The sequence below is a fragment of the Myxocyprinus asiaticus genome, chromosome 14 (assembly GCF_019703515.2).
Source record: "Myxocyprinus asiaticus isolate MX2 ecotype Aquarium Trade chromosome 14, UBuf_Myxa_2, whole genome shotgun sequence".
NCBI lineage: Eukaryota > Metazoa > Chordata > Actinopteri > Cypriniformes > Catostomidae > Myxocyprinus > Myxocyprinus asiaticus.
The window spans coordinates 3,548,794-3,609,963 of NC_059357.1; the positions used below are offsets into that span (position 1 = coordinate 3,548,794).

The 61,170-nt window shown below is 38.5% G+C and overlaps 3 protein-coding genes across 4 annotated transcripts; 2 read left to right on the forward strand and 1 right to left on the reverse strand.

Moving 5' to 3' along the window:
• The first annotated feature begins 8,417 nt into the window (after nt 1-8,417).
• LOC127452001 (probable G-protein coupled receptor 139) lies at nt 8,418-27,916 on the forward strand. Of its 2 annotated transcripts, XM_051717121.1 has the most exons (3): nt 8,418-8,544; nt 25,731-25,733; nt 26,910-27,916. In XM_051717121.1, exons 1-3 carry the CDS (start codon nt 8,421-8,423, stop codon nt 27,872-27,874), a joined length of 1,092 nt encoding a protein of 363 aa, XP_051573081.1. In that variant the 5' UTR covers nt 8,418-8,420; the 3' UTR covers nt 27,875-27,916. The 2 variants fall into 2 exon arrangements, with proteins under 2 accessions (XP_051573081.1, XP_051573080.1); XM_051717120.1 differs by lacking the exon at nt 25,731-25,733 and having other exon boundaries at nt 8,421-8,544.
• Nucleotides 27,917-38,883: 10,967 nt separating this feature from the next.
• Nucleotides 38,884-47,906, reverse strand: LOC127452007 (RNA-binding protein with serine-rich domain 1). Its single transcript, XM_051717129.1, has 7 exons — nt 47,770-47,906; nt 43,079-43,234; nt 42,498-42,683; nt 42,276-42,381; nt 39,887-40,040; nt 39,646-39,787; nt 38,884-39,329 (listed from the first exon to the last, which is right to left on the reverse strand). Coding segments are annotated over exons 1-7 (852 nt in total). The 5' UTR covers nt 47,772-47,906; the 3' UTR covers nt 38,884-39,223.
• Nucleotides 47,894-53,286, forward strand: LOC127451988 (uncharacterized). The gene is made up of 4 exons (XM_051717095.1): nt 47,894-48,032; nt 50,424-51,080; nt 51,419-51,565; nt 52,021-53,286. The coding sequence occupies exons 2-4, from the start codon at nt 50,475-50,477 to the stop codon at nt 52,912-52,914; spliced, it is 1,647 nt and encodes a 548-aa protein (XP_051573055.1). The 5' UTR covers nt 47,894-48,032; nt 50,424-50,474; the 3' UTR covers nt 52,915-53,286.
• The last annotated feature ends 7,884 nt before the right edge of the window (nt 53,287-61,170 follow it).

Genomic DNA, 61,170 nt, shown 5'->3' on the forward strand with positions numbered 1-61,170 from the left:
TAATTTTATGTAAGCCCTACCATTAATTCTTCTGTTAAAAATTGTGTATTATTTGAGCTGTAAAGTTGTTAAAATCGTCATTTTTATAGTCGTTTTAGGGTTTTACCAATGGGCCAAATCCAGCCTGTTTGAAATTTTCAGTGGCCTGCGTGAGGTTGTCACTTTTTATATGGGCTGTTCAGACCAAACAAGTTTCCGCTTGTGCTGTTTTTCAATTGTTTTCCTATGTAAACTTATGCTAGACATTCATCGCACGACGTCTCAATATTTTTATTTTGACGAAATGGGAAGATTAAAGAAGAAAATCATGGATGACTGTTAAAGTTTCACTGTTATTGTTCAACAAAAGTTTTAGGATCAGTCTAATTTACTCTCTGCAATGGACCGATTTTTTCCATCTGGCCCTCTTGTCGGTAAAGTTGAACAGCCTTGGTTTACAGCGTTACAATAAAATGGTAAAATTGGATATAACTTTACACAGAGTGTGTTTACATGCACACCAATATGCTGTTTACTCCCAAAAATCAGCTTATTTAAAGAATCGGACAAAGCAAGATATCCTTGTTTACATGACATTTGAAATAATCGCATAATTCTCTGCATGTAACGTAAAACTACAAAGGCATGCACACATCACATGCTTACATTGGATAAGCCGGTGATAAGCCGGTAGGAATGCTGGTAAAGGTGTTTACATGCAATGCAAAATTAGGTTAATGGGCAAACATCTACCACTATCGATTGGTTTATTCTTACGCCGTTGCGTTTACTTGACCACACACATTGTCTGCTAATAAGAACGTGCATGTAAACACGCTCAGAGTGAAGGTTAGTAAGCAATTTTATCCCACTAAAATCATTAACAATAACTGTGGTAACTTATTTTTGGGGTGGAAATTATGGTTCAAAACCAGGGGAATTTTTCAAATGATATTCAGTGAACTGAGTGGACATTTTCCTCAGGATTTTTCATTCCTGCTTTGTCCTCAATGTGTATGTAAATGTGATGGTGTGTGGTAGGATCCTGTATTTTCCCGTAAAATACAGGATCACCCTGTATTTAAGCTGGTCCGATCACGTAATGGCGAAATCATTCAAGACTGTTAATTTTACCTTGATATTTGTTTGAAATTTTGCCTGCATAGGGTAAGAGACCATCTGAAAATTCCTCACATTATGCTGAAACATGCTAAAAATATACCTGGTGGTTGCAACAAGTAAAAGCATGATCGCTAGCTCTCTCATTAATAGGCTATTTTTCCTGCGCTGCTGTATGTGTGCTTAAACGGTAGGCTACATTCAGTAAAGTGGCTCGTAAAAGCCATGCAGAGTATCAACATTCCCTAATAGCACTTGCCATGTATAGCTCTGTTATATATTTAAGGATTTATGGGCCTTGGCTGGTTTGTACAAGTATTAAATTTCTTGGATATCAAGGTGACTAGTTCACTTTCTCATTGAATTTTTGATTTTTTTTTTTTTTTAGCAAAAACGTATTTGAAAATATACCGTCTTTCATGAGGACATGAACAACAATCCCATGAAGCATTGCGAATAACAATCAAAATAAAAATGATGTAAATTAATAAAACTATTGATTTAAAGTTGTTGATTTATTATAAGTATATAAACAATATATTTTAATCTTATTACAAAATATGCAGATATTTGCACAAATATAAGTAGTGTGAGAGTGAAGGGAGATGGGTAGTGTAGTTCTTCACCATGAATTCCAGCCTAACCTCATGAAATTTAGGTGACGGAAAAAAACAAAATTCACGTTGTGAAATGTCCAGCGGGGGGCGCCAAAAGAGAGTTAAGTGTCTTCGTAATCAGACGAGGTTTTTAAGGTGAATATAAGATGGAGGTTTTAATGAGTAAAACATACCTCTCTTATCTAAAACTTTAACCTAAACAAACCAATAGTGTCTTAAAAGCAAATGAGAGGTAAACAAAGCTGACATCCTTACACTAAACCAATACCTAAACCTAACTGATAGTGTCCAAAAAGATATGAGAGGTGAACAAAACAGACATCCTTACCCTAAACCAACACCTTAACCTAACCGAAAGTGTGGAAAAAGCAAATGCGACATGAAAAGCACATTTCTGAAGCAACCACATCATTTCGTGTTGCTTCTATGAGACTTTAATCTTACGTATTTGTCTGGGCTCGAATCAGCAGTTTGACAAGTTCAGAGTCCAAAACACTGGAATAAGTGTATAAATGTACTGTAGGAGGGTCTGTAATTAAAATGCCCAAAATGATGTGTTATAGTAAATGTGTTTCGATGTTATAACAGAGCAGTGGATGAGTGATAGTATGAAAAATAAGAGTTTATATTTAAAAAAGGGTGTATAAGATGCAGTTGTTGAAGCGCCTCTAGTGATAATTTTACCAGGAAACTGTGGCGAAAAGATGAATGAGGCACGTAAAAGTACATTTTACACAAAGTTTGTTAATAACGTTCATTCTATGAGACTACGTTGAAGAATTCCACTATTAAACACGTTATTTGAATAATGAAGCTGAATTAATGCGGACTGATGGCTTCAACAAAAGCACAGCTTTGGAGCTCATTGTTGTTCTGTCTTTAAAGGTTTTTATGTTATCCTTCAAAATCAATTCTCCTATGGAGAAAATTAATGACCTACTTACAGAACTTGACTGTTGCACTATATTGATCAGACAAACAGGTGGTCCCGCCCAAAACTCATGCTATTTTTTGAACCAGAAGTTGACATGTTGGGCTGCAACAAATTGAAGCAATTTTGTGAAAGTGCTGCAAAGCCAGTGTTTACAGCTAGAAAGTCAGCCTTCAGAATGGCTTACAGTACTTGTAGATGATTCTGTCTGCACATTAACCTGTAATATGAGAGATTATTTTAACATTAAAAAAATGTCTTCAAACATTTTGGAGTTTTAAGTGAGTTGCAAAAATTACTTTTGTGTAAAAGTATGCTATTTGCACTATAATTATGCACTATATAACACTATAACTATAAGTACTTCAAATATAAAGTAGAAAAGGAAACTTTGAATGTTGGCTTCACAAAGACAAATCTGGATGTTGTCTGTAACAGTTTAAAGGTAACAGATGGATAGATGGAAGGATGGATGGATGGATAAAACAATAGATAGGACAACGGATGGACAGACGGATAAAACAATAGAACAATGGATGGATGGACAGACGGACGGATGGATGGACAAAACAATTGATAGAACAATGGATGGATGGCTGGATGGACAGATAAAACAATACATGGATGGATGGACGGACAGATTAAACAATAGATGGATGGACGGATGGATGGAACAATAGATAGAATGATGGATGGATGGAAGGATGGACAGATAAAACAATAGATGGACAGACGGACAGATAAAACAATAGATGGATGGACGGATGGATGGAACAATAGATAGAACGATGGATGGAAGGATGGATGGATGGATGGACAGATAAAACAAAAGACAGACAGACAGATAAAACAATAGACGGACGGACAGACAGATAAAACAATAGACGGACAGATGGATGGATGAAACAATAGATAGAACGATGGATGGACGGATGGATGGAACAATAGATAGAACGATGGATGGAAGGATGGATGGATGGATGGACAGATAAAACAAAAGACAGACAGACAGATAAAACAATAGACGGACAGATGGATGGATGAAACAATAGATAGAACGATGGATGGATGGATGGATGGATAAACAATAGATGGACAGATGGACAGATAAAACAATAGACAGACGGATGGATGGATGGATGGATGGAACAATAGATAGAACGATGGATGATGATAGATAGATGGATGGATGGATAGAACAATAGATAGAATGATGGATGGATGGATGGATGGATGGACGGACAGATAAAACAATAGATGGATTGATGGGACAACAGATAGAACGATGGATGGATGGATGCATGGATAGAACAATAGATAGAAAGATGGAGGGATGGAAGGACAGATGGACAGATAAAACAATAGACGGATGGACGGATGGATGGAACAATAGATAGAAAGATGGAGAGATGGATGGATGGAACAATAGATAGAACGATGGATGGATGAATGGATGGATAAACAATAGATGGATGGACGTACAGATAAAACAATAGACAGATGGATGGATGGAACAATAGATAGAAAGTTGGAGGGATGGATAGAACAATAGATAGAAGGATGGATGGATGGATGGATGGATGGATGGACAGATAAGACAATAGTTGGATGGACGGATGGATGGAACAATAGATAGAATGATGGATGGATGGACGGATGGATGGAACAATAGACAGAATGATGGATGGATGGACAGACAGATAAAACAATGGATGGACGGATGGAACAATAGACAGAATGATGGATGGATGGACAGACAGATAAAACAATGGATGGACGAATGGAACAATAGATAGAATGATGGATGGATGGACAGACAGATAAAACAATAGATGGACGGAGGGACAGATAAAACAATAAACGGATGGACAGATAAAACAATACATGGTCAGATGGACGGATTGAATGATGGATGGATAAAACAATAAATGACGTACAGATAAAACAATATATGGACGGATGGACGGATGGAACAATAGATGGATGGACAGAACAATAGATAGAAAGATGTAGGGATGGATGGATGGATAGAACAATAGATAGAACAACGAATTGATGGAAGGATGGATGGATGGACGGACAGATAAAACAATAGATGGACGGACGGATAGATGGATGGAACAATAGATAGAACGATGGATGGATGGATGGACAGACGGGCGGATAAAACAAAAGATGGACGAATGGACAGATAAAAAATAGATGGATGGACGGATGGATGGAACAATAGATAGATCAATGGACGGACGGATGGATGGATGGATGGATGGACGGATAAAACAATAGATGGACGGAAGGACAGACAGTTAAAAAATAGATGGACGGACGGTTGGATGGAACAATAGATGGATAAACGGACGGACAGAGGGATAGAACAATAGATAGAACAATGGATGGATAGAACAATAGATAGAATGATGGATGGATGGAAGGATGGACAGACAGATGGATGGAAGGACGGATAAAACAATAGACGGTTGGACAGATAAAACAATAGATGGATGGACGAACAGAAGGACGGATGGATGGAACAATAGATAGAACAATGGACGGACGGATGGATGGATGGATAAAACAATAGATAGACAGACAGATGGACAGAGAGACGAATGGATGGATTTCATTGCCCACCACAAGAAACCTGTGAAGTACAGCCAGAAGGTTTATGCCAAGTTTGGACAATACATCAATTCTGACCTCGGGTTAGGGATTTAATTTTTTCTGAAAAACTCAAGATTACAGTAGAGAGGGTATAAATCCCAACAGTGTCATTCCAGGAATCTGACAGGTTCAGACATGTGTTTGTTTATTAGTGATTTCTCAGAGACATTGAGTGAGAAAGTCTTCACTTGTTTGCTCACAGTCTTTCTGAAGATCTTCACACTACTTTAACACAGTAGCAGGTGTGACAACAGTCAGTGCTCTCTCTGTCTAAATTGCATTGAGTCGTTTTTGTCAGGAGCTCTAATTTGCTTTCCTTTATTGAATTTTTCATCTCACACTTTTTACTTACAAGGGTAAAAGCAAGAGAGAGGTAGAGAGAGAGACAAATGAAAATGCATGTGTGAACTCCTTCACCCCTTTACCAAAATCAAACATTTAATTTAAGTTATGCCATGCATACCAGGCTGTTATTAAAGCTTGAGATTCATTATTAATACACTATCACTTAGAGCCAAGCTGATGGATAATGCTGTTAAAGGACGAAACCTCTTTCTCTGTCTTTCTGAAATGAACTCGTAGCATAGTAGTGTAACTTTGTAAGAGTAATCTGATATAATGTCATCTTATATTTCATATGAATATTAATTAATACATTCGTGCTGGTTATTATTGCTTTTAAAGATCTGTGGTCTAAAAAGCAATAAGAATAATTAAAGTAGAACACTGAGCATAGAGTGCAGTGTGTGTGTATGTGTGCTCCATAGCCTCAGGACTGTGTGTGAACATGAGGAAAGACCTGCTATTCTGTCTCTCACAGTAATCAGTGCACGTCACTGAGCTATATTTTATTAAACTGCCCATGTTCTCTCTATCACTTCACACTCATTCACTGGGCTGTAGGAAAATGGCTTTACGACAAAGAGCGCATGGAGGAAATCAGTCTTATCTCTTCCACATCACACATTTGACTGATCAAATATGCAAAGTAAACAGGTGCTGCAGAAATGCACTCTATGACCCACTGCAATGGAGAACATGAGCTTTCCATCAATGTCATATAATAATCACTGCAGCATTTGATACGTTTTATGCGGACAATGATGAGAAATGATCATGCCACATTATTGCTTTGAGTTTCATGTTTAGGGTTCCCCAACACTAAGGTCGTCCTCCATTATGTTTAAATATTCACATTGAATATATATATATATATATTATTCTTTTTAAGTGTTTAAGTGCTTAAACTAAAGATGTTATTATTTAAAAATCCAGATTGAGGATGATAAAGCCTGGGAATTCAAAGGAAGAATGCATTTGGATGCATTTTGGGTGGAAAAACGTTTAATGTAATGGCAAACAAAATAATTTCCATATTTGAAATATTTATCTGATTGAACATTTTTACTTATTTTCAAAGTGTTCGTTTTTACAGAACCAAAAAAGGATCAAAAACAGGACCAAGACCCCAAAACAGGCCTATTGTACAGCACCACATGTAAAGATAATTACCAAATTACTTTGAATTATTATTATTAGTATTATTGCAACATATACCAAGAATCAGAGACAATATTATTTATATGACACACAATACAGAAGAGAAAACACTCAAGAAACACACAATAAAGCAAAAAATTAAAAATTAAAAGAGTAAAAAAAAAAAAAAAAAGAAAGAAAAAAAAAACGATTTCACAGCCTCTAGATATGTCTAACAAATTATTGTTGAGTTGAATTATTGAATAATTATATTAGATGTATTATTGATGCATTTGGATGCCTTTTTTATTGTATTTTTTGTGATGGTACACAACATTTTCAATATTTAATGTAATTTAATTTAAAGCGTTTTAAGCTTGAATGTAAAGTATGCTTGAGATAAAAGCATCTGGCAAATTAAAATATTTACGATGCATTTATTTATTTAATAAAAAAAATAGATAGAAAGTCAAATAATTTTTATTATTTATGATGCATTTAGATAGCAGACAAGAGAATTTCAATATTTGAAATATTTATTTAGTTATTTATTAGATTTGATGAACATTTTAAAAGCATTCATTTTTTTATTTTTATTATTTAATCAAATAATTATATTTGAAATATTTATGAGGTGTTTGGATGCATTTTTTTAGATGGCAAACAAAAAGGCATGCAATTAGGTGTGATCAACTTTTTAAAAATGTTCATGTCAAGCAAACACATTTCCACATAGAATATACTTTAAATATTACTGAAACACATTTTTGTGTACCCAAAGTGTACCCAAACCAAAGATTTTCTATATTGAAAATGATATTCCTGTAGCTTAACTGGTAAAACATGGCACTAGTTGTACCTAGCTCATGGGTTCAATACCAGGGAATGCATGCACAGTGTCTGTCAAATGTGTAAATACAAATATTTATGATGCATTAAAAAAGAAAATATTCAAAAATGTTTGAGAGAGCAAACCAAATTATTTCCATATATAAAATATGCATACATGAATTAAGATTAATTTTCTTTTTAGCATATTTCTAACCATAATGACAGATTTCATAACTTCACAACTGCCCAAACACCACAGCAGCATTCTGAAAGCTATTTAAACAGCTGTTTCCTCCATGTGCGCGGTGGATGTTCGCGTATCAGGTGTGAACTCATCGAGTCATACTCTGCCTCTCATTTATTTCTGGGTCGCCCTTCAGATGCTCGAGTGTGTCACCACAGAAATTACCTCTCTGTCTCTTTCTACCTCACTTAACACCTCTCTCTTCCAATGTTCGTTTCCTTCATGCCTCCCCCTCTCACTTATTTTCACCCTTTTTGCGTTAATGCCTCCCTAGATTTCATTCCCACCAGCTCGCACCACGCCTCTCTCTCTTTCTCTCTCTCTTCTACCCCTCCGCTCACTCTCTCACTTCCTCACATCCCCTACTCTCTCTCCCATCACATCGCCGGCTTCATCATCTCCGTCTGTGTCTCGGTCTCTCTGCCTCGCACACACGCTTACAATCATTCTCTGGCTCCCACACGTGTCATAAAGGACCCGAGGACAGCTCTTCCCCGCTCTCCAAACGTGTCCTGCTGTGGTTTGTCTCCTCTCTGACGGCTGAAGCTTGAAGAAGGCCATGGAGCACAGCCACATCTTCACCGTGCTGTCCCCCAACTCCAGTTCCTGGAGCCCTCGTGGATGCCCTCTCGGACAGTTGCCCGTCATCTTCTATAGTTGTTTGCTTTGCCTCGGCCTGCCTGGTAAGACCCCTAAAAGACACATTTTCTACACTAATTAGTGCACAATTGTGTCTCTGCATGATTCTTGTCTGTGTATGTATGAAGTGCATGGCCGAAACGAACACAGACATTGAGGGGGGTGCATCCCCCCCCCAAAATGTTCAGATTAGATCTGGGGATTTTCAATGGCAAATTTTTAGTTTTACGTTTATTCCCCCAGAATCTTGAATGTTTGTTTACATCCTTGACAAAGTGCTCCGTGACCTCGTGGGATGCACCTGTGTTGGCACCAGAAATGTGGATAAACAGTGAAATTAAAGGTCATCGGTCACCAGTGATCATTTCCTCAAGATACTAATCGTATATCAACAAGAAATAGCCCAGTTGTGTTTCTCCACAAATGGTGAAATTAGATTAATTTCTGTCTGGAATGACCCGAGGAGTCATAAGAATGATCCATAAGACGTCTTGACTAGTTGTCGTATTAATTGGCCTTTAGTGTTAAATATTCAGCCTCTCAAACACTACAATAGGAGGTTGATTGCTCATTTACTACTAATGGTATTATTAGGAGGTGTGCACCCTCCTGAACAATTTAATCAAACCTCCTCTCTCAGGGTGGACTCAACGAACGAGCTGTGGAGAATGAGTCGTTTGCCAGATTGAGATAAATCGGCATGCCCTTGAGCAAAGCACTCAGCCTGAGCCGTTTACACAAATATTTTCATTTGCTTTCTGAGGCAGTCAGTATTCCTGTTGCTCAGCTGCTAAATAGCAGCGAAGATTTCGACTCGGACATGGATCGGTGGGACGAATAGAGGTGTGATGATCAGATTTGAGTCTGTATTCAACATTGTGTGAAAGTCATCGCACCTGTCAGTGGTTTGGGTAGATGGAATTGATAGTACAAGCAGGAATGGCAGAGAGGAAGCATCTCAAAGGAGTTAGAAAGTGAGAAGCATGGAGCTGAAAGACAGAATAGAAAAGGAGAGAGTGGTGGACTAAAACAAAAGGTGTGATAAAATAGGATAGAAGTGAAGAGCGAGAATGTTTTTGTTTACAGTTTTATAGGGCGGCATGGACATTTTTTTTCAACGTCAAGATTTTAGGTTAGAGTATATTTTATATGTTGTAACTGTAATCATTTCTTTTAAGTTTTCAACCATTTTTAATCACCTTTTTGCAGTTCACTGAACTAGACCTGTGGTGTGACAATAAAACAATCAGCCACGAGATGTCTTGCGTTACAATGATTTTTCCGTGGTGTTCTTAGGCACAACATCAAGTGGAGTGCTTGAAGTCCTCTTTAACATATAGTACAACCCATTCTGATCTCATGAAAATTACGTGAAATTTTGCTAAATGATATTACATGGTTTCTTACACATATCGCGCAGTTCCAGGATGAAATGTCCACTGTGTGGCACAAAAGGCGAGCTACATTTTCTCCCAAACAGATGAGGTTTTAAAGGTTTATGCTCTATTGAGTTTTAAATCAACAAAACAGACCTCCTTACCTAGTGTCAGAAAAAGCGTGGCATGAAGAATGCAATCGCTCAAGCAACCACGTCATTTTGTGGTGCTTCTATGACACTTTCGGCTCACGTGTCGACTCGCATGCTCTTCAGGACTCGTACTCCGATCCTTTACATCACAAGTGCAACACTCTATCAGTTGAGCTACCGCACAATTTGATCACATTCGAACAAGCATGTAAATGTAGCTGGTAATGTAATGCATATGTTAAAGTCATGCGATATCGTAAAAGTGTTTTGATGTCATAAAATAGCATTGTGCGAGTAAGAGGGCGAAAAGTATTTATGAATTCATAAATCGTTTTACTCGTGATTTGTGTGAAAGGGAATTAAAGTAGTTGTTGTTGTAGCGCCTCTAGTGTCCATTTCACCAAGAAACTGCCGTGACATGTACAACAGGCAGGTCAAAATCATTTTGCAAAAATGTAGCTATAGTAACGTGATTGTATCAGACAAGCTTGGTACAACCACTGTAAAGCGTGGCCCCAAGTGGCTTATTGCTTTAATAAAATGGAAGCAACCGCAAAATGCTAAAAGACATAAATGTTCAATGCATAGTTGTATTTATTAATCATAACTGAAAGAAACTGTTCTTCCACTAATTAATTAGTGTAACTATAGGCTGTTTTATAGTAGCCAAGCATCTTAGCATATTAATATTGAATGTGCAGTCACAGGTGTGCTTGAAATGCAGTTCTTCCAATCAGAATTTAGAGTGAACTATCCATAATAGCAGTAATACAATTAAATACACTATAAAAAATAATATATATATATATATATATATATATATATATATATATATATATATATATATATAAATTAATAAAATTAACAAAATGTAAAAAAAGAAAATAAAAAGAAAAAAATTACAGTGTACAAAAAAAAAAAAAAATGCATGAAAATAGAAAACAATAGAAATAGTGCAATGAATTAATTAGATAAATTAATTAGAAACAGAGCTAATAGGGGGTCTGGGTATCTCAGCGAATAAAGACACTGGCTACCACCCCTGGAGTTCACAAGTTCGAATCCAGGGCGTGCTGAGTGACTCCAGCCAGGTCTCATAATCAACCAAATTGGCCCGGTTGCTAGGGAGGGTAGAGTCACATGGGGTGACCTCCTCATTGTCGCTATAATGTGGTTCTCGCTCTCGGTGGGGCGCTTGGTGAGTTGTGCGTGGATGCTGCGGAGAATAGCGTGAAGCCTCCACACGCACTATGTCTCTGCGGTAACGCGCTCAAGTCACGTGATAAGATGCGCGCATTGACGGTCTCAGACGCGGAGGCAACTGAGATTCGTCACTGAGGCGAGTCACTACGCCACCACGAGGACTTAGAATGCATTGGGAATTCCAAATTGGGGAGAAAAAAAAATTCAAGCAATTCACTGATAACTACCGTATAGCAGCATATTAAAAAAAAACAGACAATGCAAGAAATCAGTGTTTTCTCTGCTTTTGACATCAAAAAGTAAACAGGCATGTGCACAACATTTGCACACATTGGATAAGCCGGTAAGAACGCTGCTAAATGTTTTTACATGCAGAGCGAAATTGAGGTAATGGGCAAAAATCTACCTGTGATGAACGGGTTTTTCTTAAACCATTTATGACCTTAACTTGATAAAGGAAAACTGTTTAAACATTTTACATGACCACACACACCCTACATCCAAAACCATGTACTGGCACAGTACGTACTGTATTTGATGAAGGACGCACCTCTCGGCCGGTAAAACAGTATGATATTTTAGGTATACACACGAGTAGAATAGATTGTGTTTGGCATAGAAGTACATATATTTGGACGCAGTGATGTTGTCGGCTTGTCAATATGCCGTGTCGATTGCCCACCCGTCTACTACTGGGGCTCACAAAGCAATTGCATGGAAATAACATGAGATTTATAGTATGTATAAGGAAAACTAAAGAATATTTCAATGGCATATTGCCAAAAATGGCATTTTCACTGCTAAATCAGGGCACTAACACGAGTAGAAACTGCAGAAATCCGAGTGCTTTTCAAATGAGCTCATGGCTGCACGATTGATCGTTGGAGATTAAGCTCATTAAGGTCACTAATTGAAGAGACTGGGCTTTTTTCATTACCTTCTTCAAAGTAAAGCCGTCAGAGTGGGGACTGCTTGATTTGTGTGTTCTCCTGCTGATTTCTATTCAAGACTAAGCGGTTTTAACCAGAAAGTGGCTCTATAGCATCAACATCTATTGGAAGATCACAGATCCACATTAACGATCCTCTAACCAGCTCTATATTGCCCAGGTGCTGTTAGTTGCCACTTAAGAGGTGAAGCCAATGATTTTCAATTTAGGTAAATGATCTGGGGCTCTCTGAGAGCTTACTGCTGGTATGAGGAAAGTACTTAGTGAGGATTTTCGTATTTGTTTCAGGATGTTCAGAATGTTGGGTGAACTTTTAAAGGGTGAATTTTTGAGAGTTGCTGGACCCAAAGGAAAATTTCATGGCTCAGAGGTTGCTCTTTCAAAGCTCAGGAGACGTAATCGAGATTCCCAATGTGTATCATTTATGCATCGAATTTGTCTCTGAAGTTTCTCCTCAAATTAGACAATTGTTGTCATATAGATGAAAAATGTTGAGATCCCTGACTTTTTGGAGACTCTTGGCAAGTTTGAGACATTGTTGAGATCTCTTATGAAATTCTAGGAGACACGTGTGAGATTTCTGGGATCCTTTTACAAGAACTGAAAACAACAGTTTAAAAAAAAAACAAAAGTCTTCATTTTGTCCCAATTTAAAGGAATATTCCAGGTTCAGTACAAGTTAAGCTCAATTGACAGTATTTGTGGCATGATGTTGATTACCACAACAATTAATTTTTTATACCCTTTTCTCCCCAAACTGGAATGCCCAATACCCACTACTTAGTAGGTCCTCATGGTGATGCAATTACTCACCTCAATCCGGGTGGTAGAAGACAAGTCTCAGTTGCCTCTGCTTCTGAGACCGTCAATCTGTGCATCTTATCATGTGGCTCGTTGTGCATGACACTGCAGAGACTCACAGCATGTGGAGGCTCATGCTACTCTCCGCGATCCACGCACAACTCACCACGCGCCCCACTGAGTGCGAAAACCACTAATCGCGACCACGAGGAGGTTACCCCATGTGACTCTACCCTCCCTAGCAACCGGGACAGTTTGGTTGCTTAGGAGACCTGGCTGGAGTCACACGGCACACCCTGGATTTGAACTCGTGACCCCAGGGGTAGTAGTCAGCGTCAAAACTCGCTGAGCTACCCAGGCCCCTCGTTCCTCCTGTTCTTTAAAAAAAGCAAAAATTGAGGTTACAGTGAGGCACTTACAATGGAAGTCAATGGTGAGAGTTTTTGGAGGGTTTAAAGGCAGAAATGTGAAGCTTAAAATGTTATAAAAGCACTTGCATTAAATCTTCGGTTTACTGGCATTACATCGAATTCATGTTACAGGTGTATTGTTTACATCTTGTGGCTATACTTTTGAAAAAGTTAGTATTTTAACGTTTAATGTTTACAGACTTGCCCAGTTCACTTCCATTGTAAGTGCTTCAATGAAACCTGAATTTCTGCTATTTTTAAAGAAAAGGAGGGACGAGTCGAAAATAATTTTTGTGGTAATCAACATTATGCCGCAAATACTGTCTATTGAAATGAACTTGTATTGAACCCGGATTTTTCCTTTGACCTCACTGCTGTCTTAGAGAAACAACAGAGATATTAAATAGATTTCATTTGTTATTTTAATTTCCACTGGGAAGACTCAAGCATGCCAGCTCTCAATCATATTGATTGTGAGTAGCTTAGGTAAAATTTCAGATAATCTTTCTTTCCCCTTGTTCTTTCCTCTATTAACATGCTGTTCAAGTCCAACACCAATTCAGTAACCAAATGAAAACAGCTTCACACTCTTATTCTTATGTTTTGATTACCTTTTGGTATTAAAGCAATGTGGCTATGTCTGATGGTGTTTTTAATATTACATTCTGTAGGTCAACTTTTTGTGTTGAAGTATTTTTTTGATTGGTTATTGATCTGTTGTTCCACTGAGGTCTCTTTTCTTCACCTGTTCAGCACTATATATTATTACATTGCCGAGGTTTTAGAGGTTATCAGTGGAAAATGATTGCAGAATATAATATGTATACTGTGCACAGTATGCAAATTGTCTGTCAAATGGAATACCCAGATGGCCTACTATATTTCTCAAAATATGTAGTGTAAAAATAGTACAAAGGATAGAATATGCATCCCATAATTCAACTGACTTGACCTTCTATGACCTTCTATTACCAGTGTAATGAATAAACCACAAGCAATAATCAATTGGGATTAAAAGAATAGTTCACCCAAAAATGAAAATTCTCTCATCATTTACTCACCCTCATGCCATCCCAGATGTGTATGACTTTCTTTCTTCTGCTGAACTCAAATGAAGATTTTTAGTAGAATATCTCAGCTCTGTAGGTCCATACAATGCAAGTCAACAAGGTCCACAATGTTAAAGCTCCAAAAAGCACATAAAGGCAGAATACAAATAATCCATTCGACTCCAGTGGTTAAATCCATGTCCTCAGAAGCGATATGATAGGTTTGGGTGAGAAACAGATCAATATAGAAGTCCTTATTTTACTATAAATCTCCACTGTCAAACATCCCTTGAAAGCACTCTTTTCTCCTAGGAGTTCTTTTTCTGTTGTTTTTGGCGATTCGTCATGTATATCGCCACCTACTGACAGGGAGGATATTTTATAGTAAAAAGGACTTAAATATTGATCCGTTTCTCACCCACACCTATCATATCACTTCTGAAGATATGGATTTAACCACTGGAGTCGTATGGATTACTTTTATGCTGCCTTTATGTCCTTTTTGGAGCTTCAGAGTTTTGGACCCTGTTGACTTGCATTATAAGGACCTACTACTATAGCTGAGATATTCTTCTTAAAATCTTCATTTGTGTTCTGCAGAAGAAATTAAGTCATACACATCTGGGATGGCATCACAGGGTGAATAAATGAAGAGAGAATTTTCATTTTTGGGTGAACTATCTCTGTAACATTTTCTTGACTTATTAATTGATTGGACATTTTTACACAAAAATGAATGCAAAATTTGTCAAAATAATTTCCAAGATAATAACTGGATGGCACTTAAACATGCAATATGATGAGGTCATGTGACAACTATTAAGCACATTACAGTTTGGAATGTTTACTGTTTTACTTACTGTTGTAAAGTAACAAGCTAGTATTCCATTTCAAGCATAGACAAAATTAGGTCATGTGACAAAAATGTGCGCATTGTAAATAAGCGACAACGTGTAAGGTCATGCAAGCGCCTTAAACGGTTTTCTTTTATCAGGGTACCGTCATACGGTCATCTTAACCGCCGTTTTTTCTGGCTCATCCGATGTGCTTAAGTGTTGTGTGCATGCTTGTTTACATTTTGACATCAACAGCAGAGAATAACCCGATGATTTCATGTCTCATGTAAACAGTTTTCTTGCTGATTTTTGGTAGTTATCAGCATATTGGTGTGCATGTAAACATACTCAGTCTAGCATTGTACTGTTTGAAATATCTGCCGCATATTGCTTACACAATTATCTGCAATATTGCTTGCATATTGTTTAACATCATACTTTTTTGTTGGCCTAGTAGACACAATATACACTCACCACCACTTTATTAGGTACACCTGTACATCTACTTATTCATGCGATTATCTAATCAGCCAATCGTGTGACAGCAGTGTAATGTATAAAATCATGCAGATATGGGTCAGGAGCTTCAGTTAATGTTCACATCAACCATCAGAATGGGGAAAAATGTGATCTCAGTGATTTCGACTGTGGCATGATAGTTGGTGCCAGACGGACAGGTTTGAGTATTTCTGTAACTGCTGATCTGCTGGAATTTTCACACACAACAGTCTCTAGAGTGTAAAGAGAAAGATGCGAAAAACAAAAAACATCCAGTGAGAGGCAGTTCTGTGGAAGAAAATGCCTTGTTGATGAGAGAGGTCAATAAGAATTGCCAGACAGAAAGGCTATGGTAACTCAGATTCTGATGGTTGATGTGAACATTACCTGAAGCTCCTGACCCATATCTGCATGATTTTATACATTACACTGCTGCCACATGATTGGCTGATTAGATAATCGCATGAATAAGTAGATGTACAGATGTACCTAACAAAGTGGCAGTGAGTGTATATTCAGTATATACTGTGCACTATTTAGTAAGCAGTACGCTAGTATTCAATTGTGAAGATACACACAACTACACACAGACACACTGTCCTGGTAGACAGAATGCAAACAGAGCCATTAAAATTGGTTGGTCCTGTTCTCGGCCCCAGAGAGCAGAACAAAGACAGGAGGTCAAGTGAAATCAATATGCTTACGACGTTGACCACAACTAAATGGAAATGTCAGGAATTCAACAACCAATTCCTTTTGTTTGCCTAAACAAGCTACATTCTCAACGGGGCATCCGGATAGATTAATCCAGTGAAAGTGAAATCCTGAGACAAAAGCAGAATGGACAGTGGAGTAAAGAAAATAAGACTTGGATAAACGTAAAACGAAGTAGAATGAAAAAGAGTGTAACATGATCACACAGGAAATCAACTTTTGCTCCCAACACCTGTTTTACCACTTCTAAAACGTTGCACGTGCAACCTCAAAGACACAGGTTCTGGTCCTGTTGGAACCAAGAAGTAATCACATTCAAATAAACAATGGTGAGCATAATTCAGAAAGTTGCATTTTCACTAAAAAATTACATGTTTACTCCACTGCAGGTTAGGTTTTTGGTTGGGGTTATGGGGTAGAGTTAATAAAACATGCATTCCTGTTGACTGTATTAAACCATTTACAACTAATATTTGATTTTGGCGACCCTCTGTGGACATTTTACCTGGGAACTGGAGCTCAAATATGCCCATACATTCAATAACACTTCCAGTTTCAGCCACTGGGGGCAGTGCTTCGAATATTGGTGAGCACAGACCGATTTCAGCAGCAAAACTTTTGAACAACTGTTGCCGAATTCACAGTGTGATTAATCTGGATGGTGGGATTGGATGAATTTTATTGCACTTTTATTGGTTTTATGTTCAGCTGCAGTATTAGAAACAAATCACCGGTATGAACTAAACAGTCATAACAGGACTTGCAATAACTAAGACTCACTTAAATTGAATGACCGCAACTAAATGAACACTAATTGAAAACATGAGGCACTTTTTACAAATAGAGAGCATGTTTATGTCCCATTACTTGCTCTAAACCCATGATTTTCGCAGTAAGAACTATTTACCATGTTAGATAAGCTATTACCTCACATAAAAGTAACATTGCATGAAAGGTAGCTAGTTTTAAACATCCAAATGTCTGTTTGAAGAGGTATTGACCTTCTCAACTATATTTAACAATTAAAATTATCCAATGATGTAATACTTTTGAAAAAAAAAATTGGAATTTATATTCAAATCATTGCAGTAAAAAAAAAAATAATAAGATATATATATATATATATATATATATATATATATATATATATATATATATATATATATATATAATAATAATAATAATATATATATATATATATATATATATATATATATATATATATATATATAATCATTATTTAATTAAAATGGACTCAAAATTTAGTAATATTTTGCTGTTTAATATTTAGCTGTGATTTGTGCACTTTTGACCATTTGGGGAACTGATATTCAATAATGTGTAGTAAAAATAATTTAATTAATTTAATATACCCAAAATGTACTAATATTTAGCTGTGTAATGTTTAGCTGTGACTCAATTGTTTCTACTAGACAGCAATGAAATTAAATGATGTGCAAATGGAGACTTTTATACTCCAGTAATCTTACATGTGTCTCTGGAGTCTCAGAGGAGATCTTAACAATGTCTCAAACTGTGCTCAGATTTGCTCCAATGAAAAAGCAGTTTCACAAAAATTGTCCTCTGGGAGAAAGACTTGATGGCGTGCATTGTTTATACGTGAGCCGTCCCATGTGTGAGAGATATAGAGAGCTTTGTTGTTTTAATTGATATATAGTCGTGAGTCTGAGTGTCTTCAGTGAAGTTCTGAAAAGGTAAAATTGGACTTGGTTCTTCAGATTTGATTGCATCATTTGATGCATCTCTGTGTGGCTCTCATTTTCTATATTTCTCTAAATGGATTCTTGGTTGTCTGCATTTGCTGGCTTTTATGCAAATGTGAACGTGTGAGTTTGAAGCAACAGTCGTTGTAATTTGCAATCAGCTGATGTTCTGGAACTGTGAATTGCAATTCTCCAGACTCCTGACTGGCATATGTAATCCGATTCCATCATTATTAGCAGCCTGACGGGCTGTCAGACGGACAGAGAGTGGTGTGTGCTGAAAAACACGATTCAAGACAAAAAACAGATGCAAAAGACTTTGATCCTTCATTGAATAGACCGGTGGTTCTCAACTGGTTTTGCTATAGGACAAAGATCGTACGTTGGACATAAAGTGGCGACCCAACGCAGAGCCAAAATTATTTATTGTACAAAACTTAACCAAAATGTCCTTAAAATAAAACATTGAAATTTGAACTGCATGAAATGCATAGGCCCAACAATATGCTAAATTATTTACATCTGAAGTGGACAAATAATTTTAATGTCTAAGTGTCTATTGAATTTGAATGGTTTTATGCTCTGGGCAACCTATAATCTGCCGCACAAACAAACCATGTTTATCCCCCAATTTGTTCTCATAGAACCATGTTACTATACCTATATTTTTGCTAAATTATTTGTACACGGCTCGTTGTACGTATCCAGGGGCATGGCCACAAGGGTGGCACGGGGTGGCAGCTGCCACCCTAAATAGAAGCTTTGCCACCCCACTTTCGACCATTAAAATATCACTATTTGTATACTGATGTAATGCTACGTTTCACAGTCTTTAGAGTTCAATAAGTTTTTGAGCAGCGTGTATGGAGAGACAGCCCAGAACGCGCATGTCCGAGAATGTAAATAGAGACATAGCCAGATTTTAATTATTTAAATTATGTTTCGACATCTCCGAGATTAGCTGATCAACAGACTTGATCTCCGGATTAATTACTAATTAATTTTAAAAGGTAATGTTAAAATATCTAAGCAAACATTAAGATGTCAATAAAATGTAAGTGTGAGCTAAATAATATTCAGTGGGGCAGCAGTGTTCATTGTGTACGCTTATCTTCACTCCCTCCCTCACTCAATTTGTTTCGGTGCCACTAAGTTCAACATGTAAAAATGGCAGACTATCCATCACAGTAACGGCTCAATATTATTCCTCATCTTGCTGCACAGAATCTGGCAACAGTCAGTCATGTGTCTAGCTAACTAATGTTAATCTAAATTAATCGGCTGTGTGGTTATTTTACAGGAAATTCTCATTTACACTGTAAAAGACATTTCAATACACTTCAGTATTCATGCTAACTTACTGCTACTTGAGGCAGTTAAACGCTGTGCAATTAGAATAGATGAATTATTACAAATCGTATTTTTTTATAAGGTACCTTTAATTGTCATTAATGTGCTTTTTTATGTTGCTGTTACCTAGAGTATGCTGTGTGACAGAATAAGGCCCAAATGAAGAGGGAGACGTAGACAGCTATTTTGATAAAAAATCAAAGCAGGATGGAAAGGATGCAGGAGAGCAGGAGCAGAGAGCAGAGGCTGCTTTACAAAAGGTTGAATTCAACAAAGAGTGGAATGCAGTGGAGGGACAGAAAGAGGATGGAGAGAAGATATTGGAAGTAGAAAGTGACACAGAAGAAAAGGAAGAGCAAGGTAGAGAGGCATGCTCATGGCATGCCCATTGTTAACAACAGTGTTGTCATAATTCTTCATTTAGGTTAGATCAGTGAGTACATTTAAAGGAATACTTCACCTTAACATGACAATTCTGTCATCATTTACTCACTCTCATGTTGTAAATATTATCTATTTACATTGTATGTGTAATATTAGTCATGTGCTCATTGAATAATATTCATTTATTCAAAATGTTACCTAAATATTGTCCTCATATTGGCTGTAGTTTGCAGTCCTGTGTTGGTAGTCTATAGACCTTTTTCACAGACTGCGATGACGCGTTTCCGTCTTATTTAGCAGCTTTTTATATTACACATTTTTTAAATATTGAGTGTAAATTTATAACTTTATGCTTTGTGTTATATTAGCCTGGAATTAGTTTTAAAAAATGAATTACCACAGATGCGAGGGGGTTTCAATTACAGCTGAGAGAGTGGCAGTAAATTTGGCATCTTCTCCCATCTGACTGTCTAAATCCACCACTCTCTATTTTTTTCCTCTTCTGGAAAGTCATTCAAACGTAAGAGTGGATTTTTTTCTTTTGGTCTTGGAGCAAATGGGTAAGTGAAAATAATATTTGTTGTAATCTCCCAATCACCGCTGTTGACGTTTACCCTGCAAACGTTTACTTTGGCATTCCAAAACCCGGAGTATGAAAAAGGTCTATTGACTGAAATGCTGCAGGCAGTAGTCACTCTCTGGCTGGAATAGGCTGCATGAAGTCATCACTTAACAACACACTATATGCCTATAAATAAGTGATTGAATAGTGTTTGAAGCTTTCCCATTGATAAATTCAGTTTGACTCAAAACAGATTTTAAATCACATCTGAAAGCTATAATCCTTGAATGTGATTTCTTAAAGGCTCAATGAATTTTATGCTTTAGTATAGAGGTAGTATGAGGATCATACTGTAATATCATCATGTCCTTGCCTTTAGACCAATGCACAAATCAGATATTCTACTGTACATATATATTTAGCACCTTTGAACTGAACTGAGAGCAGTTTACGCTCACTGCCTCAAATGTACCTCTACAGCAGAGTCCCATCAGGAGCAGGTTCCTGCACAAGTGCTCTTCAACACACAGGAGGAGCTGAATTTGAACAGCTCTGTCTCCTGAGCTCCTGCTGCCCTAACTCATTAATGCTGTTAATCCTGACAATGCAACCGCAATAAAGCAATATATATACACTGTGTGCCCAATTAATAGGCAAGTGAGTATTCTGATCGTATCATTATTTCCATGCACATTTTCCAACTCCGAACCATATAAACTTGAATGCTTATTGGATTCAATCATTTTCAGGTGGTATGTATTTGTGTAATGAGGGAGGGTGTGGCGAAAGTGACTAACACCTTATATCAAGGTGTGCATAATTATTAGGCAGCTTCATTACCTGGGCCAAAATGGGCCAAAAAAGAGATTTAACTGACACTGAAAAGTCAAGTATTGTAAAATGCCCTTCAGACGGATGCAACACTCTTGAAACAGCTAAACTATTGAGGAGTGACCACCGGACAATCAAACATTTTGTTGCGAATAGTCAACTGGGGCGCAAAAAACGCATGGAGAAGAAAAGGCGCAAATTAACTGCAAAAGACTTGAGAAGAATTAAACGTGAAGCTACCAGGAACCCATTATCCTCCATTGCCACAATATTCCGGAACTGCAACCTACCTGGAGTGTCCAGAAGTACAAGGTGTCAAATGCTCAGAGACATGGCCAAGGTCAAGAAGGCTGAAACACGACCACCACTGAATATATTCATAAGTTGAAGCGTCAAGATTGATACATGAAGACAGATTTTTTAAAAGTGTTATGGACAGATGAAATGAGAGTGACTCTTGATGGACTAGATGGATGGGCCCATGGCTGGATCACTAATGGACACAGGGCACCACTTCGAGTCAGGCGCCAGCAAGGTGGAGGAGGGGTACTGGTATGGGCTGCTATCATTAAGGATGAGGTAGTTGGACCTTTTCGAGTTGAAGATGGACTGAAACTCAACTCTCAAACCTACTGCCAGTTTCTGGAAAGTACTTTCTTCAAGCAGTGGTACAGGAAGAAGTCCTCAGCATTCAAGAAGGCCATGATCTTTATGCAGGACAATGCTCCATCACATGCATCCAAGTACTCCACTGCATGGCTAGCCAGTAAGGACCTCAAATATGCCCAAATAATGACTTGGCCCCCTTCCTCATCTGACTTAAATCGTATTGAGAACTTGTGGGCCCTTCTCAAACATGAGATTTACGTGAGGGAAGACAATACACCTCTTTGAACAGCATTTGGGAGGCTGTGGTTGCTGCTTCAGTGAAAGTTGATGGTGAACAAATCAAGAAACTGACAGACTCCATGGATGGAAGGCTCATGGCAGTTATTGAAAAGAAGGGTGGCTATATTGGTCACTGAATATTTGTGAAAGGCCAAAAGTGTTATTTAATTGTCATTTTGTGTTACTTATTTGTTGCACCTACTCTAAAAATTGAGAATAAACAATTGAGTTGGGAGAAATTCTTTTTTTAATTTAGTTTTCTAATAATTGTGCACACATATATATTCCCCTGAGAAAGATAAAACTCACTTTTTCTTTGTTAAACATTCAGGTTTGAGGTTCAATAACATTTTGGATTGACTGAGAGCATTGTGTTTGTTCAACAATAGAATTAATCCTGAGGAATACAGTTTGCCTAATACGTAATTGTGCATGCAGTATATATATATATATATATATATATATATATATATACTTAAGTGGTGTGTTACCCCCTCCCCTGCCACCCCATGTATAAAATCCTGCACAGTTTATTCCTGGTGAAATAAACACTAGAGGTGCTAAAGACAATGACTTGTATTCCCTTTCACACAAATTCTGAGTAAAAAGGCAGAATATCAATTCATAAACACCTTTCGACCTGTTACTAACACAATGGCCCCGTTTCCACCTGGTATTAAGATGCATTTTGGGTGATCTGATCACATGTGGTCAGGTGAGACACATGGCTGTTTACTATGGCGGGAACTCTGTGCCCACACATGGTCGCTTAAATGCGTCTCCTGTGATCACTTGTGTTCGGATTTGGAGGGGATGGCCTCTGTTTCATGACGCCATGCATCACTATGTCAGTGTGCTACTGCATGATATTAAAGCGCAACAAAGTCAGAAAAGACCAAGAAAGCACAAAAAAAAAAGCACACTGTTTCTCCCAGATGCGGATGAAAGTTAATCTAAGCACAAACGCAACATGTCCTGCAGAATTATACGTTATATTAGTGGATTACCTGTATTAAAGGAGCTTCAGGTGTCCGTGCTTGTCGTCTGTTTTGATATCAGACACACTGAAGAAGATCTGTGAAGCTCTCGTGATTGTGTATGTATCCGCTTTTAAAAACTTTACGATCAGACAGTTAATTCCTTTTAAAGCCGCTCGTAATTGGCAAAGTTTAAACCCTTGTTTTAGCACAGCAGTTGACTGACAGGTGAGGGGTGGAGCTTCACTGCTGCCAGGACGCATAAAGGATGGATTACTGTTTACACCTCAATTGCGATGTGGACACATGCATTTATAACTACATTCATATGTGGTTTCTGTGATCTGATCACAAAACGGTTTAGACCCCATTTAGACCTGTATTTAGCGCTGACCACGTGATCGGATCATCTGAAACGCATCTTAATACCAGGTGGAAACAGGGCCTATAGTGCATGACTTGTAACAAGATACATTTAACATCTGCATCACATAACCAACTACATTTACAAGCTGGTATCAGTGTGATCAAATTGTGCGGTAGCTCAACTGATAGAGTGTTGCACTTGTAATACAAAGGAACGGGTATGAGTCCCGAAGAGCACGCGAGTCAACACGTGAGCCGAAAGTGACATAGAAGCACCACAAAATGATGTGGTTCCTTCAACAGTTGTGTTTTTCATCTCACATTTGCTTTTCATTACACTATCAGTTAGGTTTCGCTTTTAGTTCCACTTAGTGGACATTTCACCATGCAACTGCTGCAATGTGTGAAAGTACAATGTAATATCATTTTGCAAAAATGTTGCCACAGTCATGCAACTTTCATGAAATCAGGCTACAAATGAAGCTGCATTTAATGTAATGTAATTTTTTACCAAGAGACAGAAGCACTACATTACTATAGAGTTTAATTGGACACACAGACTTTGATGTCAATATCAAACTATTTTCTACCACTTTTACATTGCAATAATGTTTCTTGCTCAGTAGTGGGGGTGTTTCTCCATTAAAAATATCTAAAGATCCTTAAAACATGATAGATTTACTTGATGACACAAAATGCAAAATTACACAAGTCTCGGTTTCAGAGAAATCGTAATTTTGTGAGGTTTGAGCTTAAAACAAATTTATTTATTTTTTTTAAATAGAACGATATTGCCAGTGGGGTAAGAAAAATAACCTTAATTCAAGGGTAAAAGAAGTTTGTGTTCCCTCATTGTTTTACACATAAACCTCACTAAATTTTGTTACATTTCTCTAAAAATCAAGACTCAAAATGTCTTTTTGCTTCTCAAGTAAATGTATCAAGTTTTAAAGATGTTTAGATATTTTTACTGAAAGAAAAAACAAGATAAAAATACTGATTTAGAATATACATTTTTGCCATGCAAAAGTTGATAAGGGAATTAGGTCTTGTCACCCTGAAGGAGTTTATTTTGCTATAAAGACCGACTAACTGTAGATTATCCACCTATTACACGGCTGCTTAACAAATAAAGAATTAAATGGACATGGAATTGATTTGAGTTTAATTTATTTTATCCATTTACTTGTAAAAATCACAGAGCGATACGAGAAGGAATTGTGTGGATGTGCAGTCATTCAGAATTATCAGACCACTGGATGATAATAAGCTTATTCATTTGACCTTCCTATTCCTAACAATGCACGATTAGATGGTTATTTGCATTTTATAATTTGCACTTAGCAAAAAAAAAAAAAACGTTTTTTCCTTCTCACCACAACCTTGTCAGAACTGACCTGTGACCCATATTTGGGTCACGACCCACCAGTTGAGGGCCACTGCAGTCCACTGTTCACACAGGTGCTTGAAGGCTATGGTGACAGTGGTTTTGCTGCAAGTCCAGTGCAGCTAAATATGATTGAGGCAAATTATCTCATGACGTATGAGCTCATCAAACTTTTGCTAATCTTGAACTGACATGCATTTCCCTGAGCAAAATATAATCGTCAGAATTCACGGAGCACGGCATCACAAGCCAACTGGATGGCTGTGGGTTTGGGTAGGAATAACAATTTGTGTTTTTAATCAAAAGTAACACTTTTCAGGTCAACTCATTCACCCTAGCATGTTTCATGAAGTCTTTTGTAGTGAGGCTCTATCCTCCGCACGTCCTTGACCACTGTGTTAAATTGCTGGGCTTAAATAAAGGCAGCACTTTTGTGTGCACACTCTTTTTTTTTTACACAGCAAGGGGTCACAGAAATTGCTGGTCATTTCTCTGCCCATGCATCTCATGCTGCCTGCACATGGCCCGCAGAACAATGCGGGTTGGAATGAAAGGATGGCAGTGAAAGGGTGAGAAGAGGAGCAGTTGGATGCTGTGGGAGGGTCTGGTATCCTTGGGCCTTTTTTCCCTGGTCATTGTGACATGAACGCACAGCACTGCATAAGCACCATCGATTGCATGTAATTGTGCACATGTTGCTGCTGTTTGTTTAAGGTGAAGGATGGGGAGGAAAAAGGCAGACGGGAAGGAGAGGGAGATTAACAAAGTCTCAGAAGGTCAAGTGCTCAGAGCCTGTGTCTTAAGACATACTGTATGTGAATGTGTGTACAGGCAAAAATGCATGAGTGCATACATGTGAAAGTGAGCGCTTGTGTGTGAACACCAGTGCATGTGTGTGAATGTAAATGCGTGAGTGTGAATGTGTGTGCATGCAAGAAAATGTGAGTGCATACGTGTGAATGTAAGTGCATGCAATAAATATGAGTGCATGCATGGGAACATTAGTGCATGCAAGTGAACATGAGTGCATGCATGTTATATGTGTGCATGCAAGAAAATGTGAGTGCATGCGTGTGAATTTAAGTGCATGCTTGTGAATATATGTGCATGCAAGTAAATATAAATACATGTGAACATGAGTGCATACGTGTGAAAGTGAATGCTTTTGTGCGAATGTTTGTATGCCCGCATGCGTGTGAATACATGTGTGAATATAATTGCAGGACGGCATCTTGTGGGGGGGGAGGGGCAAGAGGCACCCTCACTGACAAGTGGGCACCCTGAACTCCACCAGTCATCTCATTTGCAGTCAACCCCACCTCCCTGTCAACAACTTTGGGGACGTGCTGAACGGGTTTCACCCAGGGCGCCATACAAGCTAGAACCGCTAGCGTGTAAATGTGAATGAATGTGTGTGAATGTAAATGCATGTTTGTGAATGTTAATGCATGCAGTTGAATGTGAGTGCATGTATTTGAATATGAATGCAGTGTGTGAATCTGAATTCATGCGTCTGAACAGGAGTGTGTGTATGAATGAGTGTACATGCATGCATGTGCATGTTAATGCATGTGTTTGAATGTGAGTGCAAAAATGCATACATGTGCATGTGAATGCATGCAGGTGAACATGAGTGTGTGTCAGTCAGTTTTCTATTTGCAGTTTGTATGCATGTTGAATTTAGAGTTAAGAGCCATTCTGAGTGAACGCATTGAATAGGAAAGATGGAGAAGCTTTTAATTAAATCTTCACTAAACTGTTTGTGGTGCTGAAATTTCTATGCCACAATATTGTATGATTGGCATTCTTACACCCATACGTATAATAAAGAAGCTTTTTCTCACTTATATGTGCCATTGTCCTGTTGAAAACGTTAAGAGAATGCATATTTTGTCAAATCATTCCCTTTCTCTCTTCTCAAATCAGTCTCAATTTCTTCTCATATTCCACAGCAAACATCCTCACGGTGATCATCCTGTCTCAGCTGGTGCTGCGGCGACAGAAGTCATCATATAACTATCTCCTGGCACTGGCCGTAGCCGACATCCTGGTGCTGCTGTTGATCGTATTTGTGGACTTCCTCCTGGAGGATTTCATTTTGGGAGCTCCTCTGCCCCACTCACTCAACAAAGCTGTTCAGGTGCTGGAGTTCTCCTCCATCCACACGTCCATCTGGATCACAGTGCCGCTGACCGTGGACCGCTACATTGCTGTTTGCCATCCACTACGCTACCACACTGTCTCCTACCCAGCGCGAACTCGCAAAGTGATCCTGGCGGTGTATGCTGGCTGTCTGATCTCCAGTGTCCCGTATTACTGGTGGCCGGAACTGTGGCACGGGTTGCCAGGAGCGAGCGGTGGCAGCCACAGCACTGTGGGGCAGCACGTGTTGGTGTGGGTCCATTGTGCGACAGTCTACCTGCTCCCCTGCTCGGTTTTCTTCTCGCTCAATGCCATCATAGTACGCAAGCTCCATTGTCGACGTAGCTGCTTCCGTCTTCGTGGTTACTCCACTGGAAAGACGACGGCTATCCTGCTGGCCATTACCTCTGTGTTTGCCGTGCTGTGGGCCCCACGCACGCTCATGATCCTTTATCACCTGTACACGGCGCAACCGGCGTTGCCTGGCCCTGCCCGACTGCTGCACCTGGTTACGGATGTGGCAAACATGCTTGCGTTGTTCAACACCGGCGTCAACTTCTTCCTCTATTGCTTTATCAGCAAGCGCTTCCGCAGGATGGCCGCCGCGGTACTAAAGGCGTTTTTCCGATGTCAGAAGCAACCACCACCCTTTTATGCCAGTCACAACTTCTCAATCACCAGCAGCCCCTGGATCTCACCAGCCAGTTCACACTGCATCAAGATGCTGGTGTACCAGTATGATAAGAATGGCAAACCAGTCTGCATATCCTCCTAAACGACAACTGATAAGTCGTGACGTGCCAATATAACACGAAAAGCTTGGGGGAAAGTCCTTCCCAACCTTGAGAAGAAGCTAACCGGCGATGAGCAACAGGTTTGAGTGACAGGAGAGACTGGTTTGTTAGAAAGTGCCTCAATGGGAAAACCAGTGTGAGGTTGTTTTAATGCTGAGTTCCATTCAACAAGTCGGATGTGGATTATTTCTCCTTAATATCTACGATCATAAAGGCATTCCATTGCACGATGTTCAGAAAATGACATTTAAGGAAACAAAACGGCAATGCTCCAATAAGCTTAGCAGGTATTCGATTGTCAAAAGAAAGGTTTCCCAACAAGCAAGTTGTGGAGGATAAACGATGCTATGCAATGCTAGCAGTTGTTTTACAGTTGTACGGTTATCCAAAAAGAGAGTGTATTGTAAAGTATTTTACTCTGCAAACGCTTGATAAACTTTGACTCATTGATGCTTTTTATTTGCTTAAAAGCTAATATTTTTCATGTACTTCTACTTGGGTAACAACATGTTTGTCCTGCACCTGCATCTCGGCGAGTTTCCAGGTTGGAAGCCCAACTTCAAGTGGCGTTCCATTGCACTTTACTAAGTAGGAAGTTGGAAATTCCAACTTTCCGAGTTGAATGGAATTTAGCATAAAACCAAAAACACAGTTTAAAGTCTTACTCTGGCAAAAACAAAAAAAAAAAGCAGGCATGGACATTAGGCTAGAGGTTAATCTAGCCATAACCTTCAGGATATTCATGCAAAAAAGGACTCAATCTTAAAGTCAAGTGGAATAATGAAAGTGTGACTTTCGTTCTAGGCAATGACTAAACAATTAGACAAATATACATGTTAACTTGTTTCGATGTGATTCAAAGATCTTGGCATTTGCCTCCAGTGGTTTTGTCAGGTGATTGCACACTAAAGCAACGTGGGATTTCAAAGCTGGGGAGAAAAGACTCACCGTATCCCCAATAAGATGTTACTCTGTGTGAACCACCTGTCCTCTCTCACTTTCTCAGAGGACTAACAAAAAGCTTCTGGTGCAACTGACTGTTAAATGCAGTCAATTAAGGCAAAAAATACCTTTAGAGAGGAAGTGTTCGTAATCTTTTACATCAATATTTTAAGCAAGGTAGACATTCTATAGTATGTGGAAGGATTTTCTGTCACAGTGTCAAAGAAAAAATAATTAAGACCACACATATATATATCTACACACCACACACTCATTAATCATATGCTGGGCAGCCTTGAGAAATAAAGAGAAAAAGAGAACACTTTCAGAATAAAATCAATCTCTCTTACTGTTGTGAGCTTTTGGGGAAAACAACGTCCATTTATCTTCACAGACACGTGGAGTAACAGGCTGCCATCTGGAGTGGTTTACCTATTGTGCATATCTGCGATGTATTGATACTATTGAAGAACATGTTCATAAATTAGATAGAAAACTTCAAATGTAAGATCTTTGCCTCGACAAGGTTGTATTCATGGAGGAAGATCTGTCTCACTGAAACAGGGCGAACTAGATTTAAAGTTAGCAAGGTAAATTTGTGATGATGGTGAAATGTAAAAGATTTAAAAACGTCTTTCTTTTCTTCTTCAGAACCAAAAGGAGGAAAATAAATGGTCACACTTTGCATTACAGTGTCCATGTTGAAAACCCCTTTAAAATCGAAGTTTTCTCCATTTGTGTTTGCTTTGAGGACATCTAAATGCTTGTGTAGGCTACTAGTAAAAGCTGATCATGTAAACTTTAGGCAGATATATGCATTTAAAACCTAGTCTTTCTTTTCTTTTGGTAAAATATTGTTGATTCATCTTTTTACAAGCAAACCCAGTCTCATGACTTTTACTCCAATAGAGAAAAATATGCGAACCAAGTCTAACCCAAACCGAAGCATGATTTTAATAGGAAAATAACTTTGGTGTACCACAGAAGAATCATCGTGGTTTGGAACAAGACGAGGGAAGTGTCATACAGGTTATTGACATACATCAATCATTTGTATTGCATTAATAAATATGGAATGAGTAGCTAAATTTGTTCACTACTGAGTCCCTTAGAGGCCCCTTTTGCATTCCTTCGCAATACGTTTGCAATAGTTTGTGTTCCCTCGCAATAGTTTGCGTTCCCTCGCAATAAGTTTTGCAATCCCTCACAACACGTTTGCGATAGTTTTGCGTTCCCTCACAACACGTTTGTGATAGTTTTGCATTCCCTCGCAATACGTTTGCAATAGTTTTGCGTTCCCTCACAACACGTTTGTGATAGTTTTGCATTCCCTCGCAATACGTTTGCAATAGTTTTGCATTCCCTCACAACACGTTTGCGATAGTTTTGCATTCCCTCACAACACGTTTGCGATAGTTTTGCGTTCCCTCACAACACGTTTGCGATAGTTTTGCATTCCCTCACAACACGTTTGCGATAGTTTTGCATTCCCTCACAACACGTTTGCAATAGTTTTGCGTTCCCTCACAACACGTTTGCGATAGTTTTGCGTTCCCTCGCAATACGTTTGCAATAGTTTTGCGTTCCCTCACAACACGTTTGTGATAGTTTTGCATTCCCTCGCAATACGTTTGCAATAGTTTGTGTTCCCTCGCAATAAGTTTTGCAATCATTCACAACACGTTTTCAATAGTTTTGCGTTCCCTCAAAATATGTTTGCAATAGTTTTGCGTTCCCTCGCAATACGTTTGCAATAGTTTTGCGTTCCCTCACAACACGTTTGCGATAGTTTTGCATTCCCTCGCAATACGTTTGCAATAGTTTGTGTTCCCTCGCAATAAGTTTTGCAATCCCTCACAACACGTTTTCAATAGTTTTGCGTTCCCTCAAAATATGTTTGCAATAGTTTTGCGTTCCCTCGCAATACGTTTGCAATAGTTTTGCGTTCCCTCGCAATACGTTTGCAATAGTTTTGCGTTCCCTCGCAATACGTTTGCAATAGTTTTGCGTTCCATCGCAATACGTTTGCAATAGTTTTGCGTTCCCTCGCAATACGTTTGCAATAGTTTTGCGTTCCCTCGCAATACGTTTGCAATAGTTTTGCGTTCCCTCGCAATACGTTTGCAATAGTTTTGCGTTCCATCGCAATACATTTGCTATAGTTTTGCGTTCCCTCGCAATACGTTTGCAATAGTTTTGCATTCCCTCGCAATAATTTCGCAAATAAATTTTCTTATTATTATTTTTATTACCATAGTGTTCGTGTTCCTGTATTATCACTTTGGTTTCACTACAAATATCATGGTTAAATGGTTACTGTAGTAAAACCATGGTAAATTTATTGTGAGGGAACGCAAAACTTATTGTGAGGGCACTCAAAACTATTTCAGAAAAATAATTTCCACCCTGTCCTCTAAGGGGATCCGTAGTTTAGTGAAGTTTCTCTTCTTAAAATAATGTTTTAAATAGGAGGCTAGCTAAAATGTAATGCCTGTATTGTATCAGTTTGAAATTTGGTTTGTTGATTGGATTGTCTCTATGGGAATAAACGTTATACCTTTTCGTATGAGCCAAATTGTATGATGTTATAAGATTTCGCAATCTCATTTGAATTATAACAGTTTGCCATGAGACTATGTAGGTAAAGGCATCTACACATTTATCCACTGAAATGCAGCATATCTCAATTCCACCTGCAACTGACTAGCAAGTAGAAAATCATGAATTTGCTGGGATGTTTAGAAAAAGGACACACTCTTTGATTAGTTCTGCCCCTACTTCCTGTTTCAACTTTAACATCAGAAGGAAAATGCATTTGTCAAACCACTTTATGGAGTATTTAAAGTCTAATTATATAAGCAGTGTGTAACTAATGAAAAATGTTCTTGATATGCAATTATTTATTTTTTTGAGCAGCCTGTAACTAAACATATTTGATTGCTATTGTAATTAATTATATTCATGTGAAATATGAACCCTGTATTGTAAAGTATTGCTAACTTTTCTTGTCAGTCAGTGGAATGTCATGGAAATAGGAGCCCTGTTACTGGTGAGCCATAAGGTTTAACTACAGTATATATATAACCAGTGAGACCTGTGTCATGTCAGTGAAAAGTAGACACAAAGCATATAATATTGTATGTCTGAAATGTACAGAATACAAATTAAGCAAAACTATGTACACATTATTCCCAGTGCTTTTAAAGGTCATGTATTCATGAAGTACCTGCGCTAGATTTCTGCAAAAGATGACTTATGGATTCAAAAGCAGTGAGGTCACAAATAAAGGGCCAAATAGGCCAACCAATAATCAATAACAAATGTGCACGTGCCCAGCATTCTCTTCCTCTCTGAACAATCATAAAGCTGTCAGATTTGGAAACTGCCACAGTTCTACCAGTCCTATAAGATTATTTAAAGCCATGATCAGCCTAGTATATGCAAGTATATTTAGCTAAATAATTGCAAAAACGACCTATAATTGCACCTCAGAGTATAGAAGGTATGAACAAAGGAGGCAAGAAATGTTTCCTGAACCCTTAAAGGAATAGTTCTGTCACCATTCACTTTCACTGAATGGAAGACGATGCAGAAAAAGTGAATGGTGACTGAGGCTATCAGTCCCTAACATCATCTTTTGTGTTCCTCAGAAGACAGAAAGTCATATGGGTGTTTTGTTCAAACTGGGGGAATTGTCCCTTTAATATTTGTTTGGTAAGGTTTCATTTCCACTATGTGGTCTGGTGCACATTAAAAAGTTCAGTTGTGAATAAATCTTCCTATATAGGCCAAGCGAATGTAATTGTGTATTTTCAATGAATGTACTGTATGTTGTGGAAAATGTCAATTATTCTGATGCGTATTTTTCTTGAACACATTAAAAATTACAAAACATATATCACCTTTTACCTAATCTGAATGTTTGAAATTGATTTGGCTGAATGATGTATAATAGAAGGCCACTAACACATGAGCACGTTAACATGCCAATCTTACATCGATTGTGCTTAATAAGCCAACAGTATGTGTGGTCATATAAATGGCTTTCCTTTATCGGTGTATGGTCATAAATGGTTTAAAAATAAACCGGTCGTCAAGAGTGGAATTTTGCCCACTACCCCTTGAGTGTTGTACACGTGCCTCTTCACTGTTTGACGTCAAAAGCAGAGAATAACTCGATTATTTAAAATCTCATGTAAACATGTTTTTCTTGCTTTGTCTGATTTTTAAATAAGCTGATTTTTGGGAGTTATCGGTGCATTAGTGTGCATGAAAACAACATAAAGGGCCCTATTTTAAGAGTGCAAGCGTTAAGCACAAAACAATGCCTTAAGTCATAAGTGCAAAGTTAATGCATGGCCATAAAGTTTTGGTATTTTCATGCTAGTCTAGGTGCAAGTGGGTTTGGCGAAATCATGTGCACAAAAATGCTGGACCAAGTGCAATTTATTTCTGAGGTTCTTCTCCAGTTATTCAATGTCTGCATCCTGTTATATAGTCCATTCCTTCAAGCACCAATGGTTGAAACAAAGACAGCCAGGGGTGTAGATTCCGTTGGATGGGGGGAGGTAACCCCCCCCAATAATCAAAACAAGCAAGTACAACCCCCCCCAATATTTATACCATGATCAATGGAAACATGTACATGCTTCACGCTGCAACTTCCCACTGTTCAAGCCAAATCTACGCCCTTGACGACAGCACATTCTGAAGAAGTTGGTAGTGTAAATGGACTGTATGCAATACATTAAAAGAATAGAACTATGGACTTGCATTCTTCTGTGCATTAACTGCGTCCTTGATGAATGCCAGACATATTTCTATGACAGTGACACGCTTCTTTTAAACGCATAGAAAATGTGATTCTCTTCAGAATTTGGTTGTATGCTCCTTTAAATTATAGAGAATATAAGTATTATTAATCATTTTCATCTACTGACACACAAATCATGACTAGTATTAACAGTGATTGTCTCGGTGTGCACTTCACATCTACCCGTCAATTTTGATTTTGAAAAATGACATTAATTAATTAACACGAAAACAAATTAAGCGCAAAACAATGCCTTAAGTCATAAGCGCAAAGTTAATGAGCATGGCCATAAAGTTTTGGTATTTTCGTGCAAGCATACGCTAAGTCAAGGCGCAAGTGGGTTTGGCTAATTCATGCGCGCATCAGGCAAAAATGCTGGACCAAGTGCAATTTAATTCTGAGGTTCTTCTCTGGTTATTCAACGTCTGCGTCCTATTATAGTCTGTGGCATGGGGGGCATGGTCATGTGTCTGTCTGTGGGAGAGGGAAGGTTCGTCAACTGGGCTGTAATTACTCTAACACCTGTCTCTCATTATAGTGATGAGAGATGAGCTTATACCGATTATGCTTAATAAACGGACAACATGTAAGGCCATGATGTAAACGCCTAAACAATTTTCTTTTATCTCGGTAAGGTCATAAGTGGTTTAAGCGTAAACATTGAGTGTTTTCCCCCCCATTACCCTGATTTTTTTCAAGTTTTACCGACTTATCTAATGTGCACATGCCCGTTAACATTTTGATGTCAAAGGCAGAGAATAATGATGCATTCAAGTCCTCCTGGGAAGTTCGAACTTATGAGGTCGGAAATCATATATTAAATATGATGTGATGTGTTCAAGGGATTTTAGTCCTTAAGAACTGACCCGTTTTGCAATTTCATATTTCTTTCTCTCTTATTCACATATCATAGAGCTTTTTTAGCACCAATGCAACAAAATGCAAAGCCACCATTAGGTGTGTAATTAATACTTTATCTACCTATTTTTATCATTCTTGTGCGGAAACATAATGATGGGAAATGTAGTTTTGTTGCAAACACTTGTTGCTGCATAAACCAGCTAAATGAGTCTTATTTTATGGCAAGTTTTTTAAATTATTCTTCATTAACAGTACAAAAATGCATACAAACTAAACTGTAAATTCAAAATCCTCAAGTAAAAGCTGAATTATTACCAGTAACGATTTGCTTCTGCCATGGCTCTTAAATGGACACGCCACTAACTCAGAAAGTCTGGGCTTGAAGAAAATCCAGAGTTTCCCACTCACAATTATAACTTCGTGTTCCCATAATGTGCACTTTAAGGCCCTGCTGTTTGATACACTTTTAGGACAGTCAATGGCAGGCGCATGCAGCAACGACAAGCACTGCCGAGGACTCTGTGTGTCGAGAAATGTCTGTCATGCATACTGTATACATAATGCGGACAACCGAAGTATACTTTGCCCTTGACTCGTAAATACAATCATTCCGACATGACTTGAACGCACCATAACCAGATGACTTTAAGTCTCATGTAAACGCAGTTTTCTTACGTACATTTTTTAACCTCCTGAAACCTGAGCGTGACTGCTGTGTGCATTTTCCATTTCCCTTTTTGATCTGTAACTAGTGGCGCCTAATAAACATTAAAAAAAAAAAAAAAAACTATTCTAGAGAAAATAGTGGACAACATATGTGGACAGCGGGACTAAGTTGTGAAATGTATATAATACATAGCTATAGAGAGTCAGACGTTTATCAAATTGTTTATGTTTCCAGGAGTGTTGGTTATTCGTGTCTTTGACACATTGACATCAGAAATGACCATAATTAATTCTGATTTAAAGTAATGACCAGCATCATTCAGTCACTGCCAGCCATGTTAAAATAAAATGATACATTATAAATTCTGAATCTATGTACTGATTATCATTGTCTTATGTCTGTCAAACATGTTGAGTGATCCAAACATCATCTGCAGCCTGAAACTGAACTTTTGATAGGAAGTTTGGATTGAAAGCACTATAGGATGCTCCCTATTTGTTGAATGATTTAACCAGTGTACCGTCAGTCTGCACTGGTCTCAGAACAGTTCAAAATGCAATTTATTTTTATCCTAACTGCATAAAAAGCCTCTGAAAGCAATATTTTTTTCAGCTGTTGGATGAACCCATTGATTCTCAGTGTGATAATGCACTTTAAATATAGGATTCCTAAGAAAAAGATGCGCTAAAGTACACATTAGTGTACATTGTGTTTAGCAGCGTAGCGTTTCGCATATATAGATATATAATAATAATTAATTGGAATATCAGATGAAACTAGAGATTCTAATGCATTCACTCAAACAGGTTTCAATGTAGAACTTAATTAGGTTTCTTACTAGATGTAGTTTTGTTGCCGTTTCTCCCAAAGACAAACTCCGCTGTGGTCAGCGCCATGTTGTTCTGTCACATGACTTAAACCCTTTACTGACAGCATAGAGTCTCCTGAACTGAGATCAGTCGGTTTAAATTAATTTAAATTAGACGTTGTGTATAGCGAAGCCAAAATACAACATCCACGCATGTGTAAGCTGGGTCGCACAAGTTTAATACGCTGATTTTTAATAGTTATCAGCGTATTTCGTGCATGTGCATGTTTCTAGAGTTAAGAAATGTTGTATTTTTTCCTTTTGATTTTGGGTTGAAATATGACCCAGACATGTTCTTGCCAGGTTTTGTGAGTCACACAATAAGAAGGACACGGCGAACTAAAGTTAGATCACAGTCCCGGTCTATAATTATTCTGCCCTTGGGCAAGACACTTGGTATCTGAAAGTAATTACTAAAAAAACTGGCACACAAGCAAATTCTGTGACAAAGTCAATACCTCATGTTTCTTATCAACCCCTCTTAGTTAATACCACATCCGCAGCAAAAACAGACCCTGTTTTTGCCCAGGTTCACTACCATTTAGTTTATTGTACCTGACAGCCACAAGCTTGTCACCCAACATGCTTCATTAACCCTGACACATATGAGTCAATCTCCAGCAGGCCACAGATACTGCAGCTCATTTCCAGCAGAGAATATCTGGACTTGTCAGCCCTGGGGTCAGCTGCTCATAAAGTGCTCTTTTAATGCTGATGTTAATGGATGAATAAAATGAAGTGGTACAGAAGCCAAGCTGAAGGTCTGAGACTCTGAATCACTCCATAGCAGCCAGTGAAACAACATTCAGCATTTTCGCTTACGGTCAAATATTGTTGGCAGCACATCATGTACATTAACTTGCATAATTGGCTACAGTTCACACTAAAAAATTAAAAACATTTACTGACCCACATTCTTCCATTGAACACAAACTGAGATGTTTAGGTACAGACCAAAATTGAAATCGGCATTAGTACACACTCTCACGGCGAAATCGTAAGGATTCGTACGACTTTTCTAAATTTGGCTAATTCATATGATATTGTAGGACTTTCACTACAGCCAATGACATCGCTGGACATCATTTCATCTAATACTTACTTGCTTCTGTCACCCACAACTTCCTGTCATGTTTACACTCTATTGATCGGTTAGGTTTAGATAAGGTTTACACTCTATTGATCAGTCAGGTTTAGATAAGGGGTTTGGGTAAGGTTATAATATTAATAAGCCTGTCCTTAACGCCTCGTGCTTACTTCCGCATTAGCCATCCAGGCATTTGCACGTGATGAAATCGAACGAATTTATACAAACGAAATAGCCAACTCATATGTATGAATCTTCATGAGATCGGGTTGGCCATTAACTTACAACCTTGCCCTTCAATGTAGCTCTCAAATCTTATTCATTTTCGAACAAATTCAAACTTGAGACGGTTGTTGCACACACACAACCATTTAAGGTCTTGGGATAGTCTACTAACAAGCTGATGAGTTGAATCAGGTGTTTGATTAAAGGTTCTGTAAGCGATTTTTGCCTTTCTGAAACTTCCACAAGACTGAGCCTTTAAATTAGACACGCCCCCTCTTTCCAAAACACCGCCCTCCAAAGATAGTTGATACCGTACAGTCGAGAAGTTTGTCGTCTCATGGTTATCAAACACAACAGTAGTAAAATGCCTCCTTCAGCTGACAGCTGTTATAAATCTGAATATGACATTAAAACTGAATCAACAGTTTCAACTACTACACTATGAGATCGTGCAAAAAGATTGAAAAGCATCAAAGTACACATCAAAGTCTTCTGATTGGCTAGTCAAAGAACGGCCCGCGATCACATTTTTGTTTGCCGTTTAGAGTCTAGTGCTGTCACTAAGAGCTGTGAGCTATCTCAGGACACTTAAGTTATATTTTCCAGGGAGAAGGAACATTTTCTGCATACCATTAAATAATAATAATAATAATAATAATAATTTAAAAAATAAATAAAATCGCTTACATCACTTAAATTTGTAATACAGTGCAAAACTCGCGATTTTTCCCCCAGACTTTTTACTTTCCAAGTTGGATGCGTGTTGACTAAAGAATCGTGCGATTAACTTTGCTATAAAATAAAACTCATTCAGCTGTTTTGTTATGACTACAGGCATGTGCAACAAAACTACATTTCCCATTTTATGTGGCCGCATGAAAATGATCAAATAGATAAATGGAATATTACGGGTTCAATACAAGTTAAGCTCAGTCGACAGCAATGATGGCATTTTGTTGTCCTGAAAATAATGTCACAATACCAAAAATCTTAATTGTAGGCTTCTTTGTGGAAAATACAATATTGCATTTTCTTTGCATTGATTTTGGGGTTAAATGAGACCAGGATATTTTCTTGACAGGTTTCGTGAGAATCACCCAGTTGCTAAAAACATTCCTGTCTTTGTCAGTTGGAAAATTGCAAAACAGGTCCATGCTTTTTAAATAAAATCACTTGAGCGCACATCACAATGTAATTACGACTTTAGACTTTTTAGAGCTTGACAAGCGCTGGTAAAAAAAGAGCAGTGGGAACATTCCTCCCAACATCTCATGTTTCACGGAAGAAAGAGTCATACAGGTTTCGAATGAAATCAGGATGCCTGATGAAATGAAAACAAAGACTACAAAAAGCCTTAAAAGCATTGCGGTACCAAAATGCTGCTACTTTTTTAGTTGCCAAACTGGTTTATTGATTTTCTGTCTTAAACTTTACAGTTCGCTGATGAGAATCTTGAGATGAATTCTGTGGGTTGGAATTGAACCACTAATGTAACCAACAAAAGACAATTCTGTGAACCAATGTTAATGTTTGGAGAAAGAAACAGTCATGTACTTTAATGTCAAAACAAATCCAGTAAAAAGCTGCAGTTTTAAAAAAAGCACATTACAAAAAGAATCACAGTAAAATGGACCGTCTAGCATGAGCCCAGTTACTTTACAAACACAGAGGCAAACAAAACGCACGTTCATCCTAACTTGACAGATGTTATACCGTACAATCCAGAGGTACTTGGGAAAGAAATAAACATTTAAAACACTTTGTTTGTTATTTCCAACAAAAATGTGAAGCAATGGAGGAACATGAGAAGAGAGAAACAAATAGAGAAGCTAAATTTAAAGCTTTCTGTTGCGAGAACGGAGCGTCTCTAACGGGACGAGTTGGAACTCGAGCGGGAACGATGTCGTCTGCGACCTGGAGACCTGGAGCGAGAACGCCTTCTCACTGGGGAGCGTCGCCGTGGAGACCGAGACCTGTGAAAAGTGCAAGCACTGTCAGGTTGTGGCGAAGATATATCACATCTGCACACTTGTGCTAAATATCTGATAAGATACATGAAAATTGGGAACTGTCAAAAAGACTTCAGTGATGTAAGAGGACATATAAACAACAACAGAGTTAAAGACCACAGATCGGATGTTTGCGAACAGGTGAGAGGTGCAGAACTGAGTATAATGAAATTTAGGCCTGTGGGTTTATTGGACAGGTTGCTTCCTATCGATCCACTCAACGTTTCTACACACAGAAAACACGCCAGTAAAACATAATAGGTTTTTTAAAAAAACAAACCTTCTCCTCATACGTGGTGGCGTTCGCCGCCACATGGGGGGTGGAGGGGGCATTCTGCGAGGAGGGGACAGTCTACGGGGGGCAGGACGTATCCTCTGAGTCAGGACAGCAGTGGCTGTAATCTCCTGACCGTCAATCTGACCTGAGGACATTAAACAGGTAATAACACCGTAAGAAATCAATTCTAATGAACTAATCCGATTCGGGGTTTTTTTTCCAAGCCGTTTCCGTTCACTCGTACCTCCATCCATGTGTTTAAGGGCCTTCTGGGCATCCTCTGCAGTCTCGTATTCCACATAAGCGTAACCCTTGGACAAATTAGGGTGCAAACGATCTGGGGGCATGTCAATCATTTTGATCTTTCCGTAAGTCGAAAAGATCTCTTGAATATGTTCCTACAGGAAGCAGATATAAATACAGCAGCAGATATAAAAATTCAGGAACATTTTACAATAACGACAGTTAAAAAGTAAACAATAGTTATGAAGCAAATGCATCAAGAAAAACGGCAGTGTTTCCTATAACGCTATTCAGATTCAGTCACTGTTGCATATATAACTTTAATTGCAAAATGTGTAAGAAACATATTTTCCCTAATCGCTTAAAGAAATCTAAATTCTCTTATAATTTACTCACCCTCATGCCATCCCAGATGTGTATGACTTTTTTCTATCTCAGCTCTGTTTCATCTGAGTTTTTAGTGAATGGTGGCCAGAACTTTGAAGCTCCAAAAGCACATAAAGGTAGTATAAAAGTAATCCATAAGACTCCAGTAGTTAAATCTTCAGAAGCGATATGATAGGTGTGGGTGAGAAACAGTCATTTTTACTATAAATCTCCATTTTCACATTGTTTGTTTTTGCTGATTCACATTGTTCGTGCATATCGCCACCTACTGGGAAGGGAGGAGAATTTATAGTAAAAAAAGGACTTAAATATTGATCCGTTTCTGACCCACCCCTATCATATATCGCTTCTGAAGATTTAACTACTGGAGTCATATGAATTACTTTTATTCTGCCTTTAAATGCTTTTTTTAAGTTCTGGACCCTGTTGACTTGCATTGTATGGACCAACAGAGCTGAAATATTCTTCTAAAAATCTAGTGATGGCATGAGGGTGAGTAAATGATGAGACAATTTAACTTTGGGCTGAACTAACCCTTTAAGTGTATATTGTCATTAGTGACCCGAGATATGTAATACTGTTGCAATATACAGTATATTTGCACTTCCATAAATTACATTATGATTATTTCTTATCTACATACAGAAGGTTACTATCACAGGATATCTACTTTGTTTATTACAAGAAAAAAAAATGAGTACTATATTCATACTAATGCCTACTATATCATGTAAAAAATTGTGCAACGATGGTGATTTCAGTATCCCATATGTACACTTGCATATCATGCATGCTATTTGTTCCTCAAGGTTATAAAGGCCGATTAATTGGCCATTTTGCGATTAACAGCATCGGCCGATAACCGCGTTCACTTGGCCGTTTATCAGAAGTGTTAACTTTCCCTTGTGTCAGGTCAAAAATCAACCAACAGATGCTTCAATTGAGAGTCAACACTTTCTGTTTAAGGTTGTTGTTTTTTTTTTCCAAGTTTATTCAAATTGGAGTATATATTGCAAAAAATACGAGTTTGTTTTACTTTAGAAATGTTGCATATATCTAATTCATTGTTGTTAAATTACATTGTATGTTTATCAGCATTTGTATCAACCATCCTGCTCTCTAGATATCGCCATTGAAAAACCCATATCGGTCCACCACTACTCAAGGTGGCGCTGTTGTTTCTGTAATTGACTTGATTTACATTTGACATTGTTCTATGATGAAGCAGCAACATGGAAATAAACTATAGCAAGTTTAACACATGAACAGTATGATTTGGCTATCGTCATTAAAGTGTACAACTGAAACTGCAAGTTGTGCATCTATTTAGATTCAATAAGCGCCTGAGAATACACATATGTATAACTTAAGTGTAACTCAATGTGTTTGATGGCAAGTTGTGTCACATAAAATATCAGCATGGAATTAATGAATCCTGTTCTATCATTTGTTGCATCATCTCTTTGATATATGAGAAATAAACCCTCAAAATATATCAGAATATATTTTAGATTTACTGATTTTCTAATTATCTTGGAAACTGTACACCATCTTTGTAGATCCATTTGAGATAGATATACGTGTCAGGTCGCTAAAGACCCGAGCTATGTAATAATGATTGTCAAAACACTGACGCATTTAAAGGTTAATGAATCAGTCAAACTGATTGGTGAATCAGACTGAATTACATTTATGCATTTGGCAGACGCTCTTATCCAAAGCGACTTTCAGTGCACTTATTACAGGGACAATCCCCCTGGAGCAACCTGGAGTTAAGTGCCTTGCTCAAGGACACAATGGTGATGTCTGTGGGGATTACCGGTTATGTGCTTTAGCCCACTACACCACCACCACAATATTGAACACAGGAGTTCTTGGGCCAAATCTTGAACTGAATCAGATTCACAGATCCACAGGTTTTCATGTCTGACTCGAAACATGCACTTTGCACTTCTTAAATAAACTGCATTTCACTGTCACTGTATTCCAGTGCTGAACCATACCTTGGTTACATTTCTGGTGAGTCTTCCCAGATGAAGTTTAGTAGGTTTGGGGCTAGGGCTCCTCCTCTTCCTCTCTTTCTCATCAGTACGTTTTTGTGATTTTGACCTGATTAAAACAAGCGCAAATTTAGTGAGTCACATGTAAAAAATCTACCCAACTGAGGTGAGTTATCTGAATGTAATGCGTGTTAATGTTAAAAACATATTAAGTCTGCAACTTACTTTGATCGAGAGCGTCGCCGGTTGTCATGGCGACGGCGGCTCGGGCTGGGAGACCCAGAAGACCTGGATGAGCTTGAAGAACGAGAGGAACTGGAGGAACCAGAGTGGCTGGAACCAGAGGAGGAACTGGACCCGCTGGATGAGCCCGAACTGGAACCAGAACTACTGCTGGAGCTAGAACTGGATCTGAATAAGATATGTGATGAGAGATTTGATATATTTAAAAGAACCATCTTTTTTATGGCTAATATGTCTTGTAGGCTGTCAGAGGATGGCCCGGGATTGATACGAGTATTTGATAATGAGTCAAAATATGAGTATTTTGGGCCAGTGCTGCATTGCTACCTAAATCCTATGCCTAGCAAATTTTACCATTTGGATTTTTGTGATGTGTCGAACTTTTTTTGAAATTTTCTATCTGTCTAACATAGTTGAGGTTTTGTTGAAATTGCCAGAATAAGTTAAAATGGATTTAAAATGCTAAACAATGTTGTTGTCAGTGGATAAACACGCTTAAAAGTCCAGGAGACTTGCTAGCACCAACAGACGTTTTGTTACACCTGAACTAGATCCCATCTGACCTGCTGCTGCTGCTCCCGGTGGAGTTACTGCGTCGCTTCCGGATCTTGTCTCTGCCTCTCTCTTTCTCTGCGCCCTCTTTACCCACCACCTTCTCCTTCCCTCGCTCTTTGGGTTTGTCCTCAGAACGCTCCCTGCGTTTAGTCGGTGAAGGTGCCCTTTGTGAACAAAAACATCTTTGGTTAGAAACATGCCATACTCATTTTTGGTTCAACAATGTACTGTGCTCCAGTCTGGTTTTACTCCATTTGAGAGCTTGACCGATAGTGGATTTTGCAGATAACGATATCTAAGGTGGTGCAAAAGACCGATAACGATGAATCGGCTGATATTTTTTTTTATTTTTTTATATCGATTTATAGTGATTAAAAAAATGTCTGAGTCTTTTCTTACTATGAAGTGCAATGGCGTTTTATTGCCACGTAAAAACATAAAATAATCTACGATTTTGAGAATAAAGTCAAAATTTCGAGAATAAAGTGGTAGCATTTGGCCAATTCCAGTGTTATGGATGTGACATTTGCAGTGAAAATGTCACATATAAAGCACTCATTACCAGCATATCAAGCAGTTTATATGTACAATCATAGACCCCTGCAGATAGAGTCCACACATCAGAAAAGTTTCAGTCTAGACAAGTTTTTTCCAGTTTAGATCAGGAAATGTGCTTGCGTTACGTATGCGACAAAAACGTACACAAGCTTTTTGGAGATCACACACTTTGTAAAAACACTGTGAATTGAAATGCACAATCCAGAATAAAATGTAGAAGAGTTGGCACTCCTAAGAACATGTAATGTTCATTTTTTATGCATTGTCGTTTTTACATAAATGGGGAAAAACCGGCATTACAGACATGACATCTCTTAGTTACGGGAGTGACATTTGTGAAAGCAGCACTTGCATCATGAGGGGAAACCATCCAAAGCACTTTGAAATCTGCAGACTTCGACCTCTAAGACATATATTACATTATAATACCCATCAAGGCTGCATGGTGAATTGAAATAAGATTGAAATTGCCATTTTTCCATAGTATTGTTGACTCTTTCGTGGAATTGCCCATTACAAGATTAAAATCGTAACATTTTAAGAATACATTTCCTCACGCTTTTTTTTGGGGGGGGGGGGTATTTACGTGGCACTAAAGTGCCATCATAATGAAGGGCACAGACATTGAGGCTCAAAAATGAATAAAATCCCAAAAGCTGTGTATTATGCAACCAAAATCCAAAGAATAACCAGAAAAATTAAGACGGAGTATAATGCGGGACTTTTAATTACAGTTCACCAAATTAGGTTTAATTATGAGGCATAAAAATACACAAAACTATCAGCAACAATCAGCATAGATATTTGCTGATAACAATAGTTCCAAAAAGCAACTATCAGCACCAATTAATTGGTAAAACAGATATATTGGTCTACCTCTACTCCATTTACACCTTTAACTGTCTTAATGCACACTATATTGAAAGCACAGTGCCTCAAGGAAATAAGGAAGCTTATCTGGAAAAAAAAGAAAGTGTTGGGGTCATTAGGCCTCATACTATTCATTTAATAAAGCTTTATAGAAAATTCCATAAAGAATAATGGCCACCTCAAATAGTGGCCACAATAGCAATATGAAAGAAAAAATTTTATAATAAATGAAATAAACAATTTTCCTGCCAAATAATATAGTTCATTAGCCTAACTGCAAGAATATTATGGATACCAAGCAAGACGGCAATAGAATTGAATTTACGAGTGGCCTAATATATATATATTATATATATATATATATATATATATATATATATATATATATATATATATATATATATATATATATATATATATAAAAGTTGGAGGGGTCGAGAAGGCCGATTGCACCACCTTTAGTGAGCCGCTGGTGCCCCCTTTACATGGCACCCCTATGCATTGCATACCATGCATATATGGTTTTTGCGCCTGTGTGTGTGTGTGTGTGTGTGTGTGTAAATATTATATATATATACACACACACACACACACACACACACACACACACACACACACACACACACACACACACACATCAACCCGCGTCTCAGAATAGCATTCAGAGGTGATATTCTTCTCACCATAATTGTACAGAGCGGTTATCTGAGTTACAGTAATCAAATCACTTCTATTGTCACACAACCATATACACAAGTGCAATAGTGTGTGAAATTCTTGGGTGCAGTTCCGAGCAACATAGCAGTCGTGACAGTGATGAGACATATACCAATTTACAATAAAAATCAGATTTACAACACAATATAAAATCTAATATACACATAATTTCACACAACACAATATACAAATATTAGTAGACTTTGTCAGTTCGAATCAGTCTGGCCATTCTCTGTTGACCTCTCTCATCAACAAGGTGTTTCCATCCACAGAACTGCCGCACACTGGATGTTTGTTTTTGGCACCATTGGAGTAAATTCTAGAGACTGTTGTGTGTGAAAATCCCAGAAATACTCAAACCAGCCCATCTGGCACCAACAATCATGCCACGCTCCAAATCACTGAGATCACATTATTTCCCCATTCTGATGGTTGATGTGAACATTAACTGAAGCTCCTGACCCGTATCTGCATGATTTTATGCACTGCACTGCTGCCACATGATTGGCTGATTAGATAATCACATGGATGATTGTTGATGCCAGTTGGGCAGGTTTGAGTATTTCTGTAACTGCTGATCTCCTGGGATTTTCACACACAACAGTCTCTAGAATTTACTCCGAATGGTACCCTCCCCCCCCAAAAAAAACCAACAACAACATCCAAATGCCGTGCCAATGATAATAAAAAGTAGTGCCAGACCGATTTTTCGGTCAGACCATATTAGCCTTCACAGATATATGAATATGAAAATTGGCATATATGTTTACTGATATGAAAACTTTTTTTCAGAACATATAATGCAGAAAACAATGCTTGGGGTGATATAGGATTGGTGTCATAACATGGTTTGTCCAGCAGAGCGTGCTCCGACTCCATTGTTTACAGAGCTGACAGTTCTGCAGACAGTGCAGAGTTAAGCGGTGTCTTCACGGTAAGTTGCTAACTAGTTTGTGAAATACATACTGGAAAGTTAAACAATGACCCCATCATTTTCCCTTTTCAATATAACGTTAACTCTGTCCCTGACAACCATGTCTCATGTTTATCACATCTGTTTGCTGTTAGCCAGCTATAGTTTGTCAGTGCAGTCAGTAATGTAGCAGATTGAAAGGTAAACATCAGAGCATCTTTTTGCAGCTCATCAGACAACAGTGTGGTGGTGGATTGTGTCTGTTGAGTGTTGATTTCATGCTAAGTTGTTACCTAGTTGGTGAGACACAATGCTGGAAAATAAATAAAGCCCATCTTTTTCTCCCTGTGACAACGAGCTTATAGCTAACTAGCTAATCACGTAGCTACTTTCATTGTTGTCAGCTGACTCGAAGCTAATGTGTAAACATGTATTCACCAAACTGTTTTGTTCAGGATTCACAGTTTGGTACCCCCTTCAACCGAACAATTCCAGTCGTTGCATTTATAAAATGTTATATTTAAAAGTCTGGTTTTCCACCGTTGAAAGTTTCCCCTGAACTTGTATAGCAGAATACGGTGTAACACCGCTGCTGCTGTTTATCTTGACTCGGCAGTATTAATATAGTCAGCATTTGACCGATACTAAACAGTACTGATGTTTATTTAGCTATTTATTGTATTTTTATTTATTCTTTATTTTTCAGTGTTCATTTCTAGAATTTGTTGACAATGTATAATAATAATGTCAAATATTCTTTGGTAAAAATATTTAAGAAAGCAGCTTTCTGAGTACCTTTGCATAGTCATATCAGTGCAAAAAGGTCAAAAATGAGCTATATCGGCCACCATATTGGTAATCGGTGTATTTTACCCCTCTAAAATCAGTATCAGTCTCAAAAATCCCATATCAGTCGAGCTCTATTACACATACAGACTGATTCTACTCGGTCAATACGTTTTGCTGTACATGACACACTTTCTTTGCTTGCACATCACTGATTGCAGGTTTGCAATGTTTTTGACCATGTTTAGGCGCAAAAAACAGTGCCAAAAGTGTAAATACAGGAAGTCAGATGAATACACACCAAATTTACTTTGTGTTAATACGCAATAACAGATTCACAACACATGAATTACACTTATGCAAAGCATTAAAGTATTGCTAATATTTTTTCCTATGCCTGCAACTTGATTTACACCTTTACAAAACCTTTTGTGCGCCCGGAAAACAAATTTCGCTTGCAATTTGATTTACGCTTTCACAAATCTCACTCTGCGCATGCAAATCATTTAGGCACTATTTTACCGTCATACAAGCAGTTTAACAAATGCATTGCACGGAAAGTGTTTTCCTTAACAGCATACTGATAAGTAAGTTATCACATATGAATAATATAAATCATTAAGAGTTTAAGATTTATTATTTTCAATCAAAATCTGTTTCTAGGTCCTCTTCATTCAAAGTGCCGAGGCTAATGCTAACCTGCTAACAGCCATCTAGCATGAAAAACGCAAAAACCTTACTTCATTAATGGCAATGAATGGGACTAATATATTTCTGCATACACTCACCCTCGATGTCTGAATCAAGCCGATCTCATATTGCAAATACGTATCAATAATAAACAATCAAACTTACATGATAGACGAGCAGCGCGCGACACACTCAACGCCGAGCACAACCGGCGTCACGTTTTAATGACGCGTGGGAGTGACGACACTGCTTCTGCGACAGGGGGGGTTGTGTTCATGCAATAATCCTCCAGTAAATCACAAATCTATGCGTTTGCACGGCAACAGCGAATGCACATTACTAATATGGGTGCAAGCGTTGTAAGGTGACATCATTAGGAGCACATCGACGTTTGAAACATGAACAGCAGGACTGTGATGTCGCAGTAGGTGAGATATACTTGATTTCCATTGTGTTCTTCGTGCACTATACCCCTGTGCACGGCCATTGGGGTCGCTACGTGTATTTGAACTTAAGCTGGCACCATAATAATGACTGGTTTAACCCTGCTGAGAAAACAGCTTAAACCAGCTTTAAGGTTTAAGTAGGTCTTCCAGTTTGGCCAAGTTGGTTTGGCTGGTTTGTTTTGATGATTTTAAAGGGATTTGGGGTACTGGTCGGCAGGTCAGGCTGGGAGACCAGTTAAACACCAGCATTGACAAGCTGGGAGACCAACTATGACTGACAAACCACCTTAAACTGTTTTTTTTTTTTTTTTTTGGCTGGTAAACCCTTTTGAACCTGCAACAAACCAGCCACAAGCTGACCATATATATATATATATATATATATATATCTATATATAAAGCAAAAATTTAGTTTACAGTGAGGCACTTACAATGGAAGTGAATGGGGCCAGTTTTTGGAGGGTTTAAAGGCATTTATAATTTTATAAAAGCACATATAAATTTTTCTGTTGAAACTCATGTATTATTTAAGCTGCAGCCATTTTTGGGTTTATGGCATTACGTCACCATGGTGACGAAGTTGTAAACTTGGATATCACTTCATACAGAATGGGTTAGTAAGCGATTTTATCCCACTAAATTCTTGTTAACACACATATTGTTTACATTTTGTGGCTATAATTTTAAAACAGTGAGTATTTTAACATTTTCGATTGGCCCCATTCACTTCCATTGTAATATTATCCCACAATATAATGCCCTTAACTTTCTGTGTCCAGTGAAATGAATGAACCAGAGTATTATCAGCTACAACTTTAAATTGTTAAAGTGCAAAAAAATGTTTGACTCGTCCCTCCTTTTATTAAAAAAAGCAAATCGAGGTTACAGTGAGACACTTACAATGTAAGTGAATGGGGGCCCATTTTTTATGTATTTTTTTTTTATATTAGGAAGTGTAAAACTGTAAGAATAGAGGCTTGCACACTTTATGCTCCAAACATGGTGTTTAATAAATAACCATGTGGGCACTACATGGTTATTTATTAATCAATATCACATTTGGCGCATAAAGTTTGCACGTTTTTTACAGCTGATGCCATTTTTTGGATTAGGCAATTTGGTGTGCGTGTGTTCATAGAAACACTAGCCGCATTTCCACTATCAGGTCAAACGAGGGCATGCTAGTGCGTGCAAGGGCCAGTTGCGTCCCCACTATCACTTCAGGGGCTTCATTGTGCCGCCTCGGGGCCAATGGCCTTTGGCACGCTGATTACCCTTGGGTCAAAGAAGGCCAACTGGGGATTGTCAAGGTCAATGTCAAGGTTTCAGCATCGAACTTGCAGGTTGTGTATCCATTGCAAAATGGTACAGGTTTGAGTACAATTTAAAAATTGCGGGCACAGAGGGGTCTGTGTAGCTCAGTGAGTATTGACGCTGGCTACCACAACTGGAGTCGTGAGTTCGAATCCAGGGCGTGCTGAGTGACTCCAGCCAGGTCTCCTAAGCAACCAAATTGGCCCGGTTGCTAGGGAGGGTAGAGTCACATGGGGTAACCTCCTTGTGGTCGCTATAATGTGGTTCTCGCTCTCGGTGGGGCGCGTGGTGAGTTGTGCGTGGATGCCGCAGAGAATAGCGTGAAGCCCCATGCGTGCTACATCTCCATGGTAACGCGCTCAACAAGCCACGTGATAAGATGCTTGACGGTCTCAGACGCGGAGGCAACTGAGATTCGTCCTCTGCCACCCGGATTGAGGTCACTACCCCACCACGAGGACATAGAGGCAATGGGAATTGGGCATTCCAAATTGGGGAAAAGAATAAATAAAAAAATTGCGGGCACAGTACAAATCCATTAAAACTCACAATGGACAAAGAGGTGCCCAAAGACCATGGTTCATGATCATGGACGGTTTGCTGGGACATCGTTGTTAGTGGAGAGACTACCCGGGACACCATGGCAGTTACAGTCGGTGAGTTGTCGATGCTAACTTATCTGGCTAGCTAGCTAATGTATGTAATACGATATAAACTTGATATTCTAGATAATTAGATGACATGATAGCTCAGCTTGAGCTTCCCTCTTGCTTGTGAAATGTTCGGAGTGTGTGACGCTGGCACCAGGGCGGCGTATTAAGGGTGGGTTTTAGGGCAACACTGCAGAGCTATCGGCCCAATGGTGGGAATATAGATCGATTTTGTCCCCAGCTGGCCAGTTGATAGCCCTGACTTGCACTGGCCCGATAGTGGAAAAGCGGCTATTGAGTATATAGTGTATACTGCATGCATAGTAATTAGTGAGTAGCGAATATACCATTCTGAGTTCAATATGTATTCCATGATGTGCCGTTATCATCATTTCTGTCTTTATTTCAGGATCTATTTGATTAAACATTATCAGTAGTTTCAGTTCTGTGGATCTCCACGATGGGCAGATTGGATGATGCTGCCAAGCGCAAGGTCGTGGAGCTGCGGGAAGCAGGCTTGAGCTTCCGTAAGATCAAAGCTGTGCTGGAGCTGGAGAACATCAAGGTGTCTGCACAGGCCATCTACCTTTTCCTTAAGGAGTTTCAAGGGAGAGCTCGCAAGGTGGATGGAGCTCCAGCTGGGAACAGCAGCCATACGGTGCCAGTGTCAGGTACAGCCAGGGAGGTGGGCATCGGTGAGTCTCGACAGGTTGGCTGGAGTGATCAGCAGCTGAGGAACCTCCTCAGAGAGGCCTCACGGGTCGCAGCCTCACAGCAGGCCAGCTCCTCTTCAGATGCAAGAGCGGGACAGTCTTCCGGGACGAGTTCGGCAGGCAGACAGGAAACACAGGAAGGGGGGAAAGATGAGGACATTCGGATTGTCAGTGTCACATCGCTGGCACAGGGCACGCAGCATGCTGGCATCCAGACTTCGCGTTCAGGGGTGGGCTCCGGGGCAATGAGTGGTGCAAATTTTGTGAGAAGACGACACACACCATCTCCTGCCAACCCTGTGCTTGTGGCTCGTAAGAGACTGCTGGATAAAGCTTTGTTTCACCGAGCGAGGGTGAGTTGATTATGTAAAAAATGGAATCTCAAAAGCATGTCTGGATCATATTTCACCCCAAAATTAGACATTTTACTTGAAAATGAAGCCTTTTTAGGACCATAAAGATTTTTTTGCATTGTACAGTTTGCATTATTTTCATTAAAATTAAGCACATTTTCCCAAAAATTCCCATTACTTCATCTGCTTTATGCGAAATATAATCTTTTTTCGTTGTTATTTTTGGGTGAAATAAGGTGAGCTGGACATGTTTTTATGAGAATCACCTGATAGCAATCTGTTGTTCATTTTAGTGGTTATGATGTAGACCATTATATTCTTACAAGTGTTTTGTGAAGGTAAGGGAAAATGGCCCGCAGACTGGCCAGCAGATGTCGTTGTCAATGAGGCGAGACCAGTCCTCTTTCTCTGGCCCGGATGGGAGAAAGGTTGTGTTACCTCAGACGGCTTCTTATGACCTCACTACACCCAGACCTCCAAACATGGTGAGTTGAGAAGAATCATTAGGAATCGTGTAATATTTAAAAAGTGCATGCAAATTATGTGATTTTTTTCCTTTATATTGAGCATCCTTTTTTTTAACTTTTATGCTTTTTAGGAATTAGCACTGGTGTTAGTAAACCAAACAATTATTTGGCACAAATTAAAATGGCATGGTCAAAAAAAATAAAAATGTGGTTGTCTTGTTTTTAATGACTCATTTCATATAATGACAAATTTAATTACTATAAATGTGCTTCTCAATATAAAGCATGGTGCTGGGCATTACAGGTTTTTAATCACTATACCTTTTATTGTATTTAAAAAAAAATGTATTCGGCATGTAAATAGCTATGTAAGCTGGCATGGTGTAAAATGACTAACAAACAAAAAAAATTTGTTGATAGGTTTTAGAACTAACATACAAACAAAAATTTTAATTCAAATCTATTTTCTTCAGAGAGGGTTACACCAAGGAGCTACTGCTCACAGAAGGTGGATGCATCAGAGGGTAGGCATTCCCATTCGAGCTCCTCAACACCCTCCCCGCATAGGTATCCGTCTCCCTGACCCGGTCACCACTGGAACTACATCCCAAAACACGGCCCCCTCCACACGGGTCCAAAACGTGACCAACCAGCCTTCCCCTCCTCCCCAGCGGAGCAGCTTTGACGCTGGAGCTATGAGCGGCCTACAAGAGCAGACCCAGTCATTGAGCTCAGAACTGAGAAATCTAGGTGTAGCACTGAGGATGATGGTGGACCAACAGGGTCGTCTGGAACGAGAGCAGGCCCAGCAGACTCAAGTCCAGAAGCAGATCCTCAGCGCCCTTCAGGAGCTTGCATCCAAATTCGAGCCCTGCAGCGTACTTCATTCCACATCTGCTCCAACGTTGCAAGCATCTTGTTCCATGGCCTCCTCTACAGCGCCTTTTAGCCAGACCGCCCCAAGCCAGGGCGTCTATGCTCAGTGCAGCCAAGCCCAGACGGGGTACAACGAGATCCACGATTCAGGTCTTGAGAGCATCGAGGCATTCTCTCTGGACCAGCTCAGCCCACCCTCCATGAATGGGTTTCAGCCATGCCCAGCCTCCGGCGGGCCCTCGTTCAACCACGCGCAACCGCGCACGCCGACATTCACACAGGCACACGCGCAAACGTTCTCGGCCGATGCACTCCCCTATGCACAGTCACACACAGACTCTTTCACAGGGATGGATAGTAAAACGGTTGACATGCCCTCCACCAGTGCAGATGGAACATTCCAGGCTTGTAGCCCCCCTAACCAGATCTTTACTCACCCTGTGTCGCCGCACGAGCCCGAGCTGAACATTATTAAGGTGGAGAACGTCTGAGAATGTAGGAAACAGCTTAGAGAAGTGGATGCATTACCTCAGAGGCTACATTCACACTGCAGATTTTTCGTTACTGTAATAGTCAACCGATATGGGTTTTTCAATACTGATATTTAGCCGATAAATGCATCTGAAACCGATGTAGATATCTAATACCTGTATGCATAATATAAAGGCGAGGAGTGGCATTTTTTCTATGTTTAAAGTAGGGATGCACCAATACAAAATTAGTGTGTCGATACCGATATCTAGTTATTTTGAACAATATCTGCCGACACCAATACTGATAGTTTTGTATGCTACCTTGTTTCAAATCACTGATAATTAATTACACAACTTCAAAAGAAATGAAATAAAAACTTTTATTCTCTATGTTGCTACATGTCTTCCATGTTTCAGAGTAATTGGACTATAAACAAAACACTAAAACAAAAAGCACAGTATTAACTGAATTCTGAATGATGAAGCTGAAGCAGTTTGTTAATTAAGCTTTAGCTTAATTAACAGCTTTAGCTTAATTAACAAACTAATCATATTCCTTGTGTCGAGCTTTATCAAATTAGTCATGTTAACAGCTATAACGGTAGTTCCATCTCATGACATTCTAGTGGTGCAAAGCTTATACAGTGGCAAGAAGTATGTGAACCCTTTGAAATTAACTGTTTTTCTGCATTAATTGATCATAAAATGTGATCTCATCTTCATCGAAGTCACGAGCATAGACGAACACAATGTGCTTAAGCTAACAACACACAAGCAATTATAATCTTCTGTCTTTATTGAACACATCCCATTAAACATTCACAGTGCTGTGGAAAAAGTAAGTGAATCCTTGGATTTAATAACTGGTCAAACTTCCTTTGGCAGCCATAACCTCAACCAAGTGTTTCCAGTAGCTGCGGATTAGAAGGAATTGTGGACCATTCTGAAGCAGTTACAGAAATTTACAGAAGTTTACAGAAAATTTGCAAATTTTCTATCAGATCTAGTAGTTACTGTAGATAGAGCTTTAATTGTTGGTGACTTCAGCATTCACATACAGTAGATAATGAAAATGACACACTGGGACTAGCATTTATCGATATATTCTCAACTCTCTTGGAGTCAGATAAAATGTTACAGGACCAGCTCATCGCCATAATCATATGCTAGATTTAATTATGTAATAAGGAGTTGATGTTGATACTATAGAAATTCTGCTGCAGAGCAATGACATCTCAGATCATTACCTCGTCTCTTGTATGCTGCGATCAGCTAATGTTACTCAATCTACACCACGCTATAGTTCAGATAGAACTGTTCTTTCGACCACTAAAGATAGCTTCACTAATAATCTTCCAGATTTATCTCATATACTCAGTTAGCCAAAAAGTCTAGAAGAACTTGATGTAATAACAGACAATATCAATACAGTCTTCTCTAGCACTCCAGATAGAGTTGCCCGCCCTGAAAGAAAAAAGCCATGGTACAATGATCACACTCATGCTCTCAAGAGAGCAGCCCGGAAAATGGAGTGCAAGTGGAAGAATACAAAATTAGAGGTATTTCACGGTGCATGGAAGGACAGATAGGCACTAAAAGCTGCCACGTCAGCATATTTTAGCAAACTCAGAAAATACCCACAACAATCCTAGGTGTTTATTCAATACTGTGGCTAAATTGGTTAGGAATAAAGCCTCGACTGAACCAGATATTCAGTCGCAGAACAATAGTAATGACTTCATGAATTTCTTTACTGATAAAATTGAAATAATCAGAAATAAAATTGGGATTGTGCAATCGTCTATCACAGTACCTCAGAAAACAGTGTCTCATAATTTTCCTCACAAGCAACTTCAATCCTACGCTGTCATAGGTCATGAAGAGCTAACAAAACTTATCGAAACATCAAAAGCCACAACATGTATGTTAGATCCAATACCTACTAAGCTCTTAAGAGGTATTCCCTGTAATTTCAGAATCTCTTCTTAATATTATTAACTCCTCGCTATCCTTAGGACATGTCCCAAAAAACTTAAAAATGGCAGTTATCAAACCGCTTATTAAGAAGCCACAGCTTGATCCTGGTGAATTGGCTAATTATAGACCAATTTCAAATCTCCCGTTTATGTCAAAATTATTAGAAAAGGTAGTGTCCTCCCAACTATGTTCATTTCTACAGAGAAATAGTATATACAAAGAATTTCAGTCAGGATTTAGGCCTCATCACAGTACAGAGACTGCCCTTATCAGAGTTACAAATGACTTGCTCTTATCATCTGATCGCGGCTGCATTTCACTTCTAGTGCTTTTAGATCTTAGTGCTGCCTTCGACACCATAGATCATGACATTCTCTTGAATAGGCTTGAGAATTATGTTGGCATTTGTGGACTTGCATTAGCATAGTTTAGGTCCTATTTATCAGACCGCTACCACTTTGTCTGTGTAAACCAGGAATTGTCAAATCAAACAAAAGTATGGCGTGCCACAGGGATCAATTTTAGGGCCTCTGCTTTTCTCCTTATTGTATGCTTCCCTTGGTAGATATTATCAGGAATTGTGGAATAAGTTTCCACTGTTATGCCAACGATACCCAACTTTATATTTAGTCGAAACCTGCCGATATTTCACAATTCCCCAAATTAGCAGAGTGTATCAGTTAAATCAAAGATTGGATGGCCAGAAATTTCCTTCTACTCAATTCCGACAAAACACCAATCTGTCCTTTGAAAATCAAATTTCCAATGTTTGTAGAACAGCATTCTTCCACCTCAGAAATATTTCGAGTTACGACACATGCTCTCTGCTGATGCCGAAAAACTAATTCATGCATTCATGACCTTAAGACTAGATTATTGTAATGCATTACTGGGAGGATGTCCTTCAAGTTCAATAAATAAACTGCAATTGGTTCAAAATGCAGCAGACAGAGGGCTGACTAGAACCAAGAAATATGATCATATTAGCCCCATTTTATCGGCGTTACATTGGCTACCACGCTATATTCCATCACGTTCATTACCATCGCAAAATTCTGGCCTGTTAATAGTTCCTAGCATATCAAAATCCACAAAAGGAGGTAGATCTTTTCCTATTTTGCTCCTAAACTATAGAATAGTCTTCCTTAAACTGTTCGGGACACAGACACACTCACTCAGTTTAAGTCTAGACTAAAGACTCATCTATTTACCCAGGCATACACCTAATTTATCCATCAACTCACAATTAGGCTGCTTTAGTTAGGTCTGCTGGAACCAGAAACATCTGTCATGATCTATAACTGCATAAAATTGAATGGTATCTACACTAATATTTTTCTATTTGTTTCCCTGTCTCAACCTCGGGATTTATATCCTGAGGTTACCAGAGCCGCCCAGATCCAACTCCGTTCCTGCTTGGTGTCAGACTCCACTGCTACGTGTCAGCCAGACATCACTTCAGTCTATTACGATGGACTTCAGAGGATGAACTGATGCCAACTCCAAGCATAAGACATCGAATACTTCATATGCCACTGCCTGAACCTTGGATTTAGGATAGACCTCACCGAAATGACCTGCCGGTTGAACTGCGATGCACCTCATTGATCTCTGCCTGCACCACCTCGGTCTAATGATGGACTACACTCTTAAAATGGAATACATAATCTATCAATAAATTGCCATTAAAACCCTTCATCAGCCAACTAACGAAGGACAATGCATCTATCTGAACTTCTGCAGTTAATCCAGAATGGACTTCAAAGACATTAGTCATTCATCTTACAGTTCATACAAAATCTTTGTTTAAACACTGACCCTTAACACTTATTTAGTTTAATAATTTTAAACCATGACTTGCACTGCACATAAATAACTAAAATTGGCATTATATTCATGCTGTTAGCCAGAGGGGTTTCCCCCAAGGTTATTTTTCTCCATCAACCAGCATCTTATGGAGTTTTGTGTTCCTTGCCACAGTCTCCTTTGGCTTGCTCACTGGAGTTCTAAATACTACTGTTATTTAATTATTTATTTTTTATACTCTCTTTACAATCATATTTCATCAAACTACACAATGATGACTCTAAGACTTCTGTTAATGCATGATTTTCTGTAAAGCTGCTTTGAAACGATGTGTGTTGTGAAAAGCGCTAAACAAATAAAAAAGACATGACTTGACAAAACTGCTTCAGCTCAGTCATATTCTTAGGCCATATTATTTTTGTTGGAAAGCACCGGCTTCCTTTGTGGTGTCCTGCCATGGACTCCATGCCTGTTAAATATTTTCCATATGGTAGACTCATGAACAGAGATGTTAACCAGTTCCAAAGGCCGCATTTCCACTATCGAGCCAAATGAGGGCATGCTAGTGCATGCCAAGACCAGTTGCGTTCCCACTGTCACTTCCGGGGATTCATTGCGACACCTCGGGGCTTTCTCGGGACTAACGGCCAATGGACTTTGGCCCGCTGATTACACTTGGGCCAAACAAGGCCAACTGGGGAGTGAGGTGGGGTCAATGTCAATGGCGGAGTTTCGTCGAACTTGCAAGGTTTTGTATGCTGTGTACAAAGGTAGAGGTTTGGGAAAAAAATTCAAATTACGACTACAGTACAAATCAGTTAAAATCCGTGGGCTATTGGCCAGATGGTGGGAACACAGATGGACTTTGGTCTCACCGCTCGTGGTCCGAGGATATTGGCCCAGGCTGGCAAGTTGATAGCCCCTGACTCGCACTGGCCTGATAGAGGAAAAGCGGCTAATGATTCCTTCAAGTCTTTATCTGTCACTCTAGTGTTCTTTTTCTCCTCATTGAGCATTCTGCGGTGTGCCCTTTAAGTCATCTTGGCTGAACGGCCACTTCTAGAGAGAGCACCTACAGTACTGAATCGTCTCCATTTATAGACAGTTTTTCTAGCTTTATGTAAAGCAACAATTCTTGATCATAGGTCTTCTAAGATCTCTTTTGTGCTTGGTATGGTCCACTTCAGAACATGCTTCTTGTGAATGGCAAACTCAAAATGTTTGAGTGCTTTTTATAAGTCAAAGCAGCTTTTCCCACTGCACTGTGAATGTTTAATGGGATGTGTTAAATTAAGACATGAAATATTATAGTTGTTTGTGTGTTGTTAGCTTAAGCACATTGTGTTTGTCTATAACTGTGACTTTGATGAACGTTTTATGACCAATTAATGCAGAAATCCAGCTGATTCCAAAGTGTATGCAAAGGGTATCACATACTTTTTCTTGCCACTGTAAATTGCAACTCTGATGTCATTGTTTCCTATTTCAAAGTAATTCTACACAAGCGATAATTTCTTTCACACACAGCACGAGTTGTAGGCCAATTATCCAATGTGTTTTTCTGCCCTTTTGAAAGGAAAAACAGCCCTGATTAATGGCTGTTTTTTAACAATCGATTATTATCGCAGATAATTGCTTTTAGTGGCCAATGCCTATGTTTGGACGATACATTGGTGCATCTCTAGTTGAAAGACTTATCCAAGCTTAAAGGAATGTTCCGGGTTCAATACAAGTTGATATCAATCGACAGCATTTGTGGCATAATGTTGATTACCACAAAAATTATTTAGACTCGTTCCTCCTTTTCTTTAAAAAAGCAAAAATCGAGGTCCCAGTGAGGCACTTACAATGGAAGTAAATTTTGTACTTTAATATAGTCGCTTTTTCAAAAGTATAATCACAAAACATAAAGGATATGTGTGCAAACTTGATTTTAGTGATAAAATCACTTATAAACCTTTTCTATGTAAAGTTATAATTGTATAACTTTGTTACCATGATGATGTAATGTCAGCAAACCCTAAAACCCAAAAACGACAATTTAAACAACTTTACAGCTCAAATAATACATACATTTTAACAGAACAATTAATGCAAGTGTTTTTATAAAATTATAAGCTTCACATTTCTGTTTAATCCCTCCAAAAATTGGCCACGTTCACTTTTATTGTACGTGCCTCACTGTAACTATTTTTGCTTTTTTCAAAGGAAAGGAGGGACGAGTCTAAATTAATTTTTGTGGTAATCAACATTATGCCACAAATGCTCTCGATTTAGCTTAACTTGTATTGAACCCGGCACGTTCCTTTAATATGCATTGACAGGTAAGCCCAAAGTATACAGTCTAACGCGAGCCTGTTTAAAGTGTACTTCTGAATCAGGAGGTTGGCTCATGCACGCTACGACTGCTATGAGATACTGGACTATTTATCTTCAAGAGTTTAGACACATAAAGATGTCTTTATATTCTGTCAGACTTGAGTTATACAAATGCAGGTTTCTCCAGACCTCCTCACACACACGTTCTTGACGTGCATATCCACTGTTGTTGTTTCAACATTCGTCTCCTATTGTTTACTGGCAATTATATCTTCTACTAGCGCTTCTATGTGACCGCAACGGCTCAAATGTGAGTGTTGCCACCTTGTGAACCCACTAATTAGTGCAAATAATTTTAGGCGCATTCTGCACATTCAAAGACACGCGGTTAGAAACATTGGGCTCTAATCGATCACTCTACTGATGACGAAATTTGTGTCATGCATCCTGAGTGTCTGTGTCTGACTGAAGGATAATTTGGGCTGTTGAAGTAAGATCAATAGCAGGCGTGAGAAGTGTTTGGGTCACTATTTTTGAAATTTGACACTTCACCTTTAATGACAGCTAATTACATTTACTCAATTACTGAAATGAAACACTTATTTTATTTCAAACAATATTTCCCCAAATTTGTCTAAAAAATAAGGTTTAAACTGAAAACTGCCCGAAGTCGGGGACTTTAACATGTCATTTGTTTTGTGTCATTTCATTTCTTTATTTGTATTTAATGATGAAATTATCAAAATGTAACAAATGTTTGTTTGTCAGTATTGTTGCCTCATCCGTCAGAGACAATAGTATAGTTTATTGTATAGAACTCCTCAGAAAGTAGCAAGTACAAGAGAGTTTTTAGGTTTTTTCTCTTTTATTTAACTGTATGCTTTTTGATTTTGTTTTAAGAAAGTAAAATAAATATCATATTAGACTAAGTGATAGTTGTTGGTGCAGCAAAGGATATCAATATCAATAGTAATGTGTGTCACACTTTATTTTACAGTGTTCATGTTACTGTTTATTTGGGTAATTACTGAGTGATACTAGTGAAGTACAGGTATTTACTGTGTAATTTGTAGAGCTGCTTTTATTTACATATTGTTGTTATTATTATTAGTTACTAGTAATATGTCATATGTGTAACACGGACACTGTAAAATAATGTGTTACCGTAATGTGTAGTAAATATTTACTGAGATGCACTTCACATTGTGTGGTAAAACAAATCTAAAGATTGCAACATTTCAGTGGAATAACATGAACCCAGCACATATACACAGGTCAAACATTTTGAAAGGATTTTTATTTTGTTTTTGTGTTTGTTTTTTGTGCTCTGTTCTGAGCACAAAAATAGTTAACGGAGTAACTTGAGTTGCTGTCAGGTCTTACCAGCAGGTGGCAAAACTGTCTCACGAAAGAGGCTGCATGTAATTTGCAGACACTGTACAAATGACAGAAGAGTAGCAAATACTGTTTTTGTTTAAAGTGTATTCCTATCTTAAGAATGAAACTGATCTTAACAACAGTTAAGATCAGTGGTAGAAATATACACATTTTAACCCTTAAATGCATGGGAATTTCAGCAAACACTCTTACATTTTCGTATGTCTATCAAAAAAGGATATAGAGAAATCCCAGATAGTGTAAACATTTCAAAAATATTTTCATGACAATTAGAAAATAATAAAATAACAGATGTTTTGATATCATAGAGAAATCTAGAACAGGACTTATTACTTTCACACTGAAATTTTATGAGATGCAACTGGCCTTCAAACACATATCGAGCTACACATAACACCGAATCTACACATAAGTATATTCTCAGGCACTTATTAAGACTAAATAGATGCACAACTTACACCCAAATGACAATAGTCATATCATACAGTTAATGTGTTGTACTTGCTATAGTTTACTTCCATGTTGTTTCTTCATCAAATAGCAAAGTCAAATATAAATCAAGTCAATCACTGAAACAACAGCGCCACCTTGAGTAAGAAATAACATGTATGTTATGTATGTATATGGGATACAGATAATTCACCATTGTTGCACAGAAAATCAATGTGATATAGTATTTATTTGTATGGATAGAGTACTAATTTATCTTGTAATAAACAAAGAAATACTGTAGATACCTGTGATAGTAAACTTATATAGATATGAAATAATCAT

What these genes read in the sequence shown, in the direction of transcription:
- LOC127452007 (XM_051717129.1), bottom strand. An exon ending in ACCGGGAGCAGCAGCAGCAG is followed by an intron (nt 42,684 to 43,078) that starts GTCAGATGGGAT and finishes TATCTTATTCAG; the next exon opens with ATCCAGTTCTAGCTCCAGCA. An exon ending in TCACCAGAAATGTAACCAAG is followed by an intron (nt 40,041 to 42,275) that starts GTATGGTTCAGC and finishes TGCTTCCTGTAG; the next exon opens with GAACATATTCAAGAGATCTT.
- LOC127452001 (XM_051717121.1), top strand. Translation starts at nt 8,421, where the DNA reads ATGGAGCACAGCCACATCTTCACCGTGCTGTCCCCCAACTCCAGTTCC.
- LOC127451988 (XM_051717095.1), top strand. Translation starts at nt 50,475, where the DNA reads ATGGGCAGATTGGATGATGCTGCCAAGCGCAAGGTCGTGGAGCTGCGG. An exon ending in CTTTGTTTCACCGAGCGAGG is followed by an intron (nt 51,081 to 51,418) that starts GTGAGTTGATTA and finishes TGTTTTGTGAAG; the next exon opens with GTAAGGGAAAATGGCCCGCA. An exon ending in CACCCAGACCTCCAAACATG is followed by an intron (nt 51,566 to 52,020) that starts GTGAGTTGAGAA and finishes TATTTTCTTCAG; the next exon opens with AGAGGGTTACACCAAGGAGC.